A 66,355-nucleotide genomic window follows, 5' to 3' on the forward strand; every position below is an offset into this window, starting at 1 on the left:
TCTTCTTTCGTTTGAAAGTTTATGCAAGTTTTGCACTCTCTCTCTTTTTTTGACTAAGTATTTATCGCAAGTTTTACTATTTGCGTCTTATTACGTAAAGCCTTGGGTGTATTTTTCCCCGAAAGTATTTTGATTCCGGGCATAAGTTCTTCTGAAATCAACCCTTTAACGTGAAGGTTTTTATAAGAGAGGGCCCTCTTATGTTTACTGTGCTCTTGAAGAGTATGTCTCATGTTCATTACGGCACGAGCATTTGAAGTACTTATTTAACTTTCAAATGATAAAATTAATTCATCGATTAGACAAGAAACAAGATGAAAAATAAAAGGACTTTATTTTATTTCTTCCGTTTGTATAGGTCAAAATCTGCCATAGAATATTTAGGGCAAGATTGCACTAAGGAAAGGGATAGTCGAGGACAACTAGGAAGCAACGAGATTCGTGGTCGAGATGTCATCAATGACCGAGATCGAGTACCGTTAACAGAGCTGTAACGGCTAGTTTTCAAAATAGGATATTAAAGAGAATATTCTAGTGGATATTCTCTGCACTTGCACTATTAGGGTTTGTTAGGGATATGTCTCATATATATATATATATATATATATATATATATATATATAGGAAAAGAGACAATGATGTAGGGCGTGTGATATTTATTTGTAAGAACACACTTTGATAAAAAGATTATCTCTCTCTTACCAAGATACAAACAACACCTTTTTATCAAGATTCTTGTTCACGTTATTCCATACTTCCCGCCAGATTCGAGGATAATTCGAATATTCAAGGATTTGTATGCCACTCATCATTGTCAGGAAAAATAATATCTAGCTTCTCCTTTATTGGGTGAATTATTTTTTTATTTACCCAAATGTCATTTATAAATGTTCATTGCTATTTAATGCTCATTTATTACTCACGTTATTTGGAATGATTGTCACACACCATTATTATTTTTCTGCCAGATCTGTTCAACATTAATCACGCTTTCATAAATCGTATCTAGAAATATTATTATTAATTAGGTTTAACCCCTTAATACATAGATTTAATTATTTGAGCCAAGAACCACACTTTTTGGTCTAATAATTTGGCGTCGTCTATGGGGATTTCCTAGTTAAATGTTTTTCTTCTTGATCTATCACTGACACGGATCACAAACGTAAAAAAAAAGGGAAGCAAGAACAAGATCTCCTTTCTTTGTTTGCACAAATCCCAACATAGCTGGTAACTGGGAAGAAAGGGCGAGGATAATCAATGACCTCCCAACTAACCTCATGAATGTCATCAACGAAAGTTGTGAAACAGAAGACAAAGGCGCAATGCCCAATGCCTCCCCTAGGCGAGATGGGTCACCACCCCCTCATTGGAACATCACAAAATCCCTGGGTAAGGGAGCCTCCTCATCTGTGGGGGAAGAGACGCCCCCAGCTGTAAAAAAGCTCCACGAAGCATGGCTAACTGACGTGCTAACTGGCATCCTCAACAAGCCCGTCAGGGATGTGACTGTAGAAAATGCAAGGATTTGCACTGAAAAGCAGGTGGACGAGCAGTGTAACCAACTCCCTCCGCCTCCAACGACATGTATTACTCACAACATCAATGATAATGCAGGTGACAAAGCTCTTGCAGCCATTTCGAAAAGGATGGAGGAAATGGATAACGAGAACAAGGTGCTACGAGATCAAATGAAAGAACACTAGGAAAGCGTCGATAAAATATAGGACCCAAACTGTTGCCGAAGAGAGACGTCGGCCAGTTCGTCGAGCAGCCATACAGTGATGATGCAGCCCCACATGTCATATCAAAAACCTTCAAAATGATCCCTACCTAAGAATATATGATGGCACGACTGACCCTGAAGATCATGTGACTCACTACGTCACCGCCGTGAAAGGAAATGATCACGCCAAAGAACAAGTACCCTCCATTTTGTTGAAGAAATTTGGTGAAACCCTCACAGGAGGAGCATTGACATGGTATTCCCAACTACCTACGCGCTTCATTGAAACTTTCAAAGAGATGGCCGACAAGTTCGAAACGGCCTATGTTAGGGCCAAGAAAACCGAGGCAATAATGAACGATATATTTTCTACTAAGCAGTCTCCGGGAGAGGGACTGAGGGACTTCCTCGCCCATTTCAACCGAGTAAGGATGACATTGTCGAATGTGTCAGAAGGGATGGTAGTCACAGCCTTCCAGAACGGGGGCTGAGTAGGGACGGTTCAAGGGGTGACTAGAAAGCTATTGAGTCGACTGATGAAGTATCCCCCAACCATTTAGGATGAAATACACAACGCATATTGTGCCGAGGTCCGAGCAGACGAGGACGACTTCAATGTACGTACTCATCGACTGACCTCAGAGCGGCTGTTGCGCCCTCTTCCCGCCATGAAGAAGGCCCACCCAAATCAAGGATAGGTACTCACCGGAACGAAAGAGGTACGCCTCCTTTATTATCCGCTCACAACTTTTGTGTGTCACCTATAGAAATAGTCTATGCGTTGGAGAAGCTCGGACAAAAGGTGAAGTGGCCACAAAAGATGAGATCAGACCCAAGTACCAGAAAATTGGACGCCCCTTGCGAGTTCCATCAAGAACGAGGGCACAAAAACAAAGATTGCATCGCCTTAAGGTAGGAGTTCATAAACATGTTACGATAGGGACACCTCAAAGAGTTGTTGAGCGACCGAGGAAGGACCAACATTGACAGAGGACGTGAACAACATCAAGGACCATCAAAACCGCCATTACCAACCCCCACCGTCCACATGATCATCGGTGGCGGTGACAAAGCTTCCATCAACAGCGTAAAGTTCACTACTACCCACAAGCTCAAATGGTCAATCACCTGTGAATGCTATGACGAACTCGAAGAAAGTATCATCTTCAATAAGTCAGATACCAACGGTTTTGTTTTACCTCACTATGATGCCATTGTTATTACTTTACGAATTTTAGATACCGATGTGAGACTCATTATGGTAGACGATGGGAGCAGAACATGCATTATCCACCCTCGAGTACTTGCACAAATAAAACTCGAAGATAAGATAGTGTCGCGTTACATCACGCTAACTTGTTTTAACAATGCAGTCGAGTAAACATCTGGCGAAATCACACTCCATGTTCTGGCCGGTGGCATCACTCTGGAAACCATGTTCCAGATCATGGACCAAGATACAACATACAATGCTATAATAAGGCGACCATGGATACACACCATGAGGGCCATCCCCTCCAGCTTATACCGGGTCGTCAAATTTCCGACTCCATGGGGAATATTCAGCATACAAGAGGAATCGCCCTAGACTGCACGGTCATTCAATAAATGAAAGACAAAGAAAAAGAGGCATAGCAATCAACTGTGCGAGGTCGATATATGACGATAGCGAACACATCATCAGAGACCCTGATATGGACGAAGCTGCGAAATCGACCATAGAAGACCTCGACCCCATTCAATTAGACACTATAATCACAACAAAAAAGCTTATATCGGCTGCAAACTTCAGGAACTAGGTAAATTTCGTCAATTCTTAACTACTAACGCAGATTTCTTTGCTTTCGGCCATGCGAATATGATGGGTATCCCGAAGGAAATCGCCACGCACAAGCTGAATGTCGACCCATTCCACCCCCCATTGAGGCAGGTCGAGCGTAGTTCAACTCCGCAATTAATGACGCGGTACGTGAAGAGGTGGAAAGACTATTGGAAAATGGCTACAATATGGGGGTCGAAGTCCCCCCCCCCCCAAGTGGGTCGCCAACATAGTAATGGCGAAAAAGAAGAATGGCAAAAATTTGAACAAAGCTTGCCCCAAGGATTTGTTTCCATTACCCCATATCTACCAACGCATCGACGCAATGGCCGTGCACGAATTACTGAGCTTCTTGGATGCCTATTCAAGCTATAATCAAATCCTCATGGAAGAAGAAGATCAGGAAAATACCACATTCATCACCCATCATAGGACATACTGCTACAGGGTCATGCCCTTCAGGTTGAAAAACGCAGGGGCAACTTACCAAAGGTTGGTGACGAGGCTATTCAAAGACCAGCCCGGCAAAACAATAGAAGTCTATATAGACTGTAAGGACCCGTAAAATTTTTAACCAAAAACTAGGGGTTTCGTGGTACCAAGTTAGATTCCTGCGTTATTATAGTAGAAATTCTTCGCGGCGAGCTTGATCACCGCGGTTCGGACTTTTTGGACTGAACAGTACCCTACGGACTTAGAGGAAAATGTTTCGCAGAAGAAAGCGTTTCTGCGGCCCATTATGCGGCCGCATAATCACTATGCAGACCGCATAATGGCCAGAGTGAAGTAGTAAGTTTGGCCAATTTGAGGTCAGTTTTGTGGTCGATTATGCGACCGCATAATCGATATACGGACCGCATAATCGATATGCAGAATGCATATCGGTCACGTAATTCCTCTTGGGTTTCTGCGGAGGGAGTTCTGCGGTGCATTATGCGACCGCAGAACAAGTATGTCGACCGCATACTAGTCGCATACCTGAGTCGAAAGTTTAGGCTCCTGAGGGCCATTTCTGCGGTCACTTTGCGGACCAAATAACTATTATGTGGTCGCATATGCGATCGCAGAACTGTGTCGGGGCACCATTTTTCTTAATTTAAAACCTGATCCCCATTCCGTTAAAATACCCCTTAGGTCTATTTGGAGCTCATTTTTTGATATTTCTAGAGTGAGAGAGAGAGGGTTCAAGAGGGAGGGCCTAAGTTATTATCAAATTGATCTTCAATCATCACTTGAAGCTTTGGAAATATTCAAGTAGAGCACCAATTCTTCATCCAAAAGGGTAAGACTTCATCACCCTAGCTCTTAATTTCAAACATAGCTATAATGGGGTACTAGTGTGATACTTCATGGGTATAAGGGTGGTTTATCTTGCATGCATGTATGATAAAGAGTGGGGGGGAAAGTGAACTAGAACCATGAACGTTTTCCTAGTTTTGGGTTCAATTTGTATATTGCTAAAATAGATTGTGGTTGCTAACGGTTCCGAAAAATTGTAGAGTCTAAAGAAGAGCAATTGAGGTATGTATGGCTAACTCTCTTCTTCCTAGAATCAAACTCCTGGTGTCCGAATAATGGGTGTAAGTTCTAACTTGATCATACTAGAATTTTTTGCCTTAGTGTGTTGGATTGAAAGATTCATGTTCCACAATTGTTTTAGATGGTCACCATGTCATCATGCTATTTGAGAACGTAGTTATGTTATTTCCAAGCTCCTTCCCTTATGTGTGCAATGCCTTATGTGATGGTACTTATCGACATGAATGATGATGTTATTTGAACGGATAAAAAGGGAAAAAGACTTGAATTGTAAAATGTTCCCAAGTGCCAAGAACTACTTAATAAATGAGGCTGTTTGTGCCATATAACGAAAGATGGGAAAGAAATGTGAATTGAGTGAACAATTGAAAGAGGTTATATCTCAAGTGAGATGGCTTAGCCGATCGGGCCGAGATCGGACGCCATGCTGTACATATGGTGGCATTTGTGTGGGAATTACTGATTTACATTGTGGAAATGTATATGTCTCACTTGAGATGGCTTAGTCGGTCGGGCCGAGACCGGACTTCGTGTAAAAACACGGTGGCATTGTGAGTTGAGGACTTGGCACTAAAGATTATTAATCTAAAAAGATGGAAAGATTGAATTGGAAACTATGTGACCCTTACTTGGTGTTTTCTTTGTATTTCTATGAATCTCTTATTGATTATTATGAATGTCTTCTCTTGGTTTCACTGTTCATTCTACTAAGATTGGTGTTTGCCTTACATACTAGTACTATTCCACAGTACTAACGTCCCTTTTGCCGGGGGCGCTATATATTTGAATGGATATAGGTGGTTCCATCGCAGATAGTGCCGATCGCAGATAGGTGGTGCTCTCTTTCTCTCTCCCACAGCAGTCTTGGTGAGCCCCATTTCTCCCAGGGGTCATGTAGTCCTTCTTTTGTATAAGTTTTCATATTTTGAGGTATAGCCGGGGCCTTGTTGCCGGCATTGTCATGTTGCTCTTTTGTACTCTTAGAGGCTACGTAGACGTTTATGTGGGTCATGTATGTATGTTGGGGTGGTCGTTGGATCGAGTTGTATTTTGGAAACTCAACTATGGCATAATGTATATAATGATAAATGAACTAGCAACGTTTATATATTTATATAACTGATCTCTCCCCTATTTTACAAAAGATGATGCGATCCCTTTTTGGATTATGAATGAGTCGGGTAGGAAAGGTTTAATAGGCTTGCTCGACCGGGTTCACTCGGTTGAACGTCGGCCGCGCTCCCCAAGGTTGGGGCGTGACAAACTTGGTATCAGAGCCTAAGGTTTTAAAGTGTCCTAGGATATCTCGGAGCCGTGTCTAGTAGAGCCCTTCTTATCGGTGTGTTGTCGACCACATCTATAATTAGGGGGCTACTTGGACATTTAGGAATAATACCCTTCATTGTTGTTCTATATCGTGCGATAGAGCGGGATGTGAGGTTGATCCCCTCTAACTCGTGCATTGTTCTAACTTTCAATAAATGGCACCTAAGAAGAGAGCGAGAATTGGCCAAGAAGGCAATGCCACACCCGGAGTGGTTGTTGATCCCCTACTTGATAATGCGGGTGAGGATAGTCCCCCTACTATCACACTACCTGATGCGTCTACTCCAGAACAGACTACCCCAGTTCCTATACCTACGGAGGGTGCCACAATCCCTCCCGCCACTATACATGTTCCACCTCCAGCCCCAGCTCCAGGACCCAGTAATTCTGATGGGGATCTTAGAGGAGCTATTCAGATGCTGACTCAGTTAGTAGCTTCCTAGGCTCAAAGGTCAAATGTTGCACCCACCTCATTTAGCTTGCAAGGAGATTCTTCCGGTTCCAGGGTAAACAGGTTCCTTCAGTTAGACCCTCTAGTGTTCATAGGTACTGATCTAGGGCAGATCCTCAGGATTTCATTGATGAGATGCATAAGACTCTCCGAGTTATATGTGCTACTAAGACGGAGGGAGTAGAGTTGGCCTCTTATAATTTGAAAGGGGTGGCATATTCCTGGTTTGAGATGTGGGAGGACTCCCGTGCGGAGGGGAGCCCTCCGGCAAGATGGAGTGAGTTCGTGGATTCCTTCATAGACCATTTCTTGCCTGCTGAGACTAAGGCAGACTATGTTGTGGAGTTTGAGACCCTTAAAAAAGGTAGTAGGAATGTGAAGGAGTATCACATGGAGTTCGTGTGCATGTCGAAGTATGTTGTTCATATGATGCCGACTATGGAGGCAAGAGTGCGTCGATTTGTGCAGGGCCTTAGCCCTTTAGTTATTAATGAGGCTGCCACAGCTGCTCTAAATTCTAACATGAACTATGGAAGGATGGTGGCATTTGCCCAAGCTACGGATGCTCGAAAGTTAAAGCTCAGGATGGAACGGGAAAGTAGTAGTAGAGCCCGATCAGCGGGCAACCTTGGGGATTCATCCGGAGGTGGGAGATCAGCCTTTCGGGGAGGATCATCAGGGCCATCCCAGTCTTATGCTAAGTCTTCAGCTAGTGCCCCGCCATCAGGGCACGGTTAGCAGTAGGGGACTCACTTTAGGCCCGGTCAGGGCAGCAGGGGGTCCCACCATCAGGGCCGATCAGGAGGGAGATTCCAGGAGCAGCAGAGGGCCCCATGACCTAAGTGTGGGAGGATACATTCGGGAGTCTGCTACCTGGACATGCCAGTATGTTACGGATGTGGAATGAGAGGCCATATTCAGAGGGAGTTTCGTGCATCCCATCAGGGTGAAGGCAGGGACACAGCTCAGTCATCCAGTCCTACAGCTGCCACATCTTTAGTACACCCTCCAGCTCGAGGCTCTTCAGAACCTGCAGGGCGTGGTACAACTAGGGGTGGTGCACAGAGTTCGGAAGGACCCAGCCAATTCTATGCTATGAGTAGTCGACAGAGTGCAGAGGCTTCCCCAGATGTCGTCACATGTATATTGACCGTTCAATCTCATGATGTGTATGCCCTTATTGATCCCGGATCTTCTTTGTCCTATGTTACTCCTTATGTTGCTACGAGCTTCAGGATAGAACCGGAACAGCTTCATGAGTCGTTCTCTGTATCTACCCCAATTGGCGAGTCTATTATGGCCGCACGGACTTATAGGGATTATGTTGTCACGGTTCGTGGTCGGGATACCATGGCCGATCTTATTGAACTAGGGATGATTGATTTTGATGTAATAATGGGAATAGATTGGCTCTATTCATGTTTTGCCAAACTTGACTGTTGGACCAGAATTATGAGGCTTGAGTTTCCTAACGAGCCAACTGTTGAGTGGGAGGGGAATAATGTTACGCCAAAAGGTAGGTTTATTTCTTACCTTAAGGCCACAAAGATGATCAGGAAGGGGTATATTTATCATTTGGTTCGAGTGACGAACATCACTGCTGAGGTGCCTACCCTTGAATCCCTACCAATTGTGAATGAATTCCCCGATGTCTTTTCGGATGAGCTCCCTGGAATTCCTCCAGATAGGGAGATTGATTTTGGGATTGATGTGATGCTAGCCACGTAACCTATATCCATTCCACCTTATAGAATGGTGCCGGCAGAATTAAAAGAGCTAGAGGAACAACTAAGGGATTTGCTAGAGAAAGGTTTCATCCGACCGAGTGTGTCGCCTTGGGGTGTACCGGTTCTCTTTGTCAGATATAAAGATGGATTGCTGCGGATGTGTATTGACTACCGGCAGCTCAACAAGGTCACAATCAAAAATAAATACCCATTGCTAAGGATAGATGATTTGTTTGATCAATTGCAAGGTGCTAAGTTCTTCTCTAAAATTGATTTGCGGTCCAGGTACCATCAATTGAAGGTAAGGGAGCAGGATATTCCGAAAACGGCTTTCAGAACCCGGTATGGGCACTTTGAATTTTTGATAATGTCTTTCGGGCTAACAAATGCCCCGGCAGCTTTCATGGAACTTATGAATCGAGTCTTCATGTCGTTGCTTGACTATTTTGTGATAGTATTCATTGACGACATCCTTGTATATTCATGAAGTCGAGAGGATCACGTCGACCACCTCAGGGCAGTTCTGCAGACTCTTCATCAACACCAATTGTATGCAAAGTTCTCGAAATGTGAATTTTGGCTTGAATCTGTTACATTCCTGGGTCATGTCGTCTCCGGAGAAGGAATTAAGGTTGATCCTCAAAAGATTGCAGCGGTGAAGGATTGGCCTAGACCTACTACTCCAACAGAGATTCATAGTTTCTTGGGTTTGGCCTGGCATTATAGGAGGTCCGTGGAGGGGTTCCCCACACTTGCCTCACCATTGACTAAATTGACACAGAAGGCGGTTAAGTTGCAGTGGTCCGATACTTATGAAAGGAGCTTCCAGGAATTGAAATCAAGATTGACCTCAGCACCGATATTGACCCTGCCAGAGGGTACCGAGGGGTTTGTTGTGTATTGAAATGCTTTAAGGATCGGTCTTGGGTGTGTATTAATGCAACATGGTAAAGTTATAGAATATGCTTCAAGGCAACTTAAGAATCATGAAAAGAACTATCCAACTCATGACTTAGAGTTTACGGCGGTGGTTTTTGCATTAAAAATTTGGAGTCATTATTTGTATGGAGTCCATGTAGATGTATTCACGGACCACAAAAGTCTTCAATACATTTTCAAGAAGAAGGAATTGAACTTAAGGCAGAGAAGGTGACTTGAGTTGCTCAAAGATTATGACATCGAGATTTTGTATCATCCGGGGAAAGCTAATGTGGTGGAGGATGCTCTTAGTCGGAAATATATAGGTAGTTTGGCTCACTTTGAGGCATGTCAAAGGCCCTTGGCCCGGGAGGTTCACCAGTTGGCCGGTTTGGGAGTTCGTCTTACGGACTCTAGTGAAGGGGGAATGATTGTGCAGAATGGGGCAGAATTATCGCTTGTGATGGAGGTCAAGGAGAAGCAATATAGTGATCCAGTGTTGGTGCAGCTGAAGGAAGGGATTCATAAACATAAGACTATGACTTTTTCTCTTGGCATGGATGACGGTACATTACGGTACCGAGGACGACAATGTGTTCCAAATATAGATGGTCTTCGGGAAAGAATCATGGAAGAAGCTCATACTTCTAGATATTCCGTGCACCTAGGTTCTACAAAGATGATCATGATCTCAAGGAAGCTTACTGGTGGAATGACATGAAGAGGGGTGTGCTGGACTTTGTGGCAAAATATTCAAACTGTCAACAAGTGATGGCCGAGCATCAAAGGCCCGTTGGGTTAGCACATAGTATAGAAATTCCAATATGGAAATGGGAAATGATCAATATGGATTTTGTGTTAGGGTTGTCGCGCACTCCGCGTAAGTTTGACTCAATTTGGGTGATCGTGGATCGACTCATGAAATCAGCACACTTGTTACCAGTTAAATCCACCGACACTGTGGAACAATATGCTCAATTGTATATCAAGGAAATAGTCAGGCTTTATAGCACTCCAGTTTCCATCATTTCCGATCGAGGGGCCCAATTCACAGCTAATTTTAGCATGGCTTTCCATCCACAGACTGACGGGCAAGCAGAGCGGACTATTCAGACACTTGAGGACATGTTGCGTGCGTGTGTACTTGACTTCAAGGGTAGCTGGGATGATCATTTACCGTTTATAGAATTTGCTTATAACAACAACTTCCATGCTAGTATTCAGATGGCGCCGTTTGAGACCTTGGATAGTAGAAGATGTAGGTCATCGATTGGGTGGTAAGAGGTTAGAGAAGATGAACTAATAGGACCAGACCTTGTGCATCAGGCTATGGAAAAGGTTAAGATCATAAACTAGCGGTTGGAAACTGCTCAGAGTCATCAAAAATCCTACTCGGATGTTCGTCGCAGAGACTTAGAGTTCAAAGAAGATGATTGGATGTTCTTGAAGGTATCTCCCATAAAGGGGATCATACAGTTTGGAAAGAAAGGGAAATTAAGCCCAAGGTATGTCGGACCGTATAGAATCATTCAAAGGATAGGTCAGGTGGCGTACAAGCTTGAACTACCACCTCAGATGTCATTAGTACACCCGGTATTCCATGTGTCCATGTTGAAGAAATTAGTTGGAGATCCGTCCGTTATTGTACCGGTTGAGACCATCGAGGTTAGTGAAGAATTATCATATGAAGAAATTTCGGTTGCTATTCTTGATAGGCGGGTCCAAAAATTGAGAAACAAAGAAATTGCATCTGTGAAGGTGTTATGGCGAAACCAACAAGTCGAATAAGCTACTTGGGAAGCCGAGAATGAAATGAAAGAAAATACCCTCATTTGTTTGAATAGCCATGTAATAGTTCTATAAAGTTGTTTCCCCTAAAGTTTGTATCACTTGTTCGGCTAATATAAAGACACTTCTTTTAGCTATATGTCCCCCATGAGGCTTCGGTTGGTGGATAGGCCTAATTACAATGGAAACGCTGGCGAAATTTTCAGAAAGTTAGGAAGTTAGGCAAATTTGGTGCTGATGGTATGTGGCATGATTGAAACTGCGTTAAGTGAACCTTGGTCCTCATTCGAGAACGAATGATCTTAAGTGGGGGAGGATGTAAAGACCCGTAAAAATTTTAATCAAAAACTCGGGGTTTCGTGGTGCCATGTTAGATTCCTGTGTTATTATATTAGAAATTCTTCGCGGCGAGCAAGCTCGCTGCGGTTCGGACTTTTTGGACTGAACAGTACCCTACAGACTTAGAGGAAAATATAGCCTACCCTACGGACTGCATAATCGATATGCGATCACATAATCGATATGTAGACCGCATATCTGTCGCATAATTCCTCTTGGGTTTCTACGGAGGAAGTTCTGCGGTGCATTATACTGGTCGCATACCTGAGCCGAAAGTTTAGGCCCCTGAGGGCCATTTCTACGGTCACTTTGCGGACCGCATAACCATTATGCGGTCGCATATGCAACCGCAGACCTGTGTCGGGGCACCATTTCTCTTAATTTAAAACCCGACCCCCATTATATTAAAAAAAACCTTAGGTCTATTTTGAGCTCATTTTCTGATATTTCTAGAGTGAGAGAGAGAGGGTTCAAAAGGGAGGGCCTAAGTTTTTATCAAATTGATCTTCAATCATCACTTGAAGCTTTGGAAATATTCAAGTAGAGCACCAATTCTTCATCCAAAAGGGTAAGACTTCATCACCCCAGCTCTTAATTTCAAACATAGCTATAATGGGGTACTAGTGTGATACTTCATGGGTATAAGGGTGGTTTATCTTGCATGCATGTATGATAAAGAGTGGGGGGGAAAGTGAAGTGAGCTAGAACCATGAACGTTTTCCTAATTTTGGGTTCAATTCGTATATTGCTAAAATAGATTGTGGTTGCTAAGGGTTCCGGATAATTGTAGAGTCTAAAGAAGCGCAATTGAGGTATGTATGGCTAACTCTCTTCTTCCTAAAATCGAACTCCTGGTGTCCGAATAATGGGTGTAAGTTCTAACTTGATCATACTAGAATTGTTTGCCTTAGTGTATTGGATTGAAAGATTCATTTTCCCTAATTGTTTTAGATGGTTACCATGTCATCATGCTATTTGAGAACGTAATTACGTTGTTTCCAAGCTCCTTCCCTTATGTGTGCAATGCCTTATGTGATGGTACTTATCGACATGAATGATGATGCTATTTGAAAGGATAAAAAGGAAAAAAGACTTGAATTGTAAAATATTCCCAAGTGCCAAGAACTACTTAATAAATGAGGTTATTTGTGCCATATAACGAAAGATGGGAAAGAAATGTGAATTGAGTGAACAATTGAAAGAGGTTATGTCTCAAGTGAAATGGCTTAGCCGATCGGGCCGAGATCGGACGTCATGCTGTAGACATAGTGGCATTTGTGTAGGAATTATTGATTTACATTGTAGATATGGATATGTCTCACTTGAGATGGCTTAGCCGGTCGGGCCGAGACTGGACTCCGTGTAAAAAAAATACGGTGGCATTGTGAGTTATGGACATGGCACTTAAGATTATTAATCTAAAAAAATGGAAAGATTGAATTGGAAACTATGCGACCCTTACTTGGTGTTTTCTTTGTATTTCTATGAAACTCTTATTGATTATTATGACTGTCTTCTCTTGGTTTCAATGTTCATTCTACTAAGATTTGCGTTTGCCTTACATACTAGTACTATTCGACAGTACTAACATCCGTTTTGCCGGGGGCGCTACATCTTTGAATGGATGTAGGTGGTTCTATCGCAGATAGTGCCGATCGTAGATAGGTAGTGCTCTCTTTCTCTCCCCACAGCAGTCTTGGTGAGCCCCATTTCTCCCAGGGGTCATGTTGTCCTTCTTTTGTATAAGTTTTCATATTTTGAGGTATAGCCGAGGCCTTGTTGTCGGCATTGTCATGTTGCTCTTTTGTACTCTTAGAGGCTCCGTAGACGTTTATGTGGGTCATGTATGTATGTTGGGGTGGTCGTTGGATCGAGTTGTATTTTGAAAACTCAACTATGGCATAATATATATAAGGAAGAATGAACTAGCAACGTTTATATATTGATATAACTGATCTATCCCCTATTTTACAAATGGTGATGCGATCCCTTTTTGGATTATGAATGAGTCGGGTAGGAAAGGTTTAATAGGCTTGCTCGACCGGGTTCACTCGGTTGAGCACCGGTCGCGCTCCTCGAGATTGGGGCGTGACATAGACAACATGCTAGTCAAGTCTAAAAGCAAAGAAGATCACATCGACCATTTGAGAGAGACCTTCGACATACTCAGACGATATTGAATGAAACTGAAACCCCAAAAAGTGTGCGTTCGACGTGGCCTCAGGAAAAATTTTGGGTTTCCTGGTATCACAGCGAGGAATCGATGTCAAACCTGATTAAATCAAAGCCACCGAGGGCATACCAAAACAATTTACCACCAAAAAACAGGTTCAGAGGTTGACTGGCCGTATCAGCGCCCTATCAAGATTCATTTCACGATCATCGGATAGGTGTCATAGATTCTTCGGTGTACTCAAGAAAGATAATGCCCTCCAATGGACTTCTGAGTGCGTTCAGGCCCTGAAAGAGTTTAAAGCATATCTGTCATCACCACCACTGCTTTCAAAGCTGGAACTAGGGGAACGTCTCCTCGTTTATCTCGCTGTATCCGAAGTAGCTGTGAGTGCAGTCATGGTTCGAGAAAATAAAGGTACGCAGTCTCCCATCTATTACATTAGCAAAACATTAGTCGACGCCTAGACGAGGTACCCTCACCTCGAAAAACTGGCCCTGGCCTTAATCAAAACTTCGCGAAACCTTAGATCGTATTTCCAGTGCCACCCCATCTCGGTTGTCATGACTTTCCCCCTAAGGAGCATTTTGCATAAACCCGAGTTGTCGAGAAGGTTGTCCAAATGGGCCATCGAACTAAGCGAGCACGATATCACATATCAGCCATGAACAGCGATAAAATCACAAGTCCTCGCTGACTTCGTCGTCGAATTCAGCGCAAAAGTAATGCCCGAAGTTGAAAGAGAAGATGCCCACACTTCTCCCCAAACACAGGACCTCTGGGTCCTGTATATTGACGGCACGTCTAACGCGTTAGGATCTGGAATGGGACTCATACTCGAAGTCCCGGTGAAGTAATTCGCCAGTCCATAAGGTGACCAGATATGACTAACAACGAGGTCGAGTATGAGGCCGTAATTGTAGGGTTCAGGCTAGCACTCAAGTATGGGGCGAAACTGTTAAGACTACGCTTCGATTCTCAACTCGTAGTCAACCAAGTCACAGGGACTTCCCAAATCAAGGAACAAAGGTTACAGAAATATCAGACCAAAATCTGCAAGTTGCTGACCGAGTTCGACGAATGTCAACTCGACCAGATCCTACGAGCACAGAACGTCGAAGCGGACAGTCTCGCCAAACTAGCCGCAGCCACCAAAAATATTACAACCGGAGACAGAAGTGTGGTCCACCTTCTCAACTCGTCGCTAGACCAAATCGAGGTAAGAATCATAAACTTGACTTGGGACTGGCGCAACCGTATTGTTACATACTTGCAGGACGACGTACTCCCAGATAATAAAAAAGAGGCCAAGAAATTGAGAATGTAAGCGGCTAGGTACAGCATCATCCACAATGATCTGTATAAGAGAACGTACGGTGGCCCTTTAGCGAAATGCTTGAGCCCAAATCTGACGCAGTGCGTCCTTGAAGAGGTCCACAAAGGCCATTGTGGAGCTCATTCTGGCAATCGGGCTTTGGTCAGATGCCTCATATGGGCAGGGTATTATTGGCCCACCATGTAAAAAAAAGGTCACGGACTTCTTGAAAAAATGCGAGCAATGCCAAAAGTACGCCCCAATGATTCACCAAGCAGGTGAACACCTCCACTCGGTCACCTCACCTTGGATTTTCATCAAATGAGGAATGGACATCGTGGGGCCCCTCCAGACAGGGCGAGGTAATGTACGATTCCTTCTGGTTTTAACTCACTATTTCTCTAAGTGGGAAGAAGCAGGAGCATTCGCCCAAATACGTGAACAGGAAGTAATCGCCTTTATATGGAAAAATATCGTATGCCGGTTCGGCCTTCTCAAAGAGATCAGCTGTGATAACGGAGCCCAATTCACGAGAAACAAGGTCGCTGAATGTTTTGAGAAGTGGCATATCAAAAGAATACTTTTGACGCCATAACACCCCGCGGGCAATGGGCAAGCAGAATCCTCCAACAAATCTATGTTGAACATCATGAAGAAAAAACGTGATGACGCCAAGGGGCTGTGGTCGAAAATATTACCAGAAGTATTGTGGGCTTACCGAATAACGCTGAAGATAAGCACAGGAGAGACGCCCTACTCTTTAGTCTATGGGACAGATGCAGTAATACCGGTCGAGGTTGGGGAGCCCAGCCTAAGATACTCCCACTAAAGCGGACCAAGGAACGATGAAAGCAGAAGGCAGGAGCTCGACAAAGCTGAAGAGCGAAGAGACATGGCCTACATAAGGATAAGCGCCCAAAAACAACAAGCAGAATGTTATTACAATAAGAAGGCAAAGGTCAGGCCGCTCAAAGTCGGGGATAACGTGCTTAAAGCTAAAACACAAGCAAGCAAAGACCCATGGGAAGGCAAACTAGGAACAAATTGGGACGGCCCATACAAAATCATGGCAACAAAAAACAAAGGGTCATTCCAACTAGAAATAATGGAAGGAAATCTACTACCAAATAACTGGAATATTACCCACCTCAAGTACTTCAACTTTTAAGAGATAAAGCGCCCCCCAAGTCGTACTCGTTTTTTCCTCACTTGAGTTTTGTCCCAATTGGGTTTTCTCAAGAAGGTTTTTAACGAGGCGACGAAAGGAACACTTCAAGTCGAAGCATGCAAAGACGGAGGCACGGGACGGCTAGTTCATTGCTCGACCTCTCAAGCACTCTCCAGGTTGACCAATGAAGGGACTAGATAAACTGGGACTGGGAATGGAACGCCAGCCAATTCCCGAAAATTTGTAAATTTCTCCAAGTGTATGAACAAAGCAGCAATGGATGAAGTTTGTTTCTATTTCTCCAAGTGTACAACCAAGGTAACAATGCTTAAAGTTTACGATGTCGACAAACTCCGCACCCAGAGGCATATCTTTCTAAACATAGGTTATGTTCGAACTTGTTCTAACTAACACCTACCGGCCCTCGGCCATAATTAAGCGTAGGTTATGTTCGACCTTGTTCGAATCAACACCTACCGGCCCTCGGCCATAATTAAATATAGGTTATGTTCGACCTTGTTAGAACTAACGCCTATCGGCCCTCGGCCATAATTAATCATAGGTTATGTTTGACCTTGTTCGAACTAACACCTACCGTCCCTCGACCATAATTAAATATAGGTTATGTTCGACCTTGTTCGAACTAACACCTACCGGCCCTTGACCATAGTTAAACACAGGTTATGTTTGACCTCTTTCGAGTTAACACCTACCGGCCCTCGGCCATAACTAAACTAAGGTTGTGTTCGACCTTGAATGAACTAACACCTACTGGCCCTCGGCCATAATCAAACTTAGGTTTTAATTCGACCTTGTTCGAATTAACACCTACCGGCCCTCGGCCATAATTAAACGAAGGTTACGTTCGACCTTGTTCGAACTAACACCTACTGGCCCTCGGCCATAATTAAACTTAGGATATATTCGACCTTGTTCGAACTAAGTGATTACGGCTAGAAAATCAAGGCAACTACGACAGAATTAAAAAACATACAAATACAAACCACAAGAAGAGAATCAGATGCAAATATCGAAGTTGGCATTTCATACTTAGAATATTTTTCACAAAGGCTCATGAAGACGCCACCAGCTATACACAAAAATAAACAAAGAGTAAAAAAAGAAAACTACTGGCCACCTCCATCACGGTCTGCAACATCCTCGTAGACTTGGCCCTCAACAAGTCGCCATCTTGACCTTCAACACCCTCGCCTTCGCCCTCAGGATATGCAGCGTCATACCAGGCATTATGATCAAGCCGATCTACACCTTCGTCCCCCTTGTCCTCGCCAGCCTCTGGCGTAGCAGTGTCATACCCGCAAGTGACTCGAGCTTCACGAGCCTTAACACGAGCATCTTTAAGGGCGGCCCCAGACACAGATCCCGCCGTATGCAAATCTAAAAACACGTCTAGCTAGGCCTCGACATGAATCCACTCCTCGTACCACTCTAGAGGAACATTAGAAAGTCTGAGGTATGGGAAGAGGATGGTTGCGCCAGTAATTGGGCCTTCTCTACCTCAAGAGCAACAACTCGGTCATAGAGGTCAGAAGTATCTTTCTCCAACTCTTCGATCCTCTGATCAAGCCGCTCTTCTTTTAGCCTTGTCATTTCCAAGTCATTCTCCCACTCAGAACGGAGAGTCCGGATCACCACCTCAAGGGCCTCCGTCTTCCTCGAAGCCTACGACTGAGCGAACTATGCCATATCTAGCTCGTTCTATTTCTCAGTGATCTCGCCATGAAGAACCTCCGTCTGCAGGCGACACTCCTCCAATTGCCTGCGCAACTCGACCACATGCGTCTGGAGGTCGCCGCATTGGACCTCCACGGCCCTGCTGACCTCGAGCTCTTCTTCTTTGCTTCTCAACGTCCCCTCAAAGAAAACTGCACTTCTCGATGAGCTTCACCAGCTCGTCATCCTTTTGCTTCAACTCATCCCGAAGGGCCTGCAAATTGTCACCCTCACCAAACCGCCTGCGGATCTCTCGGTATTTGCCACGATAATCGAAGTATTTGCATTGCAGCTTCGTGAATATAGCCTTGCGCCTCTCCTTCCTTCAGGTGCTTTCAATTTCCAACATCATGGTCAGCGGTCACAAAAAGAAAGAGAAATAGAAATAAGAACGCCTTCACTGACAAGGGCAAAGCACTAAAATGAAGCCCAAAACTTTGAATATAACAGACATGGAAATAGAAGCCTTGAAAACTTTACCCTGATAACGAGGTCGGCTATGCTCCTCGATAAGGTAACGTCATCCAGCACCTTGAGGGTTTCACCCTCCAAGTCGGAGCAAAGGGGAACAAAGGCAGGGACCATGTTCTCTATGTTCTTCAACAGATCACGATCCATGGGGATCGCAATGGTCTGCATAGACCCCTCCAACCTCACCTCGAGCTGAGTAAATCCTTCTTCCATCATCCTCAGCTCTGCAGCGTCGAGGTCTGAGCTCATCTCATAGCCGTCCTCGGTAACGCCTTTGTCTCTCCCATCGGCTGGCGAAGAAGCACCGTCAGTCAGCCGCGAGGTCGATGGCCCCTCTTGTAGCGATATATCAGAAACCCTAGCGGTCGGCCCTTCGACTTCCATTGTCGTAGTAGGAAGAGATACACTCTCTACGGCTTCCACTGATCTCGGAACCACAGACGCCAGCTCGACATCGCCTACAAGAATTATGGTCGCCTTCTCACGGAGAGTAAAATCATCCATCACAGAATCTATGGCCCGGGCAGCCCCGTCGCCAACGTCAACTGACCTCCTCTTATGGGGCACACAAAAACCCCGTCACTTGGTGATCATTCCTCCTCCTCTTCTACAATATGGTATAAAGGGGAAGCTGGAGGCTCCGCCATCGAAATATCCGCAGGTGGAGAAGAGATTGATGTCGAAGTAGCAGTAGGTGGGATCGAAGAGTGAGCAGACCTAGCCGTAGTCGTAGATGAGGCAGAAGCTAAAGAGCGAGCAGACTTTGCCGCAGTCGTAGAGGGTGCAGACGACAAAGAGGAAGCATGTTTCCTCTTACATAATGCACGTGGGGGAGCTCTCGGCCTTCTCCAAGGCCCTCGGGCTGGAATTAAAAAAAGTGCAAAAGAAAAGAGGGCCAGCCAGAGCAAACAATAAAATGGTAAGCGACTAAGAGGCCAAAATGAAAAGACTCACCGGTTAAGGAGGGAGCAAGCCCAAACTTCTTTTAAAAGCCTGGCCACTCACGAATTCCCGCAATATGAGGGAGGAGCCGATCGACCCAATCAGAAATATCCCCGACCAAAGGAGGGGGAGTAGTCTTGGCTGCATAAGAGATAAGTAAGATATCAAAAATCACGACTAAGCAAGTAAATCAAATGCCTCAACGAAGAGAAGTTAGACACTTACGAGTATAATTCCAAGTTTCGGGGAAGCCGTCTGTGTTGGCCACAACGTCCTCGGTTCTGATGAAGAAAACATTGTGCCAGAACTGTTGGCTCACCTTATCATCCATCTTTACCACCAGGAACTTGCCCCATTGATGGAGAAGGTCTAACATTGTCCCCCTATAGAAAGTAGGGGCGAAGAGATGCATCAAATGCCGGAGCGTGATCTCGAACCTGGCCAATTCTGAAAACTTAGTAAGCATCCTAATGAGCTTGTAGATATACAGTGTGAGCTGAGCCGGGAAAATGCCATAGAAACGTGAAAACTCCTCCACCAAGGGGAGAAGGGGAAGAATGTAGCCAACATAAAAGAGGTAGGCGTAGAACGCACAATACCCGGGGCGGTGGACTTGTACCACATCCCGCCCTGCAGGGACCAACTCGATGTGAGGGGGGATGTTAAATTTAGCCTTAATCTCTAATAAATCGGCCTCCTTCATCGCCGACTAGGAGAACTCGAGCTCAGCTTCAGGCGCCTTTGTAAAATCAGACCTGACTTTCTCACCACGAGAAATTATCTCCTCCACCGTGGGGAAGTTCTCATCCTCAACGGCAATAGAGATGCCCTCCGCGTGAGGAGGCAAAATCATCGCCAAGGAAACCGGGTTATTTCCCTCGCTTGGACCAGAAGATACGTTAACCATAGTTCTGAAGAAAGAGAGGGTATTCAAGTAACGAAAAGTTAAAAGCAACATGGATCGCTAGAGCAGGAAAAAAAGATACACAACAATGGAATAAGAAGAAGAAGAAGGCACAAGGTTTCGATATGGGAAATCTATAAAACGTGAGTGTATGCCCTCACATCCCTATTTATAAGAATTCAGGCACCGAAACAAAGAAATTATGCCATCATTACCTAGAATAGGTATCGAAGCTGTAGATCAAATCAACAGACACATGCCAACCGATGCAAAGCATCGGGAAAATGCACCATAATGACGCATGACGTCATGAAGTCACTTTGATCCAGAAACAATGTAACCCCAAGAGTTGTGGCTCTCACGTTGCCATCTAGTCTCAAACATCACGACCCGACCCACTCGTCCAATCTTCTCGACCACGACAAACAAAATCTGCTTATTAAGGCCGTCTGAGACCGGCCTCAATAAGCGGAGGGACTAAATGTATAGGTCAAAATCTGCCCTAGAATATTTAGAGAAAGATAGCACTAAGGAAAGGGATAGTCGAGGTCGACCAGGAAGCAGCGAGATTCGTGGTCGAGATGTCAGATGTCAACAATGGTCGAGGTTGAGTACCGTTAAAAGAGCTGTAACGACTAGTTTTCAAAATAGGATATTAAAGAGAATATTCTAGTGGATATTCTCTGCACTTGTACTATTATGGTTTGTTAGGGATATGTCTCATATATATAGGAAAAGAGACATTGATGTAGGGCATGTGATATTCATTTGTAAGAACACACTTTGATAAAAATATTTTCTCTCTCTTACCAAGATACAAATAACACCTTTTTATCAAGATTCTTGTCTACATTATTCCATACTTCCCACCAAATCCGAGAATAATTCGAACATTCAAGGATTTGTCTGCCATTCATCATTGTCAGGAAGAATAATATCTAGTTTCTCCTTGATTGGGTGAATCATTTCTTTATTTACCCAGATGTCATTTGTTAATGTTCATTGCTATTTAATGCTCATTTATTACTCACGTTATTTGGAATGATTGTCATACACTATTATTAGTTTTCTGCCATATCTGTTCAATATTAATCACGCTTTCATAACTCGCATCTAGAAATATTATTGTTAATTAGGTTTAACCTCTTAATACATAGATTTAATTATTTGAGCCAAGAACCACACTTTTTGGTCAAACACCGTTTTCAAAAAGTACATAAGCATTCATTATGTTATAGAAAAATTGCCATTTCTTGTGGCTAATTAGTACAACTTGTTTGTACGGGGCTGGCCGCGCAGTCCCCGGTCTCGATGACACAATTATGTTTCGAGTTTTCGTGCTCCGGTTGACGTGGCAGTCATTGTTACTGCATTCTCATATCATACCCCCCCCCCTCCCCCCAGTGTTCTAATATGAAGAATGCGAATTGGAACATTAGGAATCTTGCACCTTCGAGGATCCCACTAATGAATTGCTAGACAATCTTCTACTCGGTAACAAACTTTGCTTCCCCATAGGAATTTATGCTATCGAGCAAAAAACTATCTAACAATCCTCTAGTGATTTGCACTTGTGAACGGTCGGATAACCTTTGCTGGATAGCAAACTCATTTTCCTGGTGGGAACTTTGCTATCCAGCCAAAGATTATCTAACCGCCCCGGAGTGGTTCTTCGCTTGTGTGCCTTGCTATTAAGGGTCTTATTGCTGCCGTTGAAACTTTCTTCGTAGTATGCTTTCTGTTGTTGCCTTGTTAAAAACCTTGCCAAAAAATCCAATTGGGAAAAATATTGGACGAAGGGAAAAAGAGTGCAGCACATACTTTCAGTACAGGCGATATTTGTCAGCAATAATATCTCTTGAGGTGTGCCACATCCCAGTTTCTTAGCAACTTTTCCCCACTCTGATTCTCTAACTCGTATGAACTTTTCCCGGTGACAGCTAAAACCCGATAGAGGCCTTCCCAGGTTGGACCTAGCTTCCCTGCACTGAGTTCCTGGGTGTTCTGAGTTACTTTCCTAAGAACCAAATCTCCTACTTTAAAGTAACAAAGATTGGCTCTTCGATTGTAATATCTTTCCATTCTCTGCGTATGTGCCGCCATCCTTATATGTGCCAAGTCTATGGGATCATCGAGTAACTCCAAGTTGACCAACATTGCTTCGTTGTTCGCTTCTTTGCTTAACTGTAAATACCTTAAGGTAGGCTCCCCTACTTCCACCGGAATTAAGGCTTCTGCAACGTACACAAGGGGAAAAGGAGTTTCCCCCATGCTTGATTTGGCCATCGTTCGGTATTCCCATAAAACTTCGAGTAGTTCCTCAGGCCATTTATCTTTGGTCACTTCCAACTTTTTCTTGATGTTTTGTATAATCACTTTGTTCGTTGACTCCGCTTGACCATTTGCGCTCGGATGATAGGGTGAAGATGTGATTCTCTTTAATTTCAAATCTTCAAGGAACTTTGTGATCTTTGGGTCGATAAATTGCAGCCCATTATCGCATGCTGTTTCTTTTGGTATTCCGAACTTGCAGTTTATGTTTTCCCATAAGAAATCCACCACTTCGCGTTAACCATTCTTCTGATAAGGACCTGCTTCCACCCACTTAAAAAAATAGTCAGTTAAAATCAAAAGAAATCTTACCTTACCGGGAGCCGGCGGCAGTGGTTCGACGATGTACATCCCCCATTTCATGAACAGCCACAGAGATAGCACTGAATATAGTGGTTCTACTAGTTAATGTACCAACGGTGCATACCATTATCACTTATCGCATTTTTATACGAAAGTTTTGGCATATTGTTCCATGTGACGCCAATAATATCCCGCCCTTACTAGTTTTAGCACTAACAAATCCGCGCCCGAATGGTTTTCGCATATCCCTTCGTGGACTTCTCGCATAACGTAATTGGCTTCGGATGCTCCCAAACATCGAGCAGCGGGCCTTGGAAAGATTTTCTGTACAATTGGCCTTCTTTGAAGTTATACCATGTTGCTTTGACACACAGTGCCTAGGATGCCTTGGAATCTTGGGGCAATTTTTCGTGCTCGAGATAATCGATGATCTCATTCCTCCAATCCCAGACCAAATTAGTAGTATTTACCTCTTAGTAGATATTTGTATCTAGGACCGAGTGCATCAGTTGTACTACCATTCCGAACTCTGCTCCTTTCATTTCTGTTGATGAACCGAGGTTAGCCAGAGCATTCGCTTCTGCATTTTCTTCCCTCGGGATATGAGTAATCGACCACTCCCAAAATTGAGCCAATAGAGCCTGGACCTTCACCATATATCATTGCATGCGCTCCTCTTTGGTTTCGAAGATCCCGTAGACCTGATTTACCACCAGCTGTGAGTCGCACTTGATTTCTATGACCTCGAAATCTAGTCCCCGTTCCAGTTCCAGTTCTGCAATCAAAGCCTCATACTCTGCTTCATTGTTAGTTAAAGGGACCGTTCTGATGGCTTGCCTTAGGGTTTCTCCCGGAGGCGTGGTTAATATTATGCCAAGGCCGAACTCTTTTACGTTGGAGGCTTCATCCGTGAATAAGTTCCAAACTCCCGATATCGATTCTGACACCATTACTGCCTCCTTGGTTGCTATAGGCAGCAATCCCGGACTGAAATCGGCCACAAAGTAAACCAAGACTTGTGACTTAATCAAAGTCCTGGTTTATATTCTATGTAGAATTTACTCATTTCGACGGCCCATTTGGACAACCTATCCGAGAGTTCGGGTTTGTGAAGGATGTTCCGTAGGGGAAATATGGTCACCACAACTATCGAGTGACATTGGAAGTAGGGCCTCAGCTTTCGAGCGGCGATTATGAGAGCTAAGGCCAGCTTCTCCAAATGCGGGTAGCGATTTTATGCTCCCATTAAAATTTTACTAATGTAATAAATCAGAAATTGTGTACCTTATTCCTCAAGATAAAAACTGCACTTACCGCTACTTCCGAGACTGCGAGGTAGACCAACAGTGTTTTACCTTCCTTTGGTTTCGAAAGTAACAGAGGGCTTGATAAGTACCTTTTCAAATCTCTCACAGCATGCTGGCACTCCGGGGTCCATTCAAAGTTGTTTTTCTTTTTTAGCAGTGCGAAGAATCGGTGGCATTTCTTTGATGACCGGGAAATAAACCTGCTCAAAGCGGCCAATCTCCCCGTGAGCCTTTGGACTTCTTTCACGCTTGACAGCTGGTCCGGGATGTCTTTGATGGCTTTGATCTTATCAGGGTTTACCTTAATCCCTCTTTGCGATACCAGAAATCAGAGGAACTTGCTGGAGCTGACCTCGAACGTGCACTTCTCGGAGTTAAGCTTCATGTTATGCTTCCTTAGGATGTCAAACGTTTCTTGCAGATGCTTAAGGTGGTCACCTGCATTCAAAGACTTAACGAGCATATCGTCTATATAAACTTCCATAGTTTTCCCTATTTGTTTTTCAAACATCTTGTTTACGAGCCGCTGATAACTGGCTCCGGCGTTCTTCAACCCGAATGGCATCATATTATAGCAATATGTGCTGAAATTTGTTATAAACGAAGTCTTTTCCTGATCCTCCTGGTTCATCTTAAGTTGGTTGTACCCATAATAAGCATCAAGGAAACTCATTAACTCGTGCCCGGCCGTCGCATCAATCATTTGATCGATGTTTGGCAGTGGGAACGAGTCTTTCTGGCACACCTTATTCAAGTCCTTATAATCTACACACATGCAAAATTTATTGTTTTTCTTAGGAACTACTACTACATTAGCTAGCCAATCTGGATACTTTACCTCTCGCATCGAACCGATATCAAGTAAGCGAGTTACCTCTTCTTTGACGAATTTATTCCTGGCCTCCGTAATAGGGCGCTTTTTTTGTCTTACCGGAGGGATGTTGGGATCCAAACTTATCTTGTGTACGGCTACCTCCGTAGGGATACCGTTCATGTCCGCATGGGACCACGTAAAACAATCAGCATTAAATTTAAGAAATTTAAGAAAGCCAGACCTGAGCTCGGGGTGCAGTCCTGTCCCCAAGTGGAATTTCCTTTCTAAGAGCTTTTCAAACAATTCAAATTGCTTGAGCACTTATGTCGTGGATTTTGTTGCATCTGTCTCTTCTGGTACCTGAAAATACCTTGGCACCTGATAAGATTCTGACGCCTCTACCCCCGGACCAACTTCATTCGATTCGGGAACTGGCGTTGGTTCCTGTAGTTACTATGCCGCGTGCTCCTTCCCTTTGCTACTGGAGACCAAAATCGCATTCATCTCCCCTGTCGCCGGTTGGTCGCCCCTTATCTGTTTAATTCCTTTGGGCGTTGGAATTTTCAGCAACTGATGATATGTTGATGGTACAGCTCTCATCTCGTGCAACCATGGTCTTCCCAGAATAATATTATATTCCATATCACCATCCACCACTTCAAAAAGAGTCGCTTTCATCACTCATTCAGCGTTCGTGGGCAATAAAATCTCTCATCGGGTTGTCACACTCGCGATGTTGAATCCGGCGAGGAGTTTCATGGCCGGAATGATGCTTCCGGTGAGTTTAACTTACTCCAATACTCTCTATTGTATGATATTGGCCGAACATCCTGGATCCACTAATATACGTTTGATTTTAATGTCTAGCACATTTAAAGAAATTACCAATGCATCGTTGTGCGGTAGCAACAATCCGTCTGCGTCCTCCTCCGCGAAAGTGATGTCGTCTTCAGCAACTTCCCGAAGTCTCTTGCTATGGGTTATTGATACTTTCATTTTTTTTACTGCTAAGAAGGTGACCCCATTAATCTCGTTTCCCCCGAAGATCATGTTTATCGTCTGGAGCGGGGGATCTTCTCCTGCTTTCTAGGGTTTCGCGTTATCTCGGTTGCGACCATAGTTATTCTTGGCCCGGTCACTTAAGAATTCTCGGAGATGCCCATTCTTCAATAGTGTCGCCACTTCTTCCCGGATATGTCGGCAGTCCCCAGTCCAGTGGCCATTCGTCCCGTGGTATTCACACCACAAGTTGGGATCCCTCTGGCTAGTATCGGATATCATTGGTTTCGAGAACCGTGCTTCTTTGATGTTTCTCATAGCCGATATCACAGCCTTCAGTCGGTTCGTAGGGCAAAAACTGGCCCCTCAAAGACCGTATGTCCGTGTCGAAATTGTCTTTTGATTTTTCTTTACTTTTCTCCCATCTGTTTGCCGATGAGCGTCTAAAATTCTCGCATTCAGACCCTTGGTGAATGCTTCAGCCGCCCATTCAACCGGAACAGCCGGGAGCAACATCCTCTCCTTTCGGAATCGGGTAACGAACTCTCGCAGCAACTCGAATTCTCCTTGTGCAATTCTGAATATGTCTGCCTTTCGGGCCTGCACTTTTCTATCCCCGGTATAAGCCTTAATAAAAGAATTTGCGAGCATCTCAAAGAAATCTATGGAATGCTTGGGTAACAGTGAATACCACGTCAAGGCTCCCCTCGTGAGAGTCTCTCCAAAACTTTTCAGCAAAATAGATTCAATCTCGTGAAGAGCTAAATCATTCCCCTTCACCATCGTTGTATAGGTGGTAATATGCTCTTAAGGGTCTAAAGTTCCATCATACTTTGGCACGTCGGGCATTTTAAATCGCTTCGAGATTAATTCTGGTGCCGCGCTTGGTTTGTACGGTAACTAAGTATACTTCTTTGAGTCCGGACATTTCAGCACCGGTGGTGCGCCCAGAATTTGGTCCATGCGGGCATTCACTTCTCTCATAAACCGTAAGAGTTCATTCTTGAAGGAATCGTTTTCGTTACTGGGGCCAAATCCACTCCCCCCAGCCCCATCGGAACCAACCTCGCCCCTCGAGGTGTTGTTGTCAATCCTATGCATTGTTTGATTTGCGGGAGCACCAAGAGAAACTGGACCTCGTCTATTCGCGTTATTGGAAGCCTCCAATAACGCCTGCTTCAGCTCCATCATAACCTTATTGTGCTGTGTGAGGTGACCTAGAATGATTGCTTGTTACTCTTGTAGGACTCTTACCGCATCAACAACATGCTCCTCTTTAGCGTCATTGGGAGTTGCCTCCCGAACATGTCATGCGTACCGCCTGTCGTGGACCGGCGTAGCATCGTTTCCCTCATTGTGGGTGTCACTGGTTGAATCCTCGAGATGAGGTTGGTTTCCTTGAACCTTATGATTATGTGTGTTGTTAACACCATTATCTGTCATTTCTTATAATTTTTTTCTAAGACAAATAATCAAAACATGTTAGTAAAAGAGGCAAGGATCAACTTAATTACACGGTTGTCTAGGCCCCACGATGGACGCCAAACTGTTTACCCATAAAACGTTACAGTTGAATTTATACGTGATTTCTAGACAATTGAATTAATTTGATCCTGAAATAATAAAATAATTAAAATAATGCGCAATATTTAGCCTTAAAATGAAGGTAAAATCACGAAAAACAGTAATTCCGGGGGCAGAGCTTCCGGGCACAACAGTGATGAAAACAAAGAACAAGAAAGTAAAATTATGTATAGCTTTTGATCGATTATAGCGTAAATTTTCCAGAAAAGTCGTATCCTCTATAATGATAACAGAGCTCACTATTTATAGCTACGCCTAGGGAACAAGGTCCTAGGATCATGCCCTTCTTTAATGTCAATTATGAGGGCCATTGATGAAGGTGTAATAGTGAGCATAAATGACAAATTCTTTGTAATGGGCAGCGCACTAAATGAAATGGAATATCCTCCATTAAATACTACCGGTCGGAGATTATTTGTTGCATCTTTATGAGTGTCGTTCTTTCCGGTGACAAACGGGATAACTGCCTTCGGTTCTAACTATCCCCCGCCTTAAGTTCCACGTGTCATTCTCTTAAGCGGCCACGTATCATAACGTATTTTACCGTATATAGATAGTCCCTCTGCTTTCCAATGACATAACTTTGTATCATCAGAAAATTGGTAGAAACACTCTTTTTGGCTGGAACTACTATGATTCCTTCTGAAAAGCTTCTGACGGTTGATTAGACGCACGTCTCTCCGCATTTAATGCCCCGAACACGCGTCATCTCACGATTCGGCATAGCTTTTGCCGGTTATCGAGATAATCATGGCCACGAATTTAGCCGCCTAAATATTTACTTATACGCATCAACCTTCTTCACTCATACTCCATAACTCGTCAAACTCTCTAAAACTCTCTTTATTGTTCTTCAACCTTTCTTTAACTTCCTTTAAACGAAAATGCTTTTCCTTCGTGCCTAAAAGTAGTACTTTTAAGCACTTTTTATCATTGCCGAATACTATAAAAATTAGAAAAGTGCTTAAAAGCCAATAAACACTTGAAATAAGTCAATCCAAACGCCCTCTTAATCTTATATTCACAGATAATGTAAATAGATTTTTACATAATTAATGTAATTTATCCTTTTTTTAGGGAGATTGCAAGCTTTATTTTCTAGGCCATCAGTTTTAATGAGATTATGGCTAGTTACCTTCAATTACCTATAAGATAACATGATAACGTAAATTTTACATTAATAGTATATATAAATTAAATTCACAAGTAATATATACTTCACATAAGGCCATTGATTATAGTTTCTACAAGAAAATCTAAGGCCATTGATTATGATTTCTACCAAAAGTATTGGGAAATGGAGCAATGAATACAAAATAGGAGTAATCATTAAAGCTCTTTCAAGGAATATGTCCCCAAGATTTTTCTCCTTTAATACTCCCTGAAATATTGTAAGAGTGTGTAGGTGCAATAAATTGAAATGACAAAAATTTAGCTGGTAGGTTAACAACAGTTGACTAAAGACCATAGGTTAAAAGCTGGAAACTTAATTAAATGCTTGAACTGTATAGGTATTGGAAGACAGCAATATTCATATATTCATGAAAAGATATAGCAAAGTAGTACTATCTTAGTTTTGTCCCTACATATGGAAGCATTTTCCTGTTGTGGCTTTGCCATCAACATATTTCTTTTTGGTTTAACTCAACTTGGATTTGCCAGTAAGAAAGGGCACCAGATCACCGACATGGGTTGTGGTGGGGTGGTAAGTACTCCTTCATTCTTAATCAGATGTCTCGAGTTCGAGTTCCTGAATATGAAGTCGTCTTTGTTAGGGAGCGTTGTACCCTCAATGTGTGACATTCCGACGCGAATCCGAATTTAGTCGGACCCCAATATGAGTACCTAACACCGGATAAGAAACAAAAAAAAATGCTCTGATATGTATTTATTAGCTCTTTCACAAAGTTAAAAAATGATATTGAAAGAAGCCTAGCTAGGTTAGTTTAGGTTATGCGCTATCAAGATTATTGTAGCTATGATGTAAAAAGATGCCAAGTAGAATTCTCAACGAAAATTGATTCAGACAAAGAAAGACAATATGTAAAAGATTCAAGAGAAATAAAAGTAAGAAAAATGTTTGTCTAGCAATAATATGGTTATGGTTATTTTCATTGAAGTTTAGCTATATCTACTCAATGTTAAGATCAAAATTATCACATGTCATACGAAATCTAATACACAACAATCTGGAACGACGATAAATCAGACAACAAATAAGAAATAAATCAAAAGTGACACAAATATTTAACGTGATTCGATCAATTGACATATGTTCACAAACGGATATAAACAATACACTATATAAAGAAGAATACAAAATATCGAGAAAATAATCTCACAAAGAGGCACACACAAGTGACAGCATAATACTTGTCTCACATTTTCTCCCCCTAAACAAGACTCTTAAAGCCCTTAGGAGTCGTTTTGTACGATGACTAAATTATCTCGGGATTATAGTCCTAGAATTATAATCCCTAAACTATTTTAATAAGACTAGTCTTAAAGTACGCGCATTGCGCGTGTACCCATCTCGATGAGTATAAACTTATAAAAATCACATAAAAATTATATGAGAAATGTGTTTGAGTTATAAAATAAAAATTAAAGAAAAAATACAAGTTTTCGAAAATGATATTGTTGATCCTATTTAACTAACTTAATAAAGGTAAAAAATTTGTCATAGTAGTTCTCATTCATCTCGCTCAGTCTATTCGACTTGAAATTCATTTCAGTTTTACAATTCATTACCATTAAAAATAAAATAATTCTTTTGATACAAATTTAATAGCTTTGTTTTATCTATATTATTACAACAAATAAATACTATTTGTAAATAGTATATTATACTATTATTTTTATACATAAATTAATCGTAGATTTAAATCATCTAATTTTGGATCGTCGGATTTGAACAAATTAATTAAAAATGGGCATCGCTCAAAATAAATAGCCAATTCACAAAGCTCACTGTTAATTAGCTACTTTCTAATACCATCTTATGCAACTATTGCTAGAATCATCCATTGAATTTATGCCGTATTTCTAATGTAACAATTGTAAATATATTTACATGAAAAAGAACTACATTGATGAAAACTATATATATATATATATATATATATATATATATAAAGATATTTAAAAAAAACTCTATGATAAGTAGAGGAAAGAACCTACTCATCAATAATCACAAAGTGCATATATACTTGAGATTTTAACACATCTAAGACCAAATACCCAAGAGTTCAAATCAAATTCTAAATCTAATTGTATTTCAAGATGGTAAAAAAATTAAAAAATATTTGAATAAACAATCTCAGTTCCTGAAATAATCCTATATTTTTTTTTATATGCTCATGCTCTACATAATTTCAAATCATGACAGAGTAAGGACCAAACAATGAGTAGTTTAGAGCACAAATACAATAGTTTAATAAATTAATTATAATCACAAGACGAAATAGACGATTAAAATAGTACATGAATCTTCGCAGAAAAAACTCTAAAAGAATGAATGAATAAATAAATAAATAAATATCAAAGTTACCTTGGTATAACTGAGGCTTCCGTATCTCTTGCAGTAAAATTAATCTAGTTGTTTTCTTTAGGTATATCATTAAAGTGATTGACATTCACCAAAGCAATAAATAGTCATATATATAAGTTCATATACTCCCACAATTACCTTGAAAATTAGAATAAATAAACCCAACACATGCAAAAAAGAAACAAAAGATAGAACAAGAACTAATTGAATTTCACTATCTGGAAATAAATCTCGCTTCCTAGGTTTGGCTTCGTTTGTGCGGTGCTATAGTCCAAGTAGGTTTTATGGTAATGGAATTTCATATTTTATAAGAAAATCTAAATTTCCTTCATTTATGGAATGTATTATAATTTAGTCTTATAAATTCAAGTAATTAAATAATTTATATAAGGTATTATAGTTATGTTATTAATTAATTGATTTAATATCCTAATATTAGTACCTTTTTTCTAGTTCAAATAAGGGAATACTTACTAAATAAGATTTTAGTTGATTTCAAAATTCTAAATAGTAGAAAATTAGTATAAATTATAATTTTGTCCAATGTAAAATATATTTTTAAGGGTAAAAAAGAAAACAACATTTCGCTAAAAGTTTTCGTGTTTTTAATATAATACTAGTTATTATGTGCGTGCGTTGCACGTAAATCTTTAGTCAGAACTTTTATGTGAAAGAACAACTAACTAAATTTAGTAACAAATTACTTACAAGATGAAATGATCATTATAAAGTAATTAACATGATAAAAATACAACAATCATTTAAATGCTAAAAATTAATGTTATAACATTAACAGAATACTTGAATTCAAAATGATATCGGCTTAACCTACAAAGATGATCAATTTAGTTAAGTTAGAAAGTATCTTATTTATAGTATATAAATATTCGATGAGGTAGAATCATATCTAATACTTCTTTATAGATGTCGTTTTTGGTATATGTTTCCTTCTATAACTTTGGCTTAAAGTGTAATATATAGTTGTCCCTCTTTGAATCACCTCCAAAAAGTATTACGTTTTCACTATTGTACTTTGACATATTTGTGAGGGTTGTCTAAATTATTTATAAGTTATGTCGAATTTAAATTATGTCATATATAACCCGAATAAAATTATTATCGCTTTATCGTATTCAAAGCAATAAATTATTAATCATACACATGTTTTGATAATCAGGTACATGATTAAAGATTTTAGAGAAATATTTATTTTAACCACTCTAAAAAATAATAGCAGATAAATATTTTTTTGTATATATGTATATTATATATATAGTATACCTATTTATATACTTTTTGGCTAGCTAATATAATTATTTTTGGAAAAGTGATTAATTTTGTATTTTGCCGTGGATTCATTATATACTCCATGGTTATTTAATAAATTGCAAAGACATTTTTCACTCAAAATGATCATCCCGCTCCTCAAATATAACAAAAATAATAGTCACAACCATGCAAGAAAAATAATTACATGTGGTACGTATTAAGATAATTTTTTTAACATATAGCATAACATTGTTGAGAAGTTTTTCATAATTCTTTCAATATATATATAAGTGTAACGACCCGACTTGTCGTTTTAAAAATTTAAGCCCCGTCTGGCGGCATAAGGCTCAGAGCAGCTTCTTATTATGTGTATTGACTTGCGTGCGTGGTTGAATTCAGTTACCGGATGATTCTGAGTGATTTGGGATACTTGGTCCCCAAAACGGAAGCTTAAGTCTTAGAATTTTTACCGTAGTCGGAACTGTGTGAAGACGACTCCGGAATAGAATTTTGATGATGTCAATAGCTCTGTATGGTGATTATGGACTTGGGAGCGTGTCCGAAAAATTATTTGGAGGTCTGTAGAGGAATTTGACTTGAAATGGCGAAAGATGAATTTTTGAAAAGTTTGACGGGGGGTTGACTTTTTGATATCGGGGCCGAAATTCGATTATGAAAATTGGAATAGCTTCGTTATATCAATTATGACTTGTGTGCAAAATTTAAAGTCATTCCAGATTGATTTGATGTGTTTCGGCACAAGATATAGAATTTAAAATTTCAAAGTTCATTAGGCTTGAATTGGGGTATGATTCGTGGGTTTGATGTTGTTTGATGTGATTTGAGGCCTCGAGCAGGTTCGTGCTATGTATTGGGACTGGTTGGTACGATTGGACGGGGTCCCGGAGGCCTCGGGTTTGATTCGGGATGGTTCCGGACCAAGTTTGGGTGTTTTGATGTTGCTGGTTTTAGTATTGTTCTTCGCGTTCTCGAGGAGCCTCTCGCGTTTGCGAAAAAGGATTTTGCTGTTAGGACTTTGTTCTTCGCGTTCGCTAAAAAGGAAATTTCGTTGTTTGTTGTCTAACTTTAGAGGCTCATATCTCACAATCTATAAGGAATTTGGAGATGATCCAAAAATAAAAGTTGTAGCCCTTTGTGTCTAGATTTTCGAAAGGTAAACCATTTGTTATTTGGAGTTGTGTACAAAACGTTATGGTAGATATACTATAGGCTATCCGGAAAGAGTTTGGAAATCTCTGTTGCATATGGCTGATTTTGGAAGCTTATATCTCGTGATCTATAAGGAATTGGGAGATGAGCAACAAATAAAAGTTATATTCCTTGGAGTCTAGTTTTCAGAAAGTTAAACCATTCATTATTTGGAGTTTTGTACAAAAGGTTATGACCATTATACTAAAGGCTGTCTCAGAAGAGTTTGAAAATGACTTTTGAACAATTTGTTCATCGCGAACGCGAGGGGAGTCTCGCGAACGCGAAGAACAAATCCCTACAACAGAATAAAGTCTAAATTCGTGTCATTCTTCCATTTTTGGACCAAGGAAGCTCGGGGTGAGGCGATTTTTCGAGAGTTTTTCAAGAAAAATATTGGGGTAAGAATTCCTAACTTGATTTTGGTTAAATTACATGAATCTATTGTTGTTTTATCACTAAATTAGTGAATTGAGTTGAAAATTTTAGAAAACCCTCTTGGTTTAAATTTAAGATTTGGAGGTCGATTTATTTTTGGAATTCGATAAAATTGGTATGGTTGAACTCGTATCGGAATGGGTGTTCTAATTTTATAAAAATTATGTCGGGTTCCGAGAGGCGGGTCCCGCGTTGACTTTTATTGACTTTTTTGGAATAAAATTTTAAGTCGACGTATTATTATCCGGAATTATTTTCGATGAATTTTAATGAAGTTATACAATTAATTTGGATAGATTTGAGCTGTCCGGAGGTCAATTCAAGCAAGAAGGTTATTTTGGAATATCGGCCTAACTTCAAAAAGGTAAGTGTCTTGCTTAACCTCGAGTGGGGGAATTACCCCTTAGGCATTGAGTCTTATGTGCCATTTGTGAAATGTGAAAAGTCGTGTACGCGAGGTGACGAGTACGTACTCGGCTTATATGTGTAAATTTTATTGAGTTAAAGTCCTGAGCATATTGTGTGGTAAATTAGGTAACTGTTGGTATATATTTAATCATCTAATTATCATGCCTAAATTCTTGTTGTTGTTGAATCTGTTGTTATATGACAATTTGATGTGATTGCTACTTGATTAATTATGTAATTCCGTGAATTTGTTGGTTTGATAATTATTGGAATTTAATTTCATTATAGATTTTTCCTCTGCAAATAATTAATTAAATGAGCTTAAGAAGAGGTGTTTATATAATTATTAAAAAATTAAATTTAATGAAGACTTTGCTTTATATTGAGTAATTTCTATTTCTATTGATTGTTTTTGGATTTTGTACACATTGTGTGGAGCTTTTGGCTATTTGTTGTGAAATTAATTGACTTGGTTGTAGCTTTGGAATTTAGTTGTGGCCATTGGGCAAATTGTGATATGAATTGATTTTGTTATGTTGCTGTGATAATTTCACGTGTAAATTGTTGTGTTGTGTGAGTTGTTATTTTGGGGAGATAAGGGTGACATTTCACCGTTGATATTATGTGGTTATAAGGGTGGCATTTCACTGTTGTATTTATTGGAATATTGTCTGGGCAGAGCGATAAGGGTAGCTATAGGAACGATAAGAGTAGCTATTGGTATTGTTTAGGCGGAGCGATAAGGGTGGCTATATGAGTGATAAGGGTGGCAATAGGAGCGATAAGGGTGGCTATTGTCAGGGACGATATGTGATGATGTGGGGTTGTAGTGTTGATAATTTTCATGTGATGTTGTGATTTTCTTGTGTTTACTTTTATACCTTATGCAATTTGTCTTGTTGTTGGTAAATTGATAACAATATGATTTATGTTGAAATTAAAAGCATGTGGCTATTGCCAGGCGGTTTATAAAATAAAATGTGGGCATGAGGTGCCGTGAGTAAATAATGAGGATATTTGGCATGTAAATTATCCTTGCAGTTGTGATATGAAATGAGGACACGAGGTGCAGGGGAAATATAATGATTTAATTATGGGCACGAGGTATCGTGAAAATATGAAAAAGGGTCGAGACCCGTATTTTTATGATTATGAAATGAGGTGTCACATGGTGACTTTTTAATTGAAAGAATTATATTCAAAATATTTTTTGGAAGGATTTTTACTTAGAAAGTATTATATGAAAGAATTGTATTTGAAAGATATTTATTTGAGAAAATTATATTTGAAAAGATTTATTGAAAGAGTTATATTTAAAAAATAATTATTTGAGAAAATTATATTTGAAAGAGAATTATCTGGAAGAATTATATGTGAAAGACATTTATTTGAAGGACTTGATTTAATTGGGTGTAATTGTGTTTATTAATTGTTGAGTGATATTAATTATATTCTTGTTGTCTGTTGTGCATATCACTGGTTATTTTATCTTGCCCTTATTATTATTTGTTTCCTATTATTTTGTATATTATATTGCACAGATTATTAGACTAGTGAGTGTCTTGATTGTACCTCGTATCTACCCCATTGAGGTTAGTCTTGATACTTACTGGGTACCGACCGTGGTGTACTCATACTACACTTCTGCACATTTTTGTACAGAGCCAGGTATTGAAGACATCGGACTTGAGAAGAGTTAAAGCGGGATCGTAAGGATTCAAGGTAGAGCTGCTTGGTCGTCGCAGTCCCTTGGAGTCTTTTCATTTCATTGTACTGTTAATTTTTATCAAACAGTATTGTATATTCGGTCCTCGTGATCATTCCATGTATTCAGTTAGATTTCGTGACTCAGTACTACCAGTCTATGGAGGTTGTATATTGTAATTATTTTCGCTGTTAGTTTCAAAAAAAAATAGCTTCAAAATGTAATTAAAATCAGCTTACCTAGTCTTAGAGATTAGGTGCCATCACGACGCCTGTGGTGGGATTTTGGATCGTGATAATAAGAGTAATAAAATATATGGTAATCACATGAATCACATAATTGCGTTGAGTTCACACCTTTTACTTCAAAATATTATCAAAAATTACGAAGAGGTATAGGATAATTTTGAAATTCATTCCACATCGTTTGAGTTAAAATAATTTTAAAATTTTTGGATAAATCTCCACTATTTAAATATGTATTATCGAGAATAATCAAGAATTACGTGGACATGAAGAATAAATACATTTAAAAGAATTATATTACTCCAATGCTCTAAAAATAACATTTGTACTCCTCAGCAAATCAGTACCTTAAACAATACAAATATTTATTTTGTTAAAAAAAAATATTTATTATCTAGAATAAGGTAAATATGAAAAAGATAGATAGTTTGAAAAAAAAATTTAAGTTCATAAACTCAATATCTTTAAACGATACACAAAGGTAAAATCAATACCTTATATTATACAAACATCCTACTTTTTGGAAAGTTCCAGTTGATTTTCACATTCTATATGAACATATTTTTGCTTCTGTCACAGAGCCGATCCAATCGTTGTGTTCTAGTTACTTTAAATAATTTTTAAACCAGCCATCACGCATACTACATTAAAAATAATATTCTAAAGTATTTTGCTTTTTAGTTAAATATATATAAATTGATGTAAATCTTTAATTGGAGACAATTCATGGCACATGAGCATCTAGTGAAGCAGGATCAATGTTGTAGGGTCGGGTATATGTGCAGTTTAAATCGAAAAAGAATTCCATTATATTAGATCCTTAAATTATACAAATATTTAAGGGCATAATAGTCGATCAATATTTCAAAGAAATTTTAGTCAATCAACATTTAGCATAATTTATTCGTACTTTTATAATAATATAGATAGATAAGATGTGATAAGATGGGATATCCAAGATTAAGTCTGAGACTAAGTTTATACTATGTTTGGTTGACAGTGGATAAATTTATACCTTCAAACAAATATAGTATAAATTTAGTATCACGTTTTATACCATCTTATCCCGCGTACCAAACGACCCCTTAAGGACTATATTGTGGATGATATTAAACGAGAAAGAATGATCCTTAATTTATAGAAGACAAAAAACGTTTTTCTCCAAGAAAAAGAACTAGTTAAATATGAAAGAATTATATTTTTATTTTCATAAAAGAAAAATCGATTATGGTAAATATTTTGCCCTTCCTTCAAAAAAAATAAAAAAATCAAATATAGTAAAAAAATTAGAACAAACACGTACGCTCAAAATGTAAATAACTTTTAATCTTTCGGTGTAAAATAATTGAACTTGATGTAATTTGTGCAAGGCCTAAATGAATAAATGGAGACAAGTCGAATCATAAATCATGAACCTACAATATAAATGAAAAAGGAAGGAGCAAACAATAGCGATTTCACGAATAATCTTTATATGATCGTATAGAGGATAAGTCCAAAGGTTGAGGAGATAAAAGTCACTTTAATTTATAGTAACACAAATATTCCAAAAAGCCTTGGCAATATATAGTATAGTATTTTATTCTACTGTCATTCCACTAAACTGTTTAACAACTTTTCTATGGTAGAAGAGTTCAAAATGTTAAATCATGTCGACGCTCCTCCAAAAGCTAAAAGGTCCCTTAGAGTACTTCCAATATCACAAATATTAATCAATCATAATATTAATAACTGTGCCATGTTCAAAGCGGGTCCTACAGAACTCTGAGCATCCTCGACTTTAGGGCTACTATAAATTTTCTTTGTTACTCAAATTCCAAACATAATATTCTTATTCCAGAGTGTTAAATGTTTTTAATTCGTTCTTGTATTCGTATTGGGGTTCGATTAAATCTGGATATGCATAAGAAAGTTTTATATTAAGGGATAAAATATACTCATGGCTCGAACCCGAAATTTTTAATTAAAAATAATTGAGTACTTATTACTCTACCTCAACCCTGATCGGTGAGTGTTAAACAACTAAAGGGCAAAATTATAAGCTTTCTAATACAGTCAGATATCTTTATAACAACATCCATATATAACAGTCATTCACTATAAAAGCCAAGTTTTCCTTAGAACCGATTTTTAAGTTATATTTTACCTCTTTATAATAATTTTTTATCTGTAACAACAACTATCTTTATGACAATACGCTCTTTGTAAAATTACCCCTCTATAACAACCATGTAGATTTTCTAAGATTATTATTAATAATAATTCTAAATATTTTAATCAAATATTTTATAACTTTAATATGAAACTTATAATAGAAATATATATCTTAAAGATAACAATACGTTCCATGAAAATATGAACATTATTATTATGTTTTTTTGAAAATTTTCAAATGAAATATTTTTCATTAGAAAAATACCAAAATATACTTAAAAGATTTATTTATACTTTTTGAAGATATGCATATGATTCTTTTTTATTTGAAGATCTACACATGATATATTTTATATTGAACAAATGCCAATAATATGTAAACGTAATATATTCAATTTTTTTAAAGATATGCACATCATAATTTTTTATTTGAAGAGATTTGCACGTGATACTCTTTTGCTGAAAGTTTGGATGTAAATCTTTGTCGATTCAAGCGTTATACCGCTAGTAAGAGACTGGAATCTACGAAACAAGCTACAATTATGAAGTTCTTCCATCAATCTTGAAAGATTTAATTGTGTGCCTTAGAATTTAAATATTTGTACGTTTAGTTATAATTTTTTTAAATAATGTATTAGATTTTTTTAGCATTTAATTCGTGAAATATCCATATCTTTCAAGATTTTGAATTTAAATATTTTTTTACCTTTATATGTAATATTAAAAAAGAAAAAAAAATTAATTTTTGGATAATTTTTGTCTGTAACATCCAAAATATATTCAAACGCCAATGCTGTTATAGGTGTATAACACCCATTCACTATAAAAGTCAAAAAATTTCTAAACAAACGATATTGTTGTAGAGAGGTTTGACTGTATTTGTCTTCTTCACAATGTTGGTTTCAGTTTAGTTCAATCCATATACTTTCCAAGAGTCTTTTAGTCATATTAGAGATTGTTATCTAAGTAGAAAATGTATAAAAATATGTGTGTTTTCTATTTTTATTTTTATTTTGTATAATATTGACTTGAGATGATTTTCAATGTAAAACATAATCAGCGAGAATTCATATAGCTGACCCTAACTTACTTGGGATTGAGATGTAGTTGTTGTTGTTGTATGGTATTGCTGACAAAAAAAGTTATATTAAAATGTATAATTGAACTAATTATTATAACGTACTACTTATATTTTTTTTATCAGGTTGTTATGTTTATTATAAAAATTTACCTACATTTATTTTATAAAAAATATAATTGTATAAATATTTTTTATGTTATTATTGCATAAAACTCGTTAAAATTAATTTAATTTATGAAAACTTAAAATTTTAATGCTAGTAGGCTAATTTATAAAAGTAGATCTTGTTGGCTAATTTAACTTATTCAATCATACTTGATTACCGCGTGTGATCAATCTTTCTTGCCGAAAAGATAGTAATAATTATAATATTGAGAATAATCATGTTAAAGGAGTACTTAAAAGAAGATCACATTTTGTTTGTATAGTTCCTACCAGTGCGCCCTACATGGAATACTAATAGCAAATATCCGAAGTACACGTGCTCTGCCTATTTTCATAAAATCTTTTTTCCTCCCAAATTCTCCTCTCTTTTTTTTTTAATGTCTCTTTTGACAATGTGTGGTTGATGTCAATTCGTAAATCATAAAAGTGATATCATTAACAATCTGTAATCTACAAGTAATTCCACAGAAAATTTTCTTTTTAGTATATAAACTATGAATGAATTTTGACACCTAAAACAAAGTGATCGAATTCGTTTATTACTAATGCAGTCCAATTAACACGAGTCTAATAAGTCTGATCTTTTCTCGAAAGGTTGGTAGAATTATTAGTAAAAAAATTGTGAGACCTATAATTGTTGACAATACTTCGGAAGTGAGTCAAAACAGGTGTAAGATTTTAATCTAATTCTAGTTAAACAGTTTGTGCCAAATTTGCGTACAAAATATTATCTGGATTTGCGTCGCGTACGACTCATTAAAAAACAGGAAATGCTCTCATCCCTACCAGAATTTTTTATATTTTCAAAATTAAAATTCAAGATCTTTGGTTAAAGATGGAGAGATTTTATACATCTCATCACATAAATTCTTAATGGATAATATAATTGTTGTTTATCTGCTAAAAAAACTAAGTAACTGGTGTAATACTTCAATTTACTAAAACAAATACTCCCAAAATATTTGTTATGTTTTTTCTTCTTCCTCATCTTAATTTTGGTCTTTACCTTTAATTTGGGGGGATCCGTGGGCAAAGAGTTAAGTCTAGATCAAGTACGTCCATCTATATTTTTAAACTTACTTTAAAGGTAAACAGATATATCCAATCTACTTTTTTACCTCGTCTCGATCTTGTTTTTTGGAATAAACTAAAACCAAAGTTGACTCCATTAATCACCCAAAAATAGAAAACGTAGCAATAACTTAGTAAAGTCACTTTCACGCTGCATTTCATCCAATTAAAACTGTCGAACATGTTAGCCAGATTAAAATGGAGTCAGGTCCACATAAATGTTACTGTAACTATGAAGTATCAACTTTTTACTATAAAAAATTAACTACGTCAGAGTTAATATGATTCCTAGTAATCAAAGTACCTGATTTTAATGTGAAATTGAACATAGCTATTTTGGTTTTTTGTTAAATGAAATTAAATTTGGATATCTAGAAAAAAATACATAAATGATAAAAGAAAAATCATAAGGAGTTAAAGACGAATTGGTAATATCTAGTATCTACCATGAACTCAATTAACTTCCAAAGGCTGAAAATGGCTTTGACAAAAAAGTAATTTTGTCATTTTAACATATTTTATCCAGATGTAGTTGTTTACCCGAAAAACGGATAGAGTTGAATTTATACGTAGTTCTAAGGGTATGCGGTATAACTTGACGTAAATCGTATAAGCGAAAATATCGAATATTGACTATCAAGAATGAAAATACAAACAAGGTTGAAGGGAGGATGATTTATGAGTAAGCAAGATGAAAATAATGTATAAAGCTCAAAATGATAATCTCTCAATATGGAGCATATACACAGTATCTGAGTTATGGTGTCTTAATGTCTCAATGCCCCCTCACAGAGATAATAGCCATCCCTCTTATAGTGAAGGATCTTACTTTAGATATAATTAAAAATACATAGTGAGGAACCATGATAAATCAACTTTTTCCTTTTTCCTGCCGAGATTCTCCCTTTAGTGCGGCTGTAACGACTCTTATCTATAGGCTCGATATTGACTTAAGCTCGATACTGAATCGAGCTCGATATTGATTCGAGCTCTGTCTTGACTCAGGTCCCGGTATTGATTTGGGCTCAGTATTGGTCGGTCTTTGGCTCTCGAGCTCGATAACGTTGCTTCGCATCATGATTCGATTTAGATTCGAGCTCGATAATGACTTCGAGCTCGGTATTGATCGGTCCCTGAAACTCGAAGCTAGGTAACCCGTCTTCGGATCTTATCCCGAAATTATGAAGACGTTCTTCGGTCCATTATGTTCCCATCTCAACCAGTCGTACGAAGGCCGAAATCGATTTCGACCGTATACAGATAGTCTCCTCGTTTCTCGAGAAAGATGTGGCGAGAAACGATATGATTTCCCAATGGCTCGATCAGAAATACACTGACGTTTGCATCGAACCCTACCATGACGTACGTGATACCTGTCCCGTCGATTCCATTTACCAAGGCATTAAATGTGTGTCAGACAGTGGTCGGCCACTACTGATATTGAACTGTCATTCCCCAATCTATAAATAGCTTCTCTTTTTACCATTTATGACTTTTACATCTCCAGTTTCTAAATTTTCTAAGCTCTTTCTCGCATCTTCTGAGTTTATCTGCAAGCCTGTGATTTTTATTGCAAAATCTTCCTTCTGTGATTTTCACTGCAAAACCTTTCTTCAAAATACCAAATCTTTGTCATCTATTTCTATTCTCGATCTTCAAAACCAAAATGGTGAAAATATCAAAAACCGTTCCTCAAAAAGAAAAAGCTTCTTCTTCACCACCTGCCGCCGACAAAATACCGGTGGAGCCACAGCCTGAGGAGTGTGTTCCCAGGGCATGTGTTCTTACCTCCAATTTTAAGGTCGACAAAGGCTCGTCAGTTCCCGGCCGATACGAGCCAGTATCGAGGTATCTGTGTTCGGTAACCGAGGGGCATCTCGAACAGATAAGGAAATATTGCAACTGGGAGAACAAAGAAGTGGTAATCCCATCTCCCGAAGAAGACATTACTACTCATGTGAAAGGGTTTTTAAGTGTGTATACTTACCCTTTCACGTAGGTCCTCTCGACCCTGTTATCATTGATTTTTGCCATCAATACCAAATAACCCTAGGCCAAATCCATCCTTCTTCTTGGCGGATTATTATTTTGATCTGTTTCTTTGTGAACAAAATCGAGGGGATACTTTTCACCCTCGACCACCTCATTCGATTGTACAGCCCCCGCTTCTTTCAAGGCAGGTTAATAAAATTTCAGCGCCGGGCTACCAAGGTTCTGTTCTCGAGCATATACAAGGACAAGGATCGAGGCTGGATGGGTAGGTTCGATTCGAGTGAAGACTTCGGACCTAATACCGGCCGAGAAGATGCCATTTCTCGAGGAGTGGAACATGAAGCGTAAGTATAACTCTGTTGTTATCTCCTATTATTTTGCCCCTTTGTTTCTTTCTCACTGATATCCCCTTCTTGTCATGCAGCGGTTCCCTGGATGTCCGGTGCAGTTCTCGACCTCAAGAACTAGGTACGGGACTTGGCTTCTACATCTACATACGCCGAGCGCTCATGGTGTGATTTGTCAAAGGGACGATGGGAGGCCAAAAATTATGGTAAGCCTCTTTCTCGTATTTTTGATAGTTCGAACGAAGTATTTTCCATACACTTAATTAATTCTCTTGTGTGTAGGCCTGGGAAAAGATGCGATTTTGAGGGGGCCGTCCGGTGAGGAAGAGGCTTTGGCCTTTGTTCCAAAACAGATGAAGAATAATACGAGAAAAAGGGCCTCTACTTCCGAATATCCAAAACCAAAGACGAGGACGGCTCGTAAGCCGAAGAAGAATACCATCCCTTTGACCGAATAATCAGTTCGACGTCTAAGGGATAAAGACAAGGAAGAAGAAGACGACGGGTCCGTACTGGTGGCTCGAGTGAAGAAAACCATTGATGCCTCAACGGTATCTGGATCGATGGTGGTTTGTGTGTCTCCGTCTCGAACAGAGGCGGTATCGGAGAAGGATTCGGGCAAAGTCCCCGAATTAATGGAGGTCGAGGATGCCTCCCACCGAATTCGGCAACCAGTGGGTATATCCGAAAGGGCCGATCCTGAAGTTCTTCGAACCGAGGAGAACGTCCCAAGCGACTTGCTTGGGGCAATAGTAATCGGAGACTCGCCTACTCTCCCCGCCTTTTCTGAAGGGGCGATTCGAGAGGCCCAAGCTTTAGGAGTCCTCGAGGTAGACAAGCCTCACTAGGGAGAGGACCTTTTTCGTGATCTGTTTATCGGTATCGAGGATGCTGTCGGTCCTAGTGATGCATTGGGTCTTTTCCACGAAGTGCAGCAGGCTCTGAATCGGGTAAGCCTTAACTCACTTTGTTGGCACCACCTTCATGTTTATTTTTCTTTTCTAACTTATTTTCTTCTTTCTCCGTAGGCCGTAGTGGTTCATCGAGAAGTGTGTTCTTGGTCTTGAGCTGAGCTACGCCGGTACGAAGCCGACCTGTGATGGGACACGGAAGAGAGGAACTCCCTTAGACTCCTCTTTGGGCAAAGGGAAGAAGAAATCAAGGACCTCCGAGCTGAATTGGCCAAGGCTTATCAAGACCATACCGACCTGACCGAGCAAGTAATGATAATCTTAAAAACCCATGGGCTCGCTTCTAGAACGGTGGCTAATATTTTGATCTCACAGCTACAGCAGAAGCTTGAGGTGATTGGGAAGCTTCGGGAGAAGGTCGATATGATAAGGGCGGAGACCTTGGGATGGAAAGATGGTATGGACCGTCTTGCCGCAGAAAAAGAACCTGCTCGAGCCCAATTATCGTCGGCTGAAAACCAACTTCAAGGTATGAAGGAGAAGATCTCGGTCCAAGAAAAAAAAAATAGAGGAGCTCGAGGCTCGGTTGGCCTCCGAACTTGCTAAGGCCAAATTTGACGGTGAAAAAACAAAGGTCAATGCGGATGCATTCGTGGCTATCTATCGGGACGATGCTAAAGTCACTCAGGTACAAGCAAGAGAGGCAGCCGAGACCGCTAAAGCTCGAGCACATTGGGTTGCTGAACTTGCCAAATGCCGATCTCGGAGGGAGACCCTTGAGGAGATCCATTCTTGAGGCTTCGATCTCACCGAAGAGATAAAAAGGCCAAAGAGCTCGAAGCAGATGCTGAAGCATGGGCTTCCAATGATGAAGATGAGTGGGTCTGAGAATGGTGAGGAGCCCGATGGAGAAGTGACCGCCCCCGGAGATAACCAGGAGACTTAGAGTTTTTTCTGTTTTTTGTGTAGGGTCCTGTTCGGATGTTGTAAACACTTTTGTATATATATAAAGATATTTTCCTTTCCCGATTTGTCTCTGCTTTGTGAAGGTCTTGTTTCATTCATGCCTTATGAAAGTTTTCATAAGTTCGAGGCTTTAAGCAATTTGATCGAAATCAGACCTTTATAGCCTTTATAACCGAGTGGGTGTTTGCTCAAACTTGAAGCGGTGTAGCCCGTAGGCTTTTATGGTCTAGTTAGATTTTTTCTCGAACTCAGAATAATTTGTTAGCCCTTAGGCTTGGTAGTCTAGTGAGTGATTGCTCGAACTCGAGATAATTGTTAGCCCTTAGGCTTAATAGTCGAGTGAGTGATTGCTCGAACTTGAAGAAAGGTAGCCCGTAGGCTTTATTAGTCGAGTGAGTGATTGCTCGAACTCGAGATAATTGTTAGCCCTTAGGCTTAGTAGTCGAGTGAGTGATTGCTCGAACTCAAAGTAAGAGTAGCCCTTAGGCTTAATAGTCGAGTGAGTGATTGCTCGAACTCAAAGTAAGAGTAGCCCTTAGGCTTAATAGTCGAGTGAGTGATTGCTCGAACTCGAAGTAAGGTAGCTCGTAGGCTTAGTAATCGAGTGAGTGATTGCTCGAACTCAAAATAATAGTTAGCCCGTAGGCTTCATAGTCGATTGAGTGATTGCTCGAACTCGAAGAAAGGTAGCCCATAGCCTTTATTAGTCGAGTGAGTGCTTTGCTCGAACTCGAAGTAAGGTAGCCCGTAGGCTTAATAGTCGAGTGACTGATTGCTCGAACTCGAGATAATTGTTAGCCCTTAGGCTTAGTAGTTGAGTGAGTGATTTCTCGAACTCGAAGTAAGAGTAGCCCTTAGGCTTAATAGTCGAGTGAGTGATTACTCGAACCCGAAGTAAGGTAGCCCGTTGGCTTAGTAATCGAGTGAGTGATTGTTCGAACTCAAAATAATAGTTATCTGTAGGCTTTATAGTCGAGTGAGTGATTGCTCGAACTCGAAGTAAGGTAGCCCATAGGCTTTATTAGTCGAGTGAGTGCTTTGCTCGAACTCGAAGTAAGGTAGCCCGTAGGAGTAATAGTCGAGTGAGTGGTTGCTCGAACTCGAAGTAAGAGTAGCCCTTAGGCTTAATGTGGGGCTTGTCCTCGTTTATTTTTCGGTTGGCAGTCCCGATTTATGAGGTAGTGGTCGACCCTTAAGCTGTTTGCATAATAGATCATGAAATAGCGGGTGGGTTCTGAGACGTGAGATATCGGCAAAGAAGAAATTTCTCTTTTTCTTTGATGCTAGACCTTTCCGAGGTTGATAGTGTCGATATCGGTGTTATCTCATCGACTGCAAATATTTCCTTTGCAGCATGCTATTCCCCATATATTGTTTTTACATCGTCCGACGTCGGGAATTTCATCACTTGGTGGAGGGTCGAAGGGAATGCCCTCATATTGTGGATCCAAGGTCTTCCGAGCAGGGCATTATATCTCATGTGACCCTCGATTATGTGGAACTTGGTGTCTTGAATTGTTCCAGCCACGTTCACCGGTAGAATAATCTCCCCTTTAGTTGTTTCATTGGCCATATTGAAGCCGTTTAAAACTCAACCCGCGGGTACGATTTAATTCTGTAGGCCGAGCTTTTTCACGACCCTCGATCGGATGATATTCGGTGAACTACTTGGATCCACTAAAACACGCTTAACTTGAACTTTACTTAATAAGATAGAAATTACCAGAGCATGGTTGTGGGGCTGAGAAATGCCTTCTACTTCTTCGTTGTTGAATGACAAAGTGCATTCGGGCACATAGTCTCGAGTTTGTTTTCCCTAGAGGTTGATACCTTAGTGTGCTTGAACATAGGTCCTAGTGGAACGTCGACCCCACCGACAATCATATGAATGACATGTTGGGTTCATTTTTTCTGTTGGCGTCTCTTTCTCTGAAATGATTCTTGGCTCGATCGCTGAGGAACTCTCGAAGGTGGCCCTCGTTGAATAGACGAGCTACCTCCTCCCTTAATTGTCTACAATCCTCGGTATTGTTACCATGCGTGCCATGATACTTGCACATCAAATTTGGGTTTCTTTGGGAAGGATCGGTCTGTATGGGTCTGAGACACCTAGTATCTTTGATCCTTCCGATTGCCGATACAATGCATGATGCATCGATGCTAAAGTTATATTCCGATAACCAAGGTACCTCTGTGGGATCGACATACTTGTCAAAACCACTTTTGCTCATAAGTCCCCGAGAACTTTGTCTTTGATCACTTCTCCGATTGTTCCGGGCAGAATTGCATCCTGAACTATTGTTCCTTCGATCTGCGGTATATGGTTGATATCGGTCTCTGTTCGACCTTCGCTCTATGTCGATGTCCCTTTGGTTCTTAACTACCGACCTGTTTGGATGTACTAAACCGGAGGGAGCTCTTAGTTGGTTGTCCTCGACACTTATCTTCGATTGATATCGATTGTGCACATCTGGCCAGGTCACGGACGGATGCTCGATCAAATTTTGATTCAATTGACGTGATGCTATCGAACACCGCTCGTTCAACCCTTGGGTGAAAGCTTGAACGGCCCAATCATCTACGACCGGTGGCAATTCCATGCGTTCTTTTTGAAATCGGGACACGAACTCCCTCACTATTTCATTATCCCTTTGTTTTATCTTGAAAGGTCCAATTTCCTCATTGCGACCTTTAAGGCCCCTGCGTGTGCCTTTACGAAAGAATCTGCTAACATGGCGAATGAGTCGATGGAATTTGTTGGCAAGTTGTGATACCAAATCATTGCTCCCTTCGAAAGGGTCTCTCCGAATTTTTTCAACAGCACAGATTCGATTTCTTCATCTTCTAAATCGTTACCCTTTATGGCACACGTGTAAGAGGTGATGTGTTCGTTAGGGTCGGTCGTCCAATTATATTTAGGAATCTCGGGCATGCAGAATATTTTGGGGATCGGTTTTGGAACTGCACTCGGGGGAAAAAAGGCTTTTGCATGAATTTTTTGGAATCCAACCCTTTCAACACTGGTGGTGCCCCCGGGATCTGATCGACCCTTGAGTTATATGTTTCCATTTTTTTATCGTTTGCTTCGATCCGTTTTGTGAGTTCCTCGAGTATCTTAGCAATTTCGGGATCAGTCCCCGATCCTTACTCATTTGACCTTACTATAGCTGACTCCGTTCTGTGGGTGATTTTTCGGGGTGGACTGGGCTCCAGTCTGCTCGATACCTGGTTTTGACTCTGCAACTGAGCTATCGCTATCTGTTGAGCTTGCAACATTTCGAAAATCATATGCAAGCTGATTCCATTTTTCTCAACGTTATGGGTGTCTCGAGCTGCAGATCGAGTACCACCATGAATGTTATTTTCAGGTTCAAAACGTTGGTTTGCCTCAATAGTCATATGCGAATTAACGTCTAATGGTACTTCGACTCGGGCCCCAACGGCATCGACAAGCGTCATTTCGGCCCTGGGCATCAAGTTGTTGTTCTCACCTTGAAGGCCAACTTCATTGTCGACAGGTAAGGCCATTAATTGAGAGTTCGTTGTTGCTAATCCGAAATCAAAGACACTTTCAACGACAAGCGTAAAACGGTGTGTTTTGCAGATTTGTGTCAAATAATCATTGTTATCCTTAGCCCCACGGTGGGCGCCAAACTGTTTACCCGAAAAACGGATAGTTTTGAATTTATACATAGTTCTAAAGGTACGTGGTATAACTTGACGTAAATCATATAAGCGGAAATATCGAATATTGACTATCAAGAATGAAAATACAAACAAAGTTGAAGGGAGGATGATTTATGAGTAAGCAAGATGAAAATAGTGTATTAAGCTCAAAATGATAATCTCTCAGTATGGAGCATATATACAGTATCTGAGCTATGGTGTCTTAATGTCTCAATGCCCCCTCAGAGAGATAATAGCCATCCCTCTTATAGTGGAGGATTTTACTTTAGATATAATTAAAAATACATAGTGGGAAACCATGATAAATCAACTTTTTTCTTTTTCCTGCCGAGGTTCTCTCTTTAGTGCGGCTGTAACGGCTCTTGTCTATAGGCTCGATATTGACTTAAGCTAGATACTGAATCGAGCTCGGTCTTGACTCGGGCCCGGTATTGATTTTGGCTCAGCATTGGTCGGTCTTTGGTTCTCGAGCTCGATAACGTTGCTTCACATCATAGTTCGATTTGGATTCGAGCTCGATAATGACTTCGAGCTCGGTATTGATCGATCCCTTAAACTCGAAGCTAGGTAACCCGGCTTCAGATCTTATCCCAAAATTATGAAGACGCTCTTCGGTCCATTATGTTCCGATCTCGACCAGTTGTACGAAGGCCGAAATCGGTTTCGACCGTATACAATAACTAATCCAAAGATTGTTATCCTTTCAATATTGGATGTAACATCAAAATTGCCAAGATTGCAAAATAATATTATACTTATATACTTATATCAATTAAAAATGGAACTCAAGTGTAAATATCAGAATTTATACGTGAATTATATTCGTAATACACCATATATAACCAAACTAGCCCAATAAAATTTTATTAGTTATTTGATGATGAATTTTCAAAAATGACTATTGTTTAGTGGCTATTAACTTCCTATAGCTACCATATACAAAGTTACTTTCAGTAGCTACCTTTTAGTTGTTATGGTAATATATTCGAGCTATTGTATTCATGAATACAGTAACAAAAATCGGCTAAAAAATAGGGCAGTCCAGTTGTCAGCCATTGTATTCACATAAATTCATACCATATATTCATGAATACAATGTAATAATAGGTCTCTCAAGTTGTTTAATAACGGAAAGCTGCTAATTTAACGGGATATACTCATAATATAATTCACCTAAATCAATTAAAACATACAACATTATCAATCCAATTAATGAGAAGATTTATCATACGCTAAACACCAAACAATAGAGCATTCTTCAGAGTTTCAGTCCCTCTTTTTTTTTTGATACAGTTCGAGTTTTTTTTTTCTTTTTCTGACATTGTTCGAGGTTCTGCTTGGAATTGAAATAACTATCTACAGAAATATTTTAAAATTTGATTTTCTATATATGAATACATCATGTATTTATGCCGGATACAACATGTAATAGTAACCTACTGCCTGCATATTTCATAATAAACCTAGTGCTTGTATTCTGTTGTATCTAACAGTTGTGTTCAATGTATTCAAGTTTATTTTTGTATTTATAATATTTTATTTATTCCTAATACATGGTATTACTGCTTTATTGAGTATATTTCATTAGTTGTATTCATTGATTTTCTATTTGTATTGAGAGTATTTCATTGTATTATTATTTTAAATACAAATGGATACAATTAGGTTTAAAATACAGATAAATACAGTTAGATTGAATGCATAACTAATTGATGAATAATATCAGAATGATAGAACTAATAATGTATTTAAAAATATTGTTGTAAGAACTCAAATACATATAAATACAACAGTCAAAAATCACTGTACAAAATAAAAATCAGTGTATGCCTTATCGAATACATATAAATACATCTAAATACAAGAAGAGAAAACCATTGTAGAAACTACAAATCAATATATGCGGACTCGAATACATATAAATACATCTACAATTAGGGTCATTCCGTATTTTTGTTCTCCTTTCGGCTTCAATGGTTACTGATGAACACAGGTTCCTCTTGAGTGATTTGCAAATCGAAAGATGGCCCTTCGAAATTGAGTGCTTTATTGGGTATTATGCAGAAAACCTAACAATGGTTGATATTTTTAAAAACTGTTGAAGAGAAAAAGAAGAAGCTTTAAACCGCCAAAAACCAAAAAACTTTAGTGGTAAGTGGTGAAAATCTATGTTGATAGTTTATGACTTGCACAATTTCATAGTTCTTGACAGAAGCAAGAAATCATGAATCATAAGGAAAAAAAATTGGTGTCACGCCTCCACGTCATGTGAAATTGGGAAAGAACAATTTTGAAAAGGATGTTAAGAAAACTTGCAGAAATCATGGAAAACCTCACAGTTTTCATGGCTGAAGAGTGGTGATAACCATGGAAATCATGGAAAAGCTAACCGTCTGTCGGAGGAAACCAGTTTTCTGGTTCATATAGGAAAGAATGAGAGAGCGATGGTGGAGAAAGAGATCGTGGAGAGAGAAACAAGATACTATGCGTGATTTTGGGAGAGAATAAACTGAAAGAATGACAGAGAAAAATATTAGACAGCATATTTAATGGCTTAACAGTAGGAAGTAACCATAAATACATATTTTGCTATAAAAACTAAAAGGTAGTTATAAAAAATAATATTTTAAAAGGGTTTTTATTTATAATAAATAGGATGTAAAGTTTTGTTATAGGAGGTAAAATTTTCTTTTTTGATCTAGTTTGTAAAATTTATTTATTTTGAAACAAATGATTTTCGATAAAGTCCTTATTGAAAATAGTAAGTAGGCGTTTGGACATAAGAATTGTAATTTTTTAAAAAAGTAGTATTTGAAGTTAAGTTAAAAAATGGTATTTGGAATTTGAAATTATATTTGGACATGCATTTCACTTGAAAAAATATTGCAGTTTTGTGAGTGAGGAAAAAAATTCTGAAAATTTTGAATTAAACTCATTTTCGATTTTTTTTAAACTTACAAATTTTATGGACAAATACATTTTTGAAAAGTAAAAAAAAAAAAAAGAGATTTTCTTTTATGAACAAACGGGGCACAAATGGTTCTAAAACCTGCCATTGACTAAATAGTACATAATAAGGGGTCGTTTGGTAGGATGTATTAGATAAAATAATGCATGCATTAGCTTTGTGCATTAATAATACTTTGTTTGGTACACTTTTTGAACTTATGCATTAGTTATACACCATATTTGGTATTATCCTATGCATAACTAATGTACAGAAAATCATGGTATTAGCAATACAATGGGTTTTAATGCATGCATTAGCTTAGTTAAAAACAAAATTGTCCTTCAAAATTTATACTTGATTAAAATATGCTATTATATTAATGTAATTTTAAAATAATCCAAAAAATGAGAAATAAAATTATATCCCTAGTAAATAAATAAATACTTAGCATATTTTTTTTATAAATAAATATCCAGTTCTATACTACAATATAGGTAGATAAATCAAATAATTTGTTTTAAACTTTTCTATATAAAAACATTCCTCAACATATGTTTCTTTTAAAAAGATAGAGTGATGGACTGGTTTTGAGGGCATTTTTGTAAACAAATAATTCTTTTAGAAATTGCGGAATACTTTAATACATCAAACCAAATAATGGATAAGAAATTAATATGTCAGCATAACTAATGCTAACATAACTAATATCAGCATTACTAATACATCATATTCAGCATTATTCTTATGCACCCTACCAAACGACCTCTAAGTGTTATGTGCCGAGAATGCAAGTGGAGAATGGTGACGACTAGGGGTGGCAAAATGGTTTTAAAAAAAAATAGTTAACCACCCATATTATCCACTAAAAAATAGGTTGGATAATGAACTTTTTAAAAATGGGTCAAATATGGATAAGAACTATATTATCCGTTTAGAAAACGGATAACCAATAGGTTTAACTTTTACATTTGTAAAACCTCAAATTGGGGGGTTACTCAAGTTTGGGAGACTAGGAATTCTCCCAAAAGTGATCATATTCATGATGCCATGGATAGCTGATTAACCCATTTTTTATTTGTTCGAAATATGAGTCGGATCGAATAATTTATCCGTTTTTTATTACATATTTTCAACCCGTTTCATATCCGATCCGTTCCGCCAGTTTGCCACCCCTAGTGGCGATAGATATTTGGTCTAAATTTTTTCTTATTATACCTCCAATGCCACTCACGTGACACTTCGTATCTGTCATCTGATAATGAACCACCCATATAATGTCGAAAAGAGGCTGCTACGGTGGCTTTACCTTTCCTCATTTTCCCCCCTTCATTTTTTTGCCTTTTGATGATCAACACAAGCATAGTTTAACATGAATCATCTGAATATATACTATAATCTGAAATAAATCTAGAGAATTTTTCTTCCAGATCATAATTAGAAATTTAAAATATTTCGGCATTACACATACAATATTCGAAACCACTAATTCATCTAATCTGAACTCATGTTAGGTAGACTCATTAAAGACAATATATACAACATTCTTCAATAATAACAACAACAACATACCCAATATAATCTCACATAATGAAGTTTGAGAAGCGTAATATATACAGACCTTACCCCTACCTCACGGAGATAACAACATTCTCTAACAACAAGTTCTCTATTCCTAGGAAGCAAGTTCGAGATCTTTAACCAAGGTTTTTAATTACGAAAAAGGGCCAATATACCCAATACTATCAGAAAGGATTTACACATATCCTCGTTATACTTTGAGTCCAAATATACTCCTGTCATTATATTATTGGTTCAAATATACCTCTTTTCTGTTAAGTTTGTCCAAAGTGGACATCCAATCCTACGTGACAATGGCATTTAATGAGGTAGATGCCACATGGCTTGTCACCTAAGCGCCCCTAACCCATTTTATCCCTCACTTCTATTTTTTTCACCACTAAAAGTTTTTTCCCCTCCACCAATATTGCCACCATTACCTACCATGAAAAATATTGTATTTCAAATTTTAATCTTTTATATATGGATTATGGGCATTGAGGCGGCATGCCATGTGGCATCCACCTCATCAAATATCAGTGCCACGTAGGATTGAATGTCCACTTTGGACAAACTTAACAGAATATGGGTATATTTGAACTAATAGTATTACGGCAAGGGTATATTTGGACCCAAAATATCACGAAGGGGATATTTAAATATTTTCTCATAGTACATGAGTATATTTAACCTTTTACGGTAATTATACATAATTTTGTTTACGAATAGGCTTGATATAACAGGTTAAGTATTTGTTAACTTTTAATTAGTTATCAAATTACACTTATTATGTCAATGACGTGTACTCCCTTCGTTCACTTTTACTTGTCCACTATTGACTTTACACACCCTTTAAGAAATAATAAATAAAGTATATAATTTACCATGATACCCATATTAATTGGTGTATAGTTAATGGATTTGAAAAATAATTTAGAATGAGTAATTAATGCTAAGGGCAAAATAGAAAAAATGAATTAGTTTTCTCTTGATATGCGAAAGTGGACAAGTAAAAGTGAAAATTTACTTTTAGAATAGTGAACAAGTAAAAATGAACGGAAGGAGTAATTGTAAGTTACTTTAATTTGATGTGTATAAATTATTAAACCCTGAGTATAAAAATATTTATATGCACTCAAAGTAAATTAGAATAACAAATGCATGACATAAAAATTTTGCACAACTAAAAGAACAAGTGCATGCCATGTCTTATGCACACCTTTTACCACTAAATATAGTTAATTAATATACTTTACCTCAATTTATTGTCCAATCGTAATAAATTAATATATAATTTAATTTGATACACATGCCTAAGTAAGATTTTGTTGTAGTGATAGACATATGAGGTACTATATAACAAAAGAAGGGATTCTACTTCCTTGTGTCGTGCATGTGTTTTTTTTTTTTTTTTAATTTTATATTTAACCTAAAAAGTTGGCTAAATATTTCAAGTTTGTGCAAACCTCTTGATAATAGCAACTAAAAATGAATTACTCATTATTGCTGTGGAATTGGCCAATGCGTTCGCTGTCTATGTCATATCCTTCGAAATGAAATCTCTCCCCGTAGGATACATGAATGCGAGATCATTTGTGCACCGAGATACCCTTGCCCTTTTTGCCGTTTGAAGCCAATTACACATAACAAATGGAAATCTCTAATGACAAATTGACAATAATAATTCTCACGGTTTTTTTTAAAACAATACAAAACCCTGTATCTGCAGTGTATTTGTTGATATGTTTTTCAAAATAAAAGAGAAGAAAAAGAATAAAAAGCCTGCAATACTCCTAGTACTTTGAACTCCTACAGCTCAATTAACAATTCTTTTTTGTAGATACTTTCTTATCCTGGAATGAAATTAAATCAAAATTACAAAATAAAATTCATAATATAACTATTTATACCCAGTGAATGAGATAGCCACAATCAAAGACGAAAAAAAACATAACACTTCCTTTCTATCTTTTCGCCGTCCACGTCGACATTCCGGCTATCTTCTCCGATCACTCCCCGTTTCCGGCAATCAACTTCCGTTTATCAAAGATGATCAGAACAGAATGAGAATCGCTATCGACCTATCATGTCAGTCTCGTGCTCCGATTGCTTCTCCGACTTACTCTGCGGCGAGGACTCCGACACCGTTTTCACAAACGGAGGAGGAGGAGAGGATTCGCCGGAATGTTCGTCGTCGGATATCGAATCTCAGTTCGTCGATTTCGATGAATCCATCGCCGGTCTTATTGAAGACGAACGATACTTCGTCCCTGGATTTGACTATTTCGAGAGGTTTCAATCTCAATCTCTAATCGCCGTTGCTAGAGAAGATTCCGTTGCATGGATTCTCAAGGTACTGTTCAATCAATCTCATCGGATAACACAGTAAACTCCGGCGAAAGAACTTTACGGAGCATGTTATATTTTTGTTTCTTCTTTTTGCTAAAATATACCTGAGGCTTACTCACGCACTATTCAGTTCTTTTTTCTTCGCTATGTCCATATTTGTTTGAAACTGAAAAATCGAATTCAAATAACGTAACGATGAATCGAGTAACTAACAGCGTTGTGTTTTTGCAGGTACAACGCCACTATGGTTTCCAGCCATTAACGGCGTATCTCGCTGTTAATTACTTCGATCGTTTTCTCTACTCTAGAAGCTTGCCGGTAAACTAGTCATTTTCAAGTTTTTTCTTTTTTCTTTTCATTTCCCTTTTATAACGAGAGGAGCGTGTGACCGGAATAAAGGGCCAAAATAAGTTTGACTATATTGGAGGTACCAAACATCATCGTCATTAAGAAAACTTTAAACTATATTACATTTACATTATCAATGCATAAGATATGCATAAAACTTTTTAGACGTAACACAAAAAGGGACCGTACTTATTAGAGTAATCTATAAGTGATTGACAACTTAGAAAAGATGACGGTTAACTATATTGATAACGTTAATTTTTTTTATATAAGATAAATTTTCGATATTGAGTTGCACATTCTCGAATTACTAAAAAAAGTTTATTTTTCTCCAAATTAATATTTTTTAGTCATTTATTATTTTTACAATGACATCATTGACTTTTCACGAATTAAGAAAAGTGAGTAAATTATAATTTCATAGAGGGTCTAAAAAAAAGGCAACCCGGTGTAATAAGCTCCCTCTATGTGCGGGGTCTGGAAACGGTCGGACCTTTACCTTGCATTTCTACAAGAAACTGTTTTTACGGCTCGAACTCGTGACTTCCTAGTCACATGACAACAACTTTATCAGTTATGCGAACTTAATTATCGTTATTATTGTTGACTTTGTTGGTGAGATCTAGTTGTAATCATCTAACAAGGCGAAGACAAATTCAACTAATTGGGTCCTCATTGTTTGTTTACTGTGTTGTATAATGACTAGTATTATATCGTAGTAAAAGTACAAGATCTTTTGTTTTCTGATCTCGCCAATAATAATGTGATCAAGATTTTATAGTAATTTGTAGTGTCACCTAAAAACAATGGGCTGTAAAAGGTATTTTCAGCTAGTAAAATAGGAAAAGCAAGAGAGAATGAAATAGTAAACTTGAAAGTTGATCAAAAAGTATTCGAAACCCTTTATTTACAATTTTCAATCTCGATCAGTATTTAAATAAATGATCGTCGCATTGTCCACCTTATACCTTTTTTAAAAAAAATTATTTATATATCGTGATGTTCGGGACAATTTATTTGCATTCAATTATTCTGTCGGAAATTTTTACCACCTTCCGCGATCACATATATTAAATAACTTTGTACATTAAAGTTTAAGCAAACGAGAATAAATCACTTAAAATCTTTTTCCTTTTTTGCTGAAAATATTTAAACTTCGAGTTCTCATTATTTTCTCGCTTAAATGAGTTTATTGTACTTTATATGCATGCGTGACAATAATTTAGTATAGGTGACATAGGACCTAAAAGTATTCGTTCAGGAGGTCCGCTTGTCTCTTTTATAAAATTTATTAAAAGTATACTTAACCTACTGAGAATTCTATTTTCTTTATTACTTGTATTAAATACGATTATCTTAACGAATTTCCCTTTCTATGTATTTTCAGCAAACAGACTGTTGGCCGCTACAACTCTTGTCGGTTGCTTGCTTATCTTTAGCAGCAAAAATGGAGGAACCTCTTGTTCCTTCTCTTTTGGATATTCAGGTAATTTGTTTGTATTTGATTGTTTTCTTCTAAAAAAGAAAAGACATTAAGATCCCTCATTTTCTCGTAAAAAAAAAAGGACCCCTCACGTGTTTTCTTTCTGAGCTTAGCTTAAAGTTGAATTTAACAATTTCTTTTTTTCATAGGTTGAAGGTGCAAAGTACATATTTGAACCCAAAACCATCCAAAGAATGGAGTTTCTTGTGCTGAGGGTATTAGATTGGAGGCTCCGATCCATAACCCCGTTTTGCTTCCTCAGCTTCTTTGCCTATAAGCTTGATCCAGTAGGAACTTTCACTGGCTTCCTTATTTCAAAGGCTACTGAAATTATCCTCTCAAATATTCAAGGTTGGTTTTCCCAAGAAAGAAAAAAAGAAATGAAAAAGAAAAGAAGAAGCAAATATACGTACGTTACACATGCATGCATGTGTATATTTGCGCTAATATAACTTGTATATACTTACAATATAAAAAGTTTTTATACTGATTTAATAGTGTAAAATTTCTTGCAGTACTATGTGTGTACAATATATAGAAGTTAAACTCTTCCTACATCTTACATGTACATCAACTATTCCGCTGATAACATATTGCTGATATTTACAGAAGCTAGCTTTCTTGAATATTGGCCATCATGCATAGCTGCTGCAACAATACTTTGTGCAGCTAATGATCTTCCAAATTTCTCTCTTGTGAATGCTGAACATGCTGAATCTTGGTGCGATGGACTCCGCAAAGTAAGAAAACTTTGTTGCCTTCTTTTGCCTGCTTTCTAATTATAAAAAGTTCCTGACTTTAAGAATAAAGTGAAATTCCCATTTTTGGCAGGATAAAATCGTGGGTTGCTATGAATTAGTGCAAAAGTATGCCATTGCATTAAGACCAAGGAGATTTCCAAAAGTTTTACCACGGGTACGAGTAATGACTCGGGCTAGTACTGTATTAACCAGTGAGTCATCATCCTCGTCCTCATCATCTTCCACATCTTATAAAAGGAGAAAACTAAATAACAGCTGGTGGAATACAGATGACGACAGAGCAAGTTCATGTTAATTAAGGGGTGGCGAATTAAGAATAAGGAGCTAGGAAAAAGAAAATGTGGTCCTTACAATCCTCAGTATTTTTTCATGTTGGAGGGTGTTTTTGAGTTAAATTGACTGGAGTGATGTAGATTATTTAGTACTATATATAATGTACGTACGATGAGAGTTTGGGACTTGGGAGCATTAAATTAATCTTTTTTATTTGGGTGAGAAGTGCCATTCATTAAATGGCTTTGCTTATTCCCTAGGGGAAGGGGATTTGGTACATAGTATTTTGGTGTGAGAAAAGGTGAAAGAGAGAAAAAGAAAGAGAAAGAAGAGATTGTTTAATTATAGTAGCATTAAGTGGAGTCATGGAGTAGTGTGTGTGAATGAGGTGGGGTTTTGTGATTGTATTCAAAGGGAGCATTGATTATTAAATGAAAGGGGGAATGGGGGAAAAGAGATGGTGGGGGCCATTTACAAAGGATCTTTGGAGAAGAGAAAATTAAATTAATGGAGTTGTGGCTAAAAAATATTGAAGTTTGGGCAAATCCATTGATGAATAAGTCAAGAACGCTCTTCATATTTATTATATATAGGCCAACATTATTGCTTCACCAACTTTTACCCTAGCTCTAAGAAAATGAATGAAAATCAAGGATCCACTCAAGGAGAAAAAAACAAGGGTTGAACGTCAAGAATAACATTTGGCTCCGTATAATCAGGCTTTTCGTTTGAGGTGTGTGCTCTACACTGTGTGTATGTGTGTTTTTTTGGCGGGAAAGTTTGCCTTTCTTTTTCTTTGTCCTAACCATATACTGGACTTTTTTTTCTTCGAACGTGTAAGGTTACACGTGTGTATTCTTTTAATTACATTATTTTTCTTTTAAAGGAGGTAATATGAAGAAAAAAACCCTCCTTTTTTCCGGCCAAAATTTGGCCTAACCATACAAAGGGTCTTTGGGGCCTTTCAAAGTGTGTTGTATTTGGATTTTTGTGCCAAACATGATGTTACATCTAGTATATATGAAATAAATTATCTCATGCTTTTTATTGGATGACATTTTTTTTATTTGATTCTTCCTCCCTCACTGTCAATCTTGCTTTTCTTTTCCAGAGTGTGACATGCACGTGAATGACAATAAAGACTTTTGTAGCTTTGCCATTTGTTTTTATTACTGCCTAGAGAACTTTATAATTATAATGAAAAGGTGGAAATTTTAGGGGGAAACAAAACATGGCCATAGCTAAATGCAGTGAAGTGAAGTGAAGGAGACTTTAGCTAGAAAGAGCATTGGTCCCTCTAGCAATAAAAGATGGGTTCCAATCAATGAATATCACTAGCTAGTTAACCAGTGCAATAGACTGTGCAGTTACCTTATGGTTAATTGGTTATATTATAGTACTGAGCCTACTCACCCTCGCTTTTGTTTCATCCCTTATGGTTCTCGTGTTCTTCATGTTATCAAATGACTGTTATCCAATGATGGAGTCAGAAAAGATTCAAAATATATATAAAAATATAAATACAATAATAACATACTCAGTATTATTTCACATATTTAAAAATATAAATATATAATAAAATCATAGAGATTTAACATATAATATATACATAAAAATAATTTTTAGCTTATCTACATAATATATTTTTCCGGCGAAGAGATCAACTCCCCTTGGACAAGGATATCTGTACCCCTAATGTTACCCTCTTCCCTATCCAAGAATCCAACCTTCATATTTCTTCCAATCTACAAATGCCATTTGTGTATTATGTAGACCTTTGATTCTTAAAAATGGATCCGTGATAACCCCCTTCCTGAATAATTAATATATGCATCTGCACAGTACTGACATTCATTTGATGTAACGATACGGTAAATACGAAATCCCATTGGCCTTTCTTGCATTCAATGTTGTACCAGCTAGCATTTGTTTATATCTGAGTCAGTTTTATCATCGCAATAAGTGAATTGTTAATTCATCCAGAGCATTATCTTCTTATCCTAAACTGAACAACGTTTATTTTCTTCCACGATTGGTCAATCCGTTGAGAACACGGATGACCAGTAAATACTCCTTCATTCTTAACCAGAGGTATTGGGTTCGAGCCTTGAGTATGAAGTAGCCTTTATTAGGGAGCACTTTAACTCCCACGTAAGACTTCTCGGCACGAATCCGGATTTAGTCGGGGTCCAATACGAGTACCGGACACATGGCGAGAAAAAAAAAAAAAAAAGAAACACTGATGGCCGGGAGACTACTTTTTGGCCTAAAGATGCAAAGTGTTGCTATAAGTTAATGATTAATTTTATAAACAGTGACTCAACTTTCACTATAGTGCAGTAAAGTCACAAAAATTTACTCAACTTTATCTAAATATTAAGAACGTTACCAAATTAATTTCTGTAACAAGATGGTAACTCAACTTTGCCTATCTATACCAAAATTTGCTTCCTATGATAATGATAGTTGTATAAGGTTTCAAGATACCCACAAGACGTCCTAATAAGGTCAGAAAATTGAACAATTGCCTTTTAGTAAAGGGTATCTTTAAAAAGCAAAGATGTGAAACTGAGTTTATGGAAGTACTTTCCTTGATTATACTACATTAGTTCAGTTTGTTAGGAGCCACGTAGTACCAAAGTGAATGAATCGTCAAATCACTTCTCAATTTAATTAGTACAGTGTTAGGTTTATCCTGGACCACATATAGAACCAAATAAAGAAGAAAACTGGTCGACGAGGTTGGGCATTAAATTTGTCAGACTATTTATAACAATTTCTGTGTGGACTCTCACAAATAAATAATGACCAAGGAACTACAATAAATAATGTAAAAATGAAAATATTAATTCCAGGAATGAATGAAGACATTTTAAGCTGTGGACATTGATATAGACTTATCTTATTGAAAATTGTATCACTACAATGGAGTCCCCCTTTCCTTTTGGTTTTTTCCAACACCGTGGTTCCCACAAAAAACCAAATCCAAGGGAATTGATGATCCACTTGATATTTGAAAAATTATATAAGTCGTAATTTAGTTTAGAGATAAATTAACAATTTTTGTAGTATTGATTTTTGATATGTGGCCTATCCTAATTAGGCCGGAATTAAAGACAGACAACCTTCCCTACTTAATCAGACAAATCAACCATCTTCCCCATTAAAAAGGTTATATTTGAAATTTGAAACTTTGGTTCTTGTTTGGTGATTAAGAACCATGTGCAATAATTATACTTTGGTCTTCGCACCCTCTGAAATTATATGGATTTGAATTGACAAAAATGAGGATGAAGGCAATCAATAGGACGAGCAGTCCTGACTAAAAACATTAACATTTTGGAATAGCAAGTCACGTGTTTCTGGCAATAATATCAAGTATTGAAGACTCAGCATTTTTTTTTTTGAGGTGGTGATAAAAAAGTTTATGTTTTATTAATGAGAGAAAAAAATATTTTATACAGTTAGTATTTTATACCGTTAGTATTGTAACATTATTATTTAATCTATTATTTACTATATAACAATCATTTCATCATTATTAGTTGTAGGGGTGCATGTGAACCGGGTTGGTTCGGTTTTTACTAAAACCAAACCAAACCAAACCAAACCATTTACATCGATTTGGATTGATTCGGTTTTGTCGGATTTTTCGGATTTTCGGGTTTTCGGATTTTTGTTTTGTTACATGAATAATATGTCAATCTTACTTTGTTAAATTTTTTATAAGTAAATATATGTTTAATAAAAATTTTAAAAAATGACAAACATATGATCTATTAAAATATTCTTATGAGAGAATTTTTTTAGTAACACATGATAGTTATTTTCTTAGTTGTCTGACAATAATTTTTCATTGATGTACACTTTCAAAGTTAACTGAATTTAATAATTAAACATAAAATCAATATGATACCTAAATAATGATATGTTCTATTTAATTTTTAACTATAGAAACATCACTTCAAATTCAAAAAAGATATAAGAATATAATAAATATGAAAAAACAAAGAGATTGAGTGATAAGAAAGTTATCGTATAACACATTATTTAAAGTTAATAAAAATGGAGCACTTCATATTCTATTAAATATTGCATTCCTTAAGAGAATCTCAAATATTTCTAGACATTTTTTAAAGAAAATTTTATATAAAGTCTTAAAAGTATATATATAAATTATATATTTATATATCGGTTTGGTTCGGATTGTTTTACTCAACACTAAACCAAATCAAACCAAACCTCATCGAGATTTTTAATCGGTTTGGTTTGACTTTTCGGTTTGATGCGATTTTTCGGTTCGGTTTGTACACCCCTAGTTAGTTGCATAACACTTCTAATATTACTATTACTTATTGCATAGCAATCCCCGTATAATTAACTATGAGTAAATTTTATCGGCGGTCATCCGACTTTGTGTTTATTACACAAAAATCATTATTCTTTCTTTTATCGCACAAAAGTCATTTTACTTTGCTTCAGTTATCCCACAAATCATTCTGGCCGGATTTTATAAAACTCTCACCTGAAAAGTGACGTGGCAGTGTTTTGTATTGATTAAGCAAGTTAAATATATTAACTCATGTCGTGTCCCATAAATATCTGACCCAGTTGTCCGAATGGAGCTCCTTTTTCTCTATACTTTGCGCATGTCGTATGTCTTGACCCAATTAAACTGCAACTTAAGCAAATTTCCAGTTCATTTAATGAAACTAATTAAAATGCAAAAACAGTATACCTTAAACTGCAAAATAAAAAGGGACCAAATAAAGTGTTACAATTTCATAACATTGCATTCTAATATATGTCAAAGTGTTGGCTATTAAGCAAGACCAACCCAAACAAAATATTGCTTAATAAACTAACATAAACACTTTGAATGAATCTCATAGTTGGAAATTACAAAATGCACATTCCGTGCCATTCAAACTGTAAATTTAATACAAAAACACTCCTTCATAATTTTCAACTTCCTAGAGACCCTAGACTTCGTTCTAATCGCGGTAGTAACGTGCGACGATGATAGGAACAAAGAGCTCATGGACTTGCTTAATTTATTCCCTGAAGAGGAGTCCATGTTTTTCAAGAAATGTTCTTTGTTTGAACACATTGAGATCTAACCAGTATTTTAAAAGGCTTTTCTGGGACTCCTAACGCCTTGAGACTCATGTGTGATGCTTAGTTCTATGAGACTTGCGCCCCAAGCGTCCGACTGTGCGCCTTAAAAAAGCCTAACGCTCAATGCTCGGGACTTGCCCCACAGTCCCTATGCAAATCATGTGTTGAATTCACTAATTAGCATTATTGATGACGAGCGCAAATCCGGTGTACAAAACGTAGGCTCGCTAGTCAAAGATAGTATAGTATTAAATCGTCTCCACAGGGATTGATTTCAATAATGTTCTATTAATTCTTTAGCTTAACACTATTCATGATAATAAACCTTTCGATTTATGTTATTATTGACTACAAATAAACTAAGATTATCAGCTGTAAGAAACTGGTGATACCCGAATGATTAGTAATAACAAAGGATTATCAATGAGAGAGGCAATGGCGATGACAAGATATGTGATCAATTATTGTTCTGGGTACTCTGTGCTAAATTCAATCTTAACTTCTATTGATTCTTTCGAGTTCAATAGATGATCAGGCTACTTCAGGGATTCTAATTCTTCTTCAGAATAAATTTGATTCCTTTAACTAAACTAATGACAATTCCTATGAATATATGCACTAAATTAGTGAATGAAAGATCTTTCGAAGAACACCTCTCGGTTATTCTCCTGAACTGGGTAAATCGATACCTGCTTAAACTCTTTCGATTACCTAGAAGAGGCGTAAAATCAACCCAATTAAGATGGTACAAAGCAAATAGCAGCAAACTTCTCTTTCGATTAAAGTAAATCTACAATAAACCTTGCAATTCAATTAATAACTCATTCAGTAAGGTTGAGCAATTAACATAGAGTAAAACCCAAAACAATAATCAATTCACAACATCCGTTCATAATCCTGAGTAGAATTACTCCATAACGAAGAAAGTATTCAAAACAAGAGTATTAGAAGAACAAGAAGACATTACAATTCCCAAATTCAACCAAACTTTCGTATTGAGTGAATTGGATCAAGTATCTCGCTTTCCCGTTACTTCCGTACTTTTTCTCCCTCCAAAGTTCTCCTAAAATCCAAGATACTCTCTTTTTAGACGAGTTGGGCTTCATATAGGTCAAGGAAAGTTACCCCCGGAATTTATAATTTTAGCCCTGGAAAATTTTTCTTGGAAGGACGTGCGCGGTCGCGCACCTGGGCAGGTGACCGCACATCTGACCGCGCACTTTGGCCAGTTTCTGCTTGACTTGCGCGACCCAGTGCGTGGTCCATGCGCGACCTCGCACCTGGACAATTTTCTGCACTCTTCTTCGTTCTTCTTTTTAAGTGTGCTAACCTCCTTTGATCCTCGAACGAACTCCCAATTTACTCCATAAGCTTTTACTTGGCCTTCAACGCTCCATATTAGCTCAAAAACGCTCCCTAACCTCATTATAGTCCGGAATTGCTCCTGCAAAGCATAAAGTACTCAGTCAGAGCAATTTACTACCATTTAACGCTCAAACATTAGTAAAGTGCAGCGAATTAGAGTGCAAAATAGTGGCCAAAATACATAGTTATAGCCCACCATCAATTGACTCTCAAAATTTTTCAACAAGTGAATGATTAAAGTTCTTTTTATCTATAGGAATATGAAAAATATGAACAACTCAAATAACAAATTATAGTATTGCATATTTACTAATTTAGAGCATTGTGAGGGTGAATACTATTTGAATATTTCTTCTTAAAATAGATAACCAAATTTTATATCTTTATGTCTTAGTTCTATATCTCACTAGATTATTATATATTTATTATGTTAATCTTTAAAAATAATTTTATATTTTTCATGAAGGAGTAATATTTTAAATTACAGTGTTGATACAATTTATTGACTATTTACTTTTAAGGAGGTAAAATATGCAGTTTGATACAATTTTTAATCGTTTGAAAGTTAAGACGTTGTAGTAAATTTATATTTCATAGTAACTTAACAGTATTGCATTATTATCACTTGTAAAACATGCTAGATGTTTTATTTTATATGATTTTCTTTAATTCTTTTTGGTTTTCATGAGCTTTTAATATATCCTTTATATTTTTTTTAATTATAATGCTATATTATTAATTCATAAATTAAAAAAATAAAGATTCATGGGACTTACGCCCCATGTTTCGAGACTTTCGCCTCGCTCGATATTAAGTAAAATGCCCCACCTCACGCCCTCGCATGTTAAAACACTGGTCCTAACTGAGGAAGTAACGAAGAGAGAGAATTGGGAGAATCAAATTTTAAGGGGAATATAATGGGTGGGTCAAATTTTATTTTATAGTCATTACTGGGTCGGGTATAAATTATGTAGGTATCATGGGTTTAGTAGGTACATTCATCATATTTATTATTTAATTAAGTAAATACACTAATTAAGGCTGCCACGTCACTTTTCATGTGGGAATTTTTAAAATCCGGGCAAAATTAAGCAAAATAAAATAATTTTTGTGTGACAAAACAAAGAATAATGACTTTTGTGTAATGAATTCAAGAGTTGGATGACCATCCAAAAAATTTACTCAATTAAATATGAACTGAACGACCCCTGGAGCTTAATATTTTCCCGATCTCAAACAAGTTAATTATCTTTGATCTTAGATAAATAATTAATG

The 66,355-nt window shown here is 38.1% G+C and overlaps 1 protein-coding gene across 1 annotated transcript; it reads left to right on the forward strand.

Annotated features, from left to right (window-relative positions):
- The first annotated feature begins 55,307 nt into the window (after positions 1-55,307).
- On the forward strand, positions 55,308-59,654 carry LOC107780939 (cyclin-D1-1-like). The gene is made up of 6 exons (XM_016601563.2): positions 55,308-55,736; positions 55,964-56,050; positions 57,468-57,566; positions 57,713-57,914; positions 58,173-58,303; positions 58,395-59,654. Exons 1-6 carry the CDS (start codon positions 55,470-55,472, stop codon positions 58,617-58,619), a joined length of 1,011 nt encoding a protein of 336 aa, XP_016457049.2. The 5' UTR covers positions 55,308-55,469; the 3' UTR covers positions 58,620-59,654.
- Positions 59,655-66,355: the final 6,701 nt, after the last annotated feature.

The sequence above is a fragment of the Nicotiana tabacum genome, chromosome 24, assembly GCF_000715075.1.
Source record: "Nicotiana tabacum cultivar K326 chromosome 24, ASM71507v2, whole genome shotgun sequence".
NCBI lineage: Eukaryota > Viridiplantae > Streptophyta > Magnoliopsida > Solanales > Solanaceae > Nicotiana > Nicotiana tabacum.

What these genes read in the sequence shown, in the direction of transcription:
- LOC107780939 (XM_016601563.2), top strand. Translation starts at nt 55,470, where the DNA reads ATGTCAGTCTCGTGCTCCGATTGCTTCTCCGACTTACTCTGCGGCGAG. An exon ending in TCTACTCTAGAAGCTTGCCG is followed by an intron (nt 56,051 to 57,467) that starts GTAAACTAGTCA and finishes ATGTATTTTCAG; the next exon opens with CAAACAGACTGTTGGCCGCT. An exon ending in TATCCTCTCAAATATTCAAG is followed by an intron (nt 57,915 to 58,172) that starts GTTGGTTTTCCC and finishes TGATATTTACAG; the next exon opens with AAGCTAGCTTTCTTGAATAT.